This window comes from Eubalaena glacialis, chromosome 7, assembly GCF_028564815.1.
Source record: "Eubalaena glacialis isolate mEubGla1 chromosome 7, mEubGla1.1.hap2.+ XY, whole genome shotgun sequence".
In the NCBI taxonomy this organism is placed as follows: domain Eukaryota; kingdom Metazoa; phylum Chordata; class Mammalia; order Artiodactyla; family Balaenidae; genus Eubalaena; species Eubalaena glacialis.
Window position 1 is genome coordinate 69,193,333 of NC_083722.1, and position 61,367 is coordinate 69,254,699.

At 46.5% G+C, this 61,367-nt stretch overlaps 1 protein-coding gene and 1 long non-coding RNA gene across 4 annotated transcripts; one reads left to right on the plus strand and one right to left on the minus strand.

Annotated features, from left to right (window-relative positions):
* Nucleotides 1-23,098: 23,098 nt before the first annotated feature.
* Nucleotides 23,099-58,116, minus strand: LOC133094652 (uncharacterized). The gene is made up of 3 exons (XR_009701485.1): nt 58,067-58,116; nt 56,438-56,580; nt 23,099-23,147 (listed from the first exon to the last, which is right to left on the minus strand). It is a non-coding gene; the product is annotated as an uncharacterized LOC133094652 (long non-coding RNA).
* Nucleotides 46,306-51,837, plus strand: XIRP1 (xin actin binding repeat containing 1). Of its 3 annotated transcripts, none has more exons than XM_061195295.1 (2): nt 46,306-51,336; nt 51,415-51,837. In XM_061195295.1, the coding sequence occupies exons 1-2, from the start codon at nt 46,306-46,308 to the stop codon at nt 51,835-51,837; spliced, it is 5,454 nt and encodes a 1,817-aa protein (XP_061051278.1). The 3 variants fall into 3 exon arrangements, with proteins under 3 accessions (XP_061051278.1, XP_061051277.1, XP_061051276.1); XM_061195294.1 differs by having other exon boundaries at nt 46,306-49,796; nt 49,839-51,837; XM_061195293.1 differs by having other exon boundaries at nt 46,306-51,837.
* Nucleotides 58,117-61,367: the final 3,251 nt, after the last annotated feature.

The window sequence follows — 61,367 nt, forward strand, 5'->3', positions numbered from 1 at the left end:
CACCGCTGTCATAAGAATTTAAGAATTTGCTTAATTCTGGTGGAAGTGTTTCAAATAGAGCTGGGTTGAGCCTCCACAAATGTCCCCAACTTCCCAACCTCTGGGACCACTTTCCTTCTCCCCTCTCTCCATCTTCAATGCACCTCCTGATTTTATTCTTTTTTTCCGTCTTCTTCCTTTCCCTTTTCTCTTTCCACTTCTGCCCTCCAGCCACAATCCCCAGCCAGAAAGGCTGCAGAAGGACAGGGGGAGAAGAATGACAGGAAGGGTTTGGAGGGTCCTAATGTGAGGAGGGAAGCCTTGGACCATCTGCCCCCATGTCCCTTCCTCCCCAGGCTGGACCTTTGGCACAGTGTGGTCCATGAAGGAGGCTGCCCCCAGAACTGTGGCCATGTCCTCACACACAGGACTTGTGCCTGGCTTACTTCCCACAGGGAGACTTTGCCAGTCAGCACCCGGCCTTCAACTGCCAGCCCATCAGCCAAGAAGGGCGGGGAGCTGGACACCCTCGGTACCCTCACTCCCCTCCCGGCATGATGGAGATCTATTTTAGTTCCCACTGCCTGTTAGTCACCAGTGTGGTGGAGTGACATTAATCTCCACTGTTAGGGGGAAGCTGAGGAAGCCAATACTTCTCCTTCGGGGTATGAGTTGCAAAACCCTTCCTCAATCCCCAGCATTATAAATCCTGTTTTTATTTTTACAGCTATGAGCAAAATCCAAATAGTGACCTTCTAAAACTAGACAAAAGAAGCCACAACGTACCCTGAAAAGAGTCCAAGGCCCTCGGAGGAGAGGCTAAGAGGGGCTATTCCAGCAGGGGTACCTCTATGCTTGATGGGTCAAGAGACGTGCCGTGAGGACAAGCTGACTTCCTCCTCCCTTGTGTTTCTGATTCAAAGACCCAGCTAAGGTGGAGCAGTCTGGGGAACATGCATACCCCAAAGACTGGCATCCTCCCAACTAGGGAAAATGCCAGCATCGTAGTACAAACTGACTCAAAGAAAGGAACTACCCTTGTGTGTTTGTCTGCTGCACAGAGGCACTGAGCTAGGTGACTGCAGCAAGGCTGTCCGCAGCCCTCCACGCCGCTGGCCTGATCCGCACTCACCACAAGGCAGCCCCCAAAGTCTGAGAAATCATTCACAGTGTCCTTCCAAGTCAGAGTCACACCACTGTACCGGCTGTTACCTGCAAAAGGTGTTAGAGGGTTTGGGGTACAACTTCAGGCTGACAAAGTCAAGTACATGATCTTTCCCTGAGCTCACGTCCCTCCTTCCCTGAGCGTATCTGTGACTGGTTCCTGCCCCCAAGGAGCCTTTCTGGCTGAGCTGATATGAAATCCTGGTGCCTCTTCCGCTATCATTGGAGGAGGGCGAGAGTGTGCAGTAGAGAGACAAGCAGGCCCCCAGGTTTGCACGAGGAAGAGGAAGTTCAGACACACAACCCCAGCTGGACAGCTGGCTCCCTGGAACTTGGTGGCTGACCCACCTGCCACCCAGAACTGACTGGGATGGAATTTTATCTCATTCCTTATACAGGAGCTTCCATTTTGTGGATTGAGGTTGGTTCCCTTGCAGACACCTTCCCCGGAACAGCCCAATCATAATGGTAACCCCGTGGTTAACCTACTGTTCGCTCTGCCTGCGGGCGTTAAAGGTCCACAAGCACGTGGACCAGTCCCTCCTCAAAACCAAACCACCAGCCAGTTGCCTTTTATTGTAACTCTTTTCCCTAAGGTCATGACAGAAAGACCATACTGTGTAGTAGTGACAAGGGGTAGCTCCAGAGGGTCACAGCCTGGTGCAAATCCCAACTCTTTTACCCACCAGCTGTGAGATTTTGGGAAGCTCTCAACACTTTTGGACTCAGTTTCTTCCTCTATAAAGTGAGAGTGACAAGAATAGTTCACCTCATAATTAACTGAATTACATGAATTAATTGAATTAAAAGAATTAATATGAATTCATAGCTGTGAAGTTCTTAGACCTGGACCTGGCGCATAGTCAGGGCGCCATGAATATTCATGGTGGTGGTGGTGGTGATCATCACTGGATATGTCTCACGAGCAGAAAGTGGCCAGGCTGGGAAATGAATGCTGTACCAGGTTACTACTCAGTCACGCTCTTTCCAGGAAGCTGTTTCTAATTTGGGAACTTCCATTCTTTAAAGTAAAGAGAGGGTACCTCCTCTCTCATGTTATTAGCGTGTAACTGGATGTTTTAAAGTTATGGTAGCCTTCCCTTTCAGCCCACTGGTTAGTGTTGCCTGGGCCTTATCCAGGCTGAAAGCACTCAGCTGTCCCCTTGTCAGACAAGAATTATTGTTCTGACTACGGAAATAGGAAGAGAAATGTCAGAGGAACTCTGGGGAAATTCACTTCAAATTTTTTCATCTTCAGATTTTGAAAAAATCAAATGAACCATTTTAAGCAGCCTAAAAACTGACTGCTGAAATATTTAACTAGATTAAGAATTAAAATTAAGAAAGTTTCTTTCATTTTTTTCCCCAAATTTTTGTTTATAAAAATTTCAAAGCTAAGGAGTTAAATGAGTACTACAATAAACATCATATAACCTTTATCTGGATTCACCAATTTTAACCATCTGCCACATTTGTTTGATCTCTATGGAGACAGAGAAGAGAGATTGAGAGAGGTGCCTTTGGGATGCCTAAGTGGTGCTGCCAATTGTCCATTTTTCTAAGTCATAGAGCCAATGTTTTCCTATCAATGTGTGTACTCTTTATATTTTAAGACCGTACTAAGATTATTAACCATGAATTTGGCAAATACTTTTGTCCCATTTTCTGTTTTCATTTTTCTTTTGTTTATCATGAATGTTGACATCCAAACTCTTAGTTTTCAGTTAGGTAAATCTATTAATTACTTCCTCTGTGAATTCTTTTATGTCAGAAAGTCAGGAAGGACTTTGATATACTCTAGGCTGTCCAGAGCTTGGATTGACCCCAGTGGGGAACATATCATATTCCACACCTCTGGCCCCAGAGATGGGTCCTGAGTGAGCACCTGTTCCAAGATGACCCAGTGAGAGTCAATTTCAGGATATGGTGGAACTGTTGGGAGGCAGGTGTTCCCTCTCTCGTTCTCTCTCTCTCCTCTCTCTCTCTCTGCTGGGGAGCCTCACTTGGAGGGATGGAAATGTGAACATGTTCATCACTGTCTTGTTACCATTAGGGAAAAATCTGCTAGACAATAAGGCCAACACAAAGAAAAGCAGAACCAAAAGACGATGAAACACAGACACTCCTGATGACATAGCTTAGGAACTTGGATCCCATCACACCCAAACTTTTGGCCTTTTCATTATATAAGCCAGTAAATTCCCTTTTATATTTACTTCAATTTGATTTGCATCTTCATCACTTGCAACCTAAAGAATTGGGTAATGAAGAACATGAGATGTAATCTCACCCTGAGAGTAGGACTTTCCCACCACCTCTGCCTCAAAGGCCTATGTCCAAGCTGCACATGCACATTCCCTAGAAGGCCTTTGCCTGCTTGGGACACTGTCATTGTCCAGCTCAGCTTGGTTCCCTGATGGTCTCCAGATGACTGTTACTTGGAGGGGGACCAAAAAGGACATCATGACAGAGGATGACAGGGCAGAAAGATCTGGAAGGGTAAAGAGGCCCATTTCAGGCCCATTTCTCGTACCCACACAAGAGCAAGGTGTGCTCTTGTCTCAGCTATAACTCCATGCGGTGGCTCTGCATCCAGATATGTCTTCCTTCAAACATCTGTTCTTCCTATGACCTGGGTAGATTTCTTAATCTCTCTCTGTCCTTTCAGCGTTCTCAAAAGCAAATGCAAAATGGAGCCAATGATACCTACTTCTGAGAGAATGTTGTGAACATTAAATGAGATAAATTATGTTATGTGAAAGCATACTTTGGGGGACTTTCCTGGTGGTCCAGCAGTTAAGACTCCGTACTCCCAATGCAGGGGGCCCGGGTTTGATCCCTGGTTGGGGAACTAGATCCCATATGCCGCAACTAAGAACCTGCATGCTGCAACTAAAAAAGATTCTGCATGCTGCAACTAAAGATCCCACATGCCACAACGAAGATCCTGTGTGCCGCAACTAAGACCCGGTACAGCTAAATAAATAAATATTAAAAAAAAAAAAAAAAAGCATGCTTTGGCTTTCGTCTTAGAGTTATCCACACAGACAAAACCAAATAGGAGATATACATATATATCCTACTGGTTTTTTATATATATGAGAAAGAGATTTATTTTAAGGAATTGGTTCATATGATTGTAGGAACTGGTGAGTCTGAAATCTGCAGTGCAGTCTGGAGACAAAATTCCTTCTTCCTCGGGGGACATCAGTATTCTTACTTAAGGCCTTCAACTAATTGGATGAGGCCCACCCACATTATGGAGGGTAATCTGCTTTACTCAAAACCTACTGATTTAAATGTTTATAACATCTTAAAAAAATACCTTCACAGCAACATCTAAACTAGTGTTTGATCAAACAACTGGATACCATAGCCTAGCCAAGTTGACATATAAAAAATTAATCATCACAGGACCCAATGCAATGCTGACACTCTAATACAGGTTTGTTGATTTGAATTAAATTCAGTTTCTCCCAACAAACTCAGCAGCAGTCTTTGGGTTTGCTTTGAAGTTTAGCTTAATCATTATTTGGTAATTAATAACACAGCACTTTACAGTTGGTAGAGCCCTTTCTTATATGGGGTTCCTTTGCAGGAGACTGGGTGCCTGGGGTGTGGCAGGAAGGATGACTGGCCTCATTTTACAGATGAAAAACATGAGGTTTAGTGAGAGGCAAACCCATAAACAGCTCACTATCGTTTCCTGTGGCAAGTGCTCGGACAGGTGGGCACAGGGGAGGACAGAGTCCCCCTTGTTCTTAGTTTGGTTCCAGTAAAGAAGTTTGGATGTTTGGCGTCCATCCAACTCCCTTTATTACCTGTTTCTTGAACCATTTTAATAATTACCTTGCATCTAAAGATTACTTAATTAATTTTAGTTTTCCTGCTGGATAAGGAGTACCCTTTGTCCTTTACTCTGGGGGCCTTGACATGCCCCAGGTGGTCCCCAAAGCCCAGAAATTTAGACTCCTTCCTACCCAGAGGTCCCTTATCTGACCTGCTAGCCACTAAAGCAGGGGTCACAGACCCAAATGCTGACAAAGGCCAGGTAAGTAACTTATGGGAGTGAGGAAGCTGGGAGGGCAGAGGGGTCTTCAGCAAACTGGAGTAGGCATGTCCCATCATAAGATGGCAGCTGCAATGCACCTCCAGGGCACAGTGACTTTGGGGAGCTCAAGACTTTTAATATCTGGAAATCGGGTTTTTTTAAAAAAAGTGAAATATCCTGATTTGAACTGGCAGCCAGTTCAAATTGTTTTTTAAAAATACTGCAAGGGCCAAATAAAACATCTTCAGATAATCATTCCTGCCCAGTTAGTTAAAAGAGAAAATAAAACATTCCTTCCCATGACTAGCTTGGCACGTATACCATCTGTCCACTCATAAATGAAGGAGGCAAGAATTACTACATTTGTCTATTTCTTGAGTGCAAGATAAGAGGAGGATCTTGCCTGGAGATTCAGAAGCAAAGAAAATGGGGACCTGGCTCCCCAACATTTCCACCAGCCTCTCCACGGCAGACACTGCTTAAGTGTTGTCTACTCCCCTGCATTGTCTATCAAAAACAACCTTAAATGTCGTTTCTCTAATTTATTGGCCACTACTGATGCCTTTTCTCCTAGGTTGTGGAACCTCACCCAGGAAGGCACATCTGTAACCATCACTCTAGCAGGAGCTCAAGTCCTTCCAGCTAAGAGTCTCTGCATCTAGAAGCAAGCATGCTTCACCCGGTCAGCTGTACTAACCCAGGAGGGGAGGGGTGAGCACAACCCTGGAGTGTTCCCACCATGGGGTGTGTTCTTCTCACTTCTCAGCTGAAGACACCCACTTGCTGCTGGGGTCTCAGTGTGTACACAGCCCTGGGCAGGAAGTAGAGCCACTCCCTCCCTCAGCCCCTTTTCAGGGAAGTGCAAACCCAGACTCTTCAAGGTGGAGGACACTGCCCTGCAGTATCACTGAGTTCTCTCTCAGAACCTTCTAAGGTTATCCGTTTTCCCAACTTTTTTTTTTTTTTTTTGCTCATTTTTCTCCAGCACAATTTCTGTGGTCCTCACACACCCATGAGTTACTTGCCTGACATGAGTTACATTCCTGCCTGGAGACAGAAGAAAACTCTGAGAATGCAGGTGTCCACCTGCCACCCCTTAGCGCCCCTTCCTCTCAGGACGTGCTCTGCTCTTTCTCCAGATCCTAGCCCAGAGTGCCCTGCCTCCTCAATCTGAGATTCCCCCCGGATGGGGAGGAATCGGCATGTATTTTATTTTATTTTATTTTATTTTTTTAATTTTTAACATCTTTATTAGAGTATAATTGCTTTACAATGGTCAGTTTCTGCTTTATAACAAAGTGAATCAGTTATACATATACATATGTCCCCATATCTCTTCCCTCTTGCATCTCCCTCCCTCCCACCCTCCCTATCTGACCCCTCTAGGTGGTCACAAAGCACCGAGCTGATCTCCCTGTGCTATGCGGCTGCTTCCCACTAGCTATCTATTTTACGTTTGGTAGTGTATATATGTCCATGCCACTCTCTCACTTTGTCCCAGCTTACCCTTCCCCCTCCCCGTATCAAGTCCATTCTCTAGTAGGTCCGCATCTTTATTCCCGTCTTGCCCCTAGGTTCTTCTGACCATTTTCTTTTTTTTTTTTTTTTAGATTCCATATATATGTGTTAGCATACAGTATCTGTTTTTCTCTTTCTGACTTACTTCACTCTGTATGACAGTCTCTAGGTCCATCCACCTCACTACAAATAACTCAATTTCGTTCCTTTTTATGGCTGAGTAATATTCCATTGTACATATGTGCCACATCTTCTTTATCCATTCATCTGTCGATGGACCCTTAGGTTGCTTCCATGTCCTGGCGATTGTAAATAGAGCTGCAATGAACATTTTGGTACATGACTGTTTTTGAATTATGGTTTTCTCCGGGTATATGCCCAGTAGTGGGATTGCTGGGTCATATGGTAGTTCTATTTTTAGTTTTTTGAGGAACCTCCATACTGTTCTCCATAGTGGCTGTATCAATTTACATTCCCACCAACAGTGCAAGAGGGTTCCCTTTCCTCCACACCCTCTCCAGCATTTATTGTTTGTAGATTTTTTGATGATGGCCATTCTGACAGGTGTGAGGTGATACCTCATTGTAGTTTTGATTTGCATTTCTCTAATGATTAATGATGTTGAGCATTCTTTCATGTGTTTGTTGGCAATCTGTATATCTTCTTTGGAGAAATGTCTATTTAGGTCTTCTGCCCATTTTTGGATTGGGTTGTTTGTTTATTTGATATTGAGCTGCATGAATTGCTTGTATGTTTTGGAGATTAATCCTTTGTCAGTTGCTTCATTTGCAAATATTTTCTCCCATTCTGAGGGTTGTCTTTTCATCTTGTTTATGGTTGCGTTTGCTGTGCAAAAGCTTTTAAGTTTCATTAGGTCCCATTTGTTCATTTTTGTTTTTATTTCCATTTCTCTAGGAGGTGGGTCAAAAAGGATCTTGCTGTGATTTATGCCATAGAGTGTTCTGCCTATGTTTTCCTCTAAGAGTTTGATGGTGTCTGGCCTTACATTTAGGTCTGTAATCCATTTTGAGTTTATTTTTGTGTATGGTGTTAGGGAGTGTTCTAATTTCACTCTTTTACATGTAGCTGTCCAGTTTTCCCAGCACCACTTATTGAAGAGGCTGTCTTTTCTCCACTGTATATTCTTGCCTCCTTTATCAAAGATAAGGTGACCATATGTGTGTGGGTTTATCTCTGGGCTTTCTATCCTGTTCCATTGATCTATATTTCTGTTTTTGTGCCAGTTCCATATGGTCTCGATTACTGTAGCTTTGTAGTATAGTCTGAAGTCAGGGAGCCTGATTCTTCCAGCTCCATTTTACTTTCTCAAGATTGCTTTGGCTATTCGGGGTCTTTTGTGTTTCCATACAAACTGTGAAATTTTTTGTTCTAGTTCTGTGAAAAATGCCAGTGGTAGTTTGATAGGGACTGCATCGAATCTGTAGATTGCTTTGGGTAGTAGAGTCATTTTCACAATGTTAATTCTTCCAAGGCATGTATTTTACAAAATCATTCCCATGGATCCCACACAGTTTGACTGAATCCTGCAGGCAGAGCTAGTGAAAGACCCTGCCTTCAATGAGTTCACCATCTACTGGGGGAAACTAACATGAAAAATGACCTTATCTCTAGATGGCCCTTAGCCTCTCCCCTTGGTGGGGGTGGGTGAACCCAGAGTGGGGAAGGGGTTCCTGCCAGGCAACACCAAGGGATATTAACAGAAGGGATTTGTAAGATAAACCAAAGTGGCTGCAGGAGACATAGCATAAAGTCTTTTAGCATAAACACATATATATGGAATCTAAAAAAAAAAATGTTCTGAAGAACCTAGGGGCAGGACAGGAATAAAGACGCAAACGTAGAGAATGGACTTGAGGACACAGGGAGGGGGAAGGGTAAGCTGGGACGAAGTGAGAGAGTGGCATGGACATATATACACTACCAAATGTAAAATAGATAGCTATTGGGAAGCAGCTGCATGGCACAGGGAGATCAGCTCAGTGCTTTGTGACCACCTAGAGGGGTTGGGATAGGGAGGGTGGGAGGGAGGGAGATGCAAGAGGGAGGAGATATGGGGATGTATGTATATGTATAGCTGATTCACTTTGTTATAAAGCAGAAACTAACACACCAATGTAAAGCAATTATACTCCAATAAAGATGTTAAATAAAGAACAAAACACTTAGAAAAATATTTAACAAAAGAAATACAAAACTTGTACCCTCAAAAACACAAAACATGTTGAAAGAAAGGCAAGATCTAAATAAATGGAAAGATATCCCATGTTCATAGATTGGAAGACAATATCAAGATGGCCACTCCCCAAACTGATCTACAAATTCAAAGCAATCCCTAGAAAAATCTGATCTGGCTTTCTTGCAGAAATTGACAAGTTTATGCTAAAATTCATATGAAAATACACAGGACCTAGAACAGTCAAAGCAATTTTGAAAAAGAATGAAGTTGACAGACTCACATTTCCCAGTTTCAAAACCTGCTACGAAGTACTGGTATAAAGACAGACATATAGGCTAATGAAGTAGACTTGAGAGTGTGAAATAAGCTTTTACATTTATTATGGTCAACTGATTTCTGACAAGGAAGCCAAGACAACTCAATGGGAAAAGAATAGACTTTTCAATAAATGGTGCTGGAACAACTGGATATCCACATGCAAAAGAATGAAGTTGAACTACTTTCTTTCACTGTACACAAAAATTAACTAAAAATGGATGATAACCCTACATATAACAGCTGAAACTATGAAACACTTAGAAGAAAACATAGGAGTAAATCTTTGTGACCTTGGGTTAAACAAAAGCTTCTTAGATACAACATAAAAAGTACATGTGAAAGCACAAGTGAAGTGTACTTTTGTTTGTGATAAAGAACACTTGATATGAAACCTATGCTCTTAAACAAATTTTCAAGTGTACAATACAGTATTGTTTACTATGGGTATTATGTTGTACTGCAGACTTCCAGAACTTATTCATCATATATAACTGTGTAATTGAACAACTCCCCATTTCCCCGTCCCTTCAACCCCTGGCAACCACCTTTCTATTCTCTGCTTCTATGAATTTGAATATTTTAGGTACCTTATATAAATGGAATTATGCAGTATTTATCTTTCTATGACTGGCATATTTCACCTAGCATAATGTCATCCAGGTTCTTCTGTGTTGTCACAAATGGCAAGATTTCCTTCTTTTTTAAGGCTGAATAATATTCCGTTGTATGTATATACTACGTTTTCTTTATCAAGATCATACACTTTGAAAACATATTCCTCAGTATAATCACTCTTCCATGATATACTAGCTGTTTGACCTTGGGCAAGTGACTAACCTCTCTGAGGCTATCTCTCTGCATGTAAGATGGGAATAATGTACCTTGGACATAGTTCTTGCCCTAGTCCCTGACATGACGTATTGTACCTCCCACACCTCCCCAGCCTAAAACAAGTATTCAATAGTTGTTACTTCTGATCCTCCTTTTTCCCTTTTTCATTCCCTCCTTACCTCTTCTGGTTCAATCTGGATGCAGATATAAAAAGATTCACACACACACAAAAAGTATTTTAACATAAAGTCAAAAAACTATACTAGCCGAGGACATTATCAAGCATGTAGGAATCTTTTTCAAGAGTAGTAACAGAAGATCAAACCAAGTAGTGAGAGATGTCCAAATTTTAAACAAAAAAGGTAGGACTGCAGAAAAGGGAAGCCTTCCTCCCCTCTTCCCTCAATATGTAAAGCCTCTCCCTGCCTCCACTTTCCAATGGTCTAGGGAGGGGGAGGGGAGAAAGGAGACTAGTCAAAGTCTGTGCAATTTCCGAAGATGAAAAAGGAGTCTGAAGGCTTGCAATTTCTAGGAAAAGAGTCACGGCCCAGGTAAAGAGGGAATCTGGGTACTTTGGGTAACCCAGGCTTTGACCTTTCTAAGGTCGAAACAAGCCCTACCCTCCAACCCTCATACCCCATGGTGTTGGTAGAGACCAATGGGAGCCTGGACTTTCACTCCCACCAGGAAGTAACAAGGCACCCCTCCCCCTCCCCACTGCGGTGGTATCTGTGGAGGCCTACCAGAGAGTCAGGACTTTTGCCACTGCTTAGTGATAACAAGGATACCTGCTCTCTGTTGTGTCAGTGGAGGTCACATGAGGAGCAGTAATGAGGCCCTCCTACCTCTTCTACTCCTTCTGGACAAAGAGGTATCAGCGGAGGCTGGGTGGGAGCCAAAAACCTCACATACACCCATCAGTAACAAGGAGTTTCCCTCCTCAGGCGTCAACAAGTGGGGAACCTGAATGTCTACCTTCACCAGCAGTAAGGAGGCGACAGCACTCCTTCTCCTGCTTAAGTGGTGTCAAAGGAAGTCACCCAAAAGAGAAGGTTTCAATAAGATCCAGAGTCTTATAGTACCAAAAATGTCCAGGTTTCAGTTAAAAATCATTCACCATATAAAGAACCAGGAAAATCTCAAACTGAATAAAAAGACTATCAATGGATGCCAACACCAAGATGTCAAAGATGTTAGAATTATCTGACAATGGTTTAAAGCAACCATCATAAAAATGCTGCAACAAGCAATTACAAACGTGCTTGAAACAAATAGAAGGCCTCAGCAAGGAAATATAAAGTATCAGCAAATAAATTAAAATTATAAAGAAGAACCAAATGGAAATTTTAGAACTGAAAAATACAATAACCAAAACCAAAACCAAAACTCAGTAGATGAGCTAAACAGAAGAATGGACGGGACAAAGGAAAGAATTCGTGAACTTGAACCTTAAACAACAGAGAGAAAATAAACTGAAAAAGAAAAAAAATAAGAGTCCCAGGGACATTCAAGACTGTAATAGATATCTAATGCTCATGTCTTCTTCCCCAGAAGGAAAGAAGAAAGAATGCAAGTCTGAAAAACTACTTGAATGGCTGAAAGCTCCCCAAATTTGGCAAAAGATACAAACCTACAGATTCAGTAAGCTGAGGAAACCCCAAATGGGAGACACCAAAGAAAGTCACACCGACACATAATAGTCAAACTTCTGAAAACTAAAAGCAAAGAAAAAAAATCTCAAAAGCAGCAAAAAGAGAAATGACAACTTATAGATGAGAAAAACTTTTCAAATGACAGTGGATTTCTCATCAGATACTAAAGGTCAGAAGGAAAGTGCTGAAAGAAAAGAACTCGATCCAGAATCCTACACCCATTGAAAATATCCTTCATAAATGAATAGGAGGGACTTCCCTGGTGGTCCAGTGGTAAAGAATCCGCCTTCCAATGCAGGGGACCTGGGTTCGATCCCTGGTTATGGAGCTAAGATCCCAGATGCCACAGGGCAACTAAGCCCACGTGCCACAGCTACTGAGCTCTCGCGCCTCAACTAAAGAGCCTGCGAGCCGCAAACTACAGAGCCCACGTGCTCTGGAACCTGCACGCCACAACTACAGAGCCCACCCACCCTGGAGCCTGCACGCCACAACTAGAGAAGAGAAAACCGCATGCCACAGCTAGAGAGAAGCCCACGCAAGGCAACAAAGAGCCCACGGGCCACAATGAAAGATCCCGCATGCCTCAACGAAGATCCCACACGTTGCAACTAAGACCCAATGCAGCCAAAAATAAATTTTAAAAAAATGAATAGGAAATCAAGACATTGTCAACTGAAGATAACCTAAGAGACCATGTTGCCTGCAGACCTACCCTAAAGAATGACTAAGGGAAGTTCTCTAAATGGAAAAGAAACAATAAAAGAAAAAAACTTTGGAACTTCAAAATGGAAGAAAAAACATGGTAAGCAAAAATAGGGGTAAATATAATAATTTTCCTCATCCTCTTGAGTTTTCTAAATTATGTTTGATAACTGAAACAAAAATTATAACACTGTCTAATGTGGTTCTCAATGTATATAGAAGAAATATTTAAGACAATTATATTGTAAACTGGGGAGAATAAAGGGATGTAAAGGGAAACAAAGTTTCTATACTTCACTCAAACTGTTAAATGTCAACATCAGTTGACTGTGATAAGTTAGATATATAAGGTTAACACCTAAAGAAACCACTAAAAAAGCTTTACCAGTAGATAAACTCAAAAATATTATAAATAAATTAAAATTGATTTCTAAAAAGTGTTCAAATAACCAATTTCCACAGGAAGATAGTAAACAGAAAACAGAAACCAAAAAAAAAGGAGAGAGAGAGAAAAAGAAAACAAAAGATACAATAGCAGACCTAAGTCCCGATCTATCAATAATCACATTAAATGAAAATGGTCTAAAAACATTAATTAAAATATGAAGATTGGCAGAGGGGATTTTAAAACATGACTAAACTATATGCCATCAACAAGAAATTCACTTCAAGTATAACCCAAGTCTTACACCTTATGCAAAAATTAACTCAAAATGGATCACAAACTTAAATGTAAAACATGAAACCATAAAACTTTTAGGAAAAAAGCCTAGGGAAGTATATTCAGGATCTAGTGTTAAGCAAGTTCTCAGATTTGACACCAAAATCCATAAAATTCATAAAATGAAAAATCAATCCTACACATTGGACATCATCAAAATTTAAAAGTTTGCTGTGTAAAAAACTCTGTGAGGATAAGAAGACAAGCTACACAGTGGGAGAAAATATTTGCGAACAGCATATCCAACAAAGGACTAATATCAATAATATATTTTTTAAGCTCTAAAACTTAACCATAAAAAAGCAAATACTCCAATTAGAAAATGGGCAGAACACATGAAAAGACATTTCACCAAAGACATATAGAAGGCAAATAAGCACATGAAAATATGTTCTACATTGTTAGCCAGTAGAAAAATGAAAAAAAATTAAAATCACAGTGAGATACTGCTATGCATCTATCAGAATGGCTAAAATAAGAAACACTCCCAGATGCTGGCAAGGATGTGGAGAAACTGGACCACCCATAGATTTCTGGTGGTACAGACATTCTGGAAAACAGTTTGTAATTTCTTTATAAACTAAATATGGGGGGCTTCCCTGGTGGTGCAGTGGTTGAGAATCCGCCTGCCGATGCGGGGGACACGGGTTCAAGCCCTGGTCCGGGAAGATCCCATATGCCGCAGAGCAACTAGGCCCGTGCACCACAACTGCTGAGCCTGTGCTCTGGAGCCCGCGAGCCACAACTACTGAAGCCCACACGCCTGGAGCCCGTGTTGCGCGGCAACAGAGGCCACCGCAATGAGAGGCCTGAGCACTGCGGTGAAGAGTGGCCCCCGCTCGCCGCAACTAGGGAAGGCGGCACGCAGCAACGAAGACCCAACACAGCCAAAAATAAATAATAAAATAAATAAATAAATTTATTAAAAAAAAAAAACTAAATATGGGGACTTCCCTGGTGGCGCAGCGGTTAAGAATCCGCCTGCCAATGCAGGGGACACAGGTTCAAGCCCTGGTCCAGGAAGATCCCACATGCCGCGGAGCAACCAAGCCTGTGCGCCACAACTACTGAGCCTGCACTCTAGAGCCCGCAAGCCACAACTAGTGAGCCCATGTGCCACAACTACTGAAGGCCATGCTCCTAGAGCCCATGCTCCGCAACAAGAGAAGCCACTGCAATGAGAAGCCCGCACACCACAACCAAGAGTAGCCCCCACTTGCCACAACTAGAGAAAGCCCGTGCGCAGCAACGAAGACCCAATGCAGCCAAAAATAAATAAATTTATTAAAAAAAAACAACTAAATATGCCACTACCATACGGCTCAGTAATTGTACTCCTGGGAATTATCCCAGAGAAATGAAAACTTACGTTACAAAATATCTGTATACGAATGTTCATTAGCAGCTGTATTTGTGATAGCCCCAAAACTGAAAACAATCCAGGTATTTTTCAACAGATGAACAATTAAACCAACTGTGGCACCTCAATACCATGGAATACTACTCAGCGATAGAAAAAAATGAACTATTGATACATGCAGCAACCTGGATGAATCCCCAGAGAATTATGCTGAGTGAAAAAAAAAAAAAAAAAAGAAAACCAACAAAACAATACCAAAAGTCCACATACTCTATGATTCCAACATTTAATACCATTAGGAAATGACAAAAATATAGAAATGAGAGGGGGATAAATTAGGAGTCTGGGATTAAAATATACACACTACTACATATAAAATAGACAACCAACAAAAACCTACTGTATAGCACAGGAAACTATACTCAATACCTTGTAATGGAAGAGAATGTAAAAAAAGAATACATACATTTATATATATGTGTATATATATGCATAACCAAATCACTTTGCTGTACACCTGAAACTAACACAACATTGTAAATCAACTATATTTCAATAAAATGTTTTAAAAAAATTTAGAAATGGGTAACAGATTAGTGGTTGCTGGGGTTAAGGAGAGTGTATGGCCCTTAAAAGGCAACATCAGGCATCCTTGTGGTGATGAAAATGTTTTGTATCCTGTCTCTGTCCATGTCACTCTCCTGGTTTGGACCATAGTTTGTAAAATGTTGCCATTTGGGGAAATCGGGTAAAGGGTACACAGGATCTCTCTGTATTATTTTTTACAACTGCACGTGAATCTACTATTACCTCCAAATAAAAACTTCAATTAAAAAATAATAAAAAAGAAAACTGACAGAAAAAAAATTGTGAAGCATTAATTTTAAAAACGTCTCTTGGGAATTCGCTGGTCATCCAGGGGTTAGGACTTGGCGCTTTCACTGCTGAGGGCCCGGGTTCAATCTCTGGTCAGGGAACTAAGATCCTGCAAGCCGTGCGGCATGGCCAAAAATAAATAAATTTTAAAAATTAAAAAAAACCCAACACCGCCTCTTGATACCACTTCCCCTTCTGTACCACAATCCCATTTCTCTAGTCTCCTTCACAGAAAAACTCTTTTTAAAAAATAGTTTTCTTCTCTGCTTACTGGCTGCAATTTCTCTCTTTCCATTTTCTCTGAGATGCACTCCAATCAAATGTCTGCCCACATGGTTTCACCAAAATAGCTCTGGCCAAGGTCATTTACAACACTACTAACGCCTATGGTCAAGCCTCAGTTCTCATCTTAACGTATAAACAATATTTGATACAACTGATCAGCTTTCTGCTCCTGGACACACTCTTTAGCCTTGCTTCCAGAATTTCTCATTTTCTTGGTTCTTCTCTTATGTCACTGGATGCTCTTTCTCTGTTTCCTTTTCTGGCTCTTCATCTCTCCAATTTCCTAATGTTTTAGCATCCCAGGGCTCCGTCCTTGGTCTTTCCATGGTTTGTCTGTATTCACTCCCTAGGTACTTATCCAGCCTCATGGATGTAAATATCACCCATCTGCTGATGACTCTGAAATTTATATCCCCAGCCTGGACATCTCTCCCAAACTGCAGACTTGTATGTCCAATTGTTTCCCTAACATTTCCCTCCTCTCATGTGTTAATAAATATCTCAAAGTATTGTGAATGAAACTAACTTCCTGACTTCCACTCAAAACCTGCTCCTTCTCAGTATTCCCCATCTTGGTTTATAGCATCTTGATCCTTCTAGTTGCCCAGTCCCCAAGCTTGGACCATCCTAGACTCCTCTCTTTCTCTTCTGAGTGAAATGGGAGTCCTTGGAGGTGCTCAGCAGAGGCAGGACATGATGTTATAGATATAGATAACTTTAATTAGATGTAGTTTATATATCATATAATTCATTGTTTTATAGCATATTCACAGAGTCATGCAACCATCACCGCAGGTAATTTTAGAACATTTTCATCACCTCAAAAAGAAACCCCTTCCCCTTTAGATAGCACTCCCCAATCTTCTCATCAACCCCCACCCCAGGCCTAAGTAACCACTAATTCACTTTCTGTCTCATACAGAGACATATATAATTTGCCTACTCTGGAAATTTCATATAAATGAAATTATATCTGTATTCTTTTGTGACTATCTTCTTCCACTTAGCACAATGTTTTCAAGGTTTATCCATGTTGTAGCATGCAGTATCAGTACTTCATTCCTTTTTATGGCCAAATAATTTTCCATTGTATGGATTTACTACATTTTGTTTATCCATTCATCAGTTAATGGACTTTTGGGTTGTTTCGACTTTTTGACTGTTGTGAATAATGCTATGAACATTCATATATAAATTTTTATTTGGACACATATTTTCATTTCTCTTGGGTATATACCTAGGAATGGAATTGCTGGGTCAAATGGTAACTTTATATTTAACTTTTTATGGAACTGCCAGACTGTTTTCCAAAGTGGCTACACCATTTTACATACCCAACAGCAATGTATGAGGGTTCTTACTTCACATTCTTGCGAACACTTATTGTCTTATTTTTATTCTAGTCATGAGAGTGGGTATGAAGTATTGTCACACTGTGGTTTTGATATGCTTTTCCCTGATGACTAATGATGTCGATCATCTTTTCATGTGCTTATGGCCATTTGTAGATCTCCTTTGGAGAAATATCTATTCAGAGCCTTTGTCTATTTTTGTATTAGGTTATTTGTCTTCTTATTATTGAGTTGTAAGCATTCTTTATATAGGGTAGATTTGCAAATATTTTCTCCCATTCTGTGGATTGTCTTTTTACTTTTTTTTTGTTGGTTTTTTTAACATCTTTATTGGAGTATAATTGCTTTACAATGGTGTGTTAGCTTCTGCTGTATAACAAAGTGAATCAGCCATACATATACATACATCCCCGTATCTCCTCCCTCTTGCGTCTCCCTCCCACCCTCACTATCCCACCCCCTAGGTGGACACAAAGCACCGAGCTGATCTCCCTGTGTTATGCGGCTGCTTCCCACTAGCTACCTATTTTACATTTGGTAGTGTATATATGTCCATGCCACTCTCTCACTTCATCCCAGCTTACCCTTCCCTCTCCCCATGTCCTCAAGTCCATTCTCTATGTCTGCGTCTTTATTCCTGTCCTGCCCCTAGGTTCTTCAGAACCATTTTTTTTTTTTTTTTAGATTCCATATATATGCGTTAGTATACGTTATTTGTTTTTCTCTTTCTGACTTACTTCACTCTGTATGACAGTCTCTAGGTCCATCCACCTCACTACAAATAACTCAATTTCGTTTCTTTCTATGGCTGAGTAATATTCCATTGTATATATGTGCCACATCTTCTTTATCCATTCATCTGTTGATGGACACTTAGGTTGCTTCCATGTCCTGGCGATTGTAAATAGTGTTGCAATGAACATTGTGGTACATGTCTCTTTTTGAATTATGGTTCTCTCAGGGTATATACCCAGAAGTGGGATTGCTGGGTCATATGGTAGTTCTATTTTTAGTTTTTTGAGGAACCTCCATACTGTTCTCCATAGTGGCTGTATCAATTTATATTCCCACCAACAGAGCAAGAGGGATCCCTTTTCTCCACACCCTCTCCAGCATTTATTGTTTGTAGATTTTTTGATGATGGCCATTCTGACCGGTGTGAGGTGATACCTCATTGTAGTTCTGATTTGCATTTCTCTAATGATTAGTGATGTTGAGCATCCTTTTATGTGTTTGTTGGGAATCTGTATTTGGAGAAATGTCTATTTAGGTCTTCTGCCCATTTTTGGATTGGGTTGTTTGTTTTTTTGATATTGAGCTGCATGAGCTGCTTGTATATTTTGGAGATTAATCCTTTGTCAGTTGCTTCGTTTGCAAATATTTTCTCCCATTCTGTGGGTTGTCTTTTTGCTTTTTCGATAGTGTCTTTTGAAGCACAAAAGTTGTGTGTTTTTTATGCTAACACATATATATGGAATCTAAAAAAAAAAAAAAATGGTTCTGAAGAACATAGGGGCAGGACAAGAATAAAGACGCAGACGATGAGAATGGACTTGAGGACACAGGGAGGGGGAAGGGTAAGCTGGGACGAAGTGAGAGAGTGGCATGGACATATATACACTACCAAATATAAAATAGCTAGTGGGAAGCAGCCGCATAGCACAGGGAGATCAGCTCAGTGCTTTGTGACCACCTAGAGGGGTGGGATAGAGAGGGTGGGAGGGAGATGCAAGAGGGAGGAGATATGGGGATATATGTATATGTATAGCTGATTCACTTTGTTATACAGCAGAAATTAACACACCATTGTAAAGCAATTATACTCCAATAAAGATGTTAAAATAAATAAATAAATAAAATTAAAAGGCAAAGTTAACTTTAAAATATATCTTTATCATCCTTAATAAAGGGCTTTAACCCTTACAAAAAAAAGTCGTGTTTTTTTTTTTTTTGATGAATTCCAATTGATCTTTTCTTTCGTTGTTTGTGCTTTTGGTGTCATAGCAAAGAATCCATTGCCTAATGCAAGGTCATGAAGATGTACACCTATGTTTTCTTTCAAGAGTTCATAATTTTGGCTTTTATATTTAGGTCTTTGATCTATTTTGATTTAATTTTTGTACATGGTGTGAGGTAGGAGATCCAGCTTCATCCTTTTATATGAGGCTATTTGGTTGTCTCAATATCATCTGTAGAAAAGACTATTCTTTCCTCATTGAATGGTCTCGGCACCCTTGTCAAAAATCAATTAACTATAGAAACAGATTTATTTATGAACTCTCAATTCTATTCTATTGATCTGTATGTATAACCTTATGTCAGTACCACATTGACTTGGTTATTGTTCCTTTGTAGTGAGTTTTGAAATAGAAAAGTGTGAGTCTTCCAACTTTTTCTTCGTTTTCAAGATTGTCTGGCTATTCTGGGTTTCTTGAGTTTCCATATGAATTTTACGATCAGCTTTTCAATTTCTACAAAGAAGACAGTTGGGATTCTAATAGGAACTGCAGTAAATCTATAGATCAATTTGGGGAGTATTGCTAGCTTAACAATATTCAGTCTTCTGATCTATGAACATGGGATGTTTTTCCATTTTTGTAGATCTTCTGTAATTTCTTTCAACAACATTTTGTAGATTTCAGGATATAAGTTTTGCACTTGCTATGTTAAATCTATTCCTAAGAGTTTATTCGTGGTGATGCTATTATAAATGAAATCATTTTCTTAATTTCATTTTTGGAATGTTCGTTGCAAGTGTATAGAAATGCAATTGATTTTTATATATTGATTTCATATCCTGCAACCTCACTGAACTCATTAATTAGTTCTAATAGTTTTCTAAGGTTTCTTAGCATTTTCTATATACAAGATCATGGCATTCAGAAATAGAGATAGTTTTACTTCTTTGTTTCCAATCTCAATGCCTTTTATTTCACTTTCTTGCCTGATTTACATTTTAACAAATCCTTCTGGCTGCCTTGCTGAGAATACACCATATCAGGATCAAGAGTGGAGCAAGAGTCCAGGTAAGAAAAGACTGTGCCTTGGACCAGGTGGGAGCAGAAGAAAAGTCACAAAGTACTCCAGGGTGTTTCTCTTTTGTTCTTCTCTCCTTTATTTCTTCTTTGTCTTACTGGCCATTTGGTGATTTTTTTGCCTCAACCAACTGCAAAGCCAGTACCAACTTTTAAAAAATCCTCGTGTTGTAAAAAAAAAAAAAAATTTCTACATGAAGGAAGCAGGCACCAGACAGGAGACTAAAGAAACCCATATCCTACAGGTCTCATTTCTGCAAGAACAGACCATACAAGACTGACTGGACTGAATGCCTATTTTTATGAGAAGAGAAAAGAGAAGTATCTGTCACCAGGTCTCAGAAATGCTGCAATCCTCAGCAACCAGCTAAAGATAACCCAGGCAACGAAATCTGTGCCCAGACTTGGGGGTCCTCAGTGCTCTGGGTACACAGGATAATTCAGGCTTCTCCAGTGAGTGAGCATCCCACGCTATCAGATCCTTTGCCTTGGGGAAATTAGCTTAACCAGCCTTCCCCAGAAACCTACTTCTCCCTGTAGGTAGAAATACAGGAAAACTCCCCAGAAGTCCCCCTTACCCAGTCCCTCCAAGCGAGATACGATCTCTCCCTCCTGGTGAGCAGGACCCTAGTGTTCTATTGAATAACCTGGGCTGAGCCTTGGGTGAGATAAGGGAGGTACCTAGGGGGCACTCGTATGACTCTGGGAGTGAGGGCCTCCTTAAACTGTGCATCCAAGGCCCTTCGCTTACCTCTCCCTAGTGCTAGCTCTGGTTCTAATCCCAGCTCTGCCACTGACAGGCCATGTAAACAAGGACAATCCCTTGTCTTCTCTGGGCCTCAGTTTATTCATCTGAGAAATCAAAGTGCTGGATTTAGATCAGTGTTTCCCCATAATGACCCCTGAACCCAAACTGATCCTTAATTTTCAGATTCACGAAACCTTTTCCAAAGTCCTCATTTCTTAAAATCTGTAAACCAATTTAAAAAACTGCCCTATGAGAACTTAATGTATGACTATAGAATGTAACAGATATGTTCTCCATATGACCCAATTAGAGAAACTGCTTCATCTTACCTCCAGCCCTGTAGGGGCCTCCCCAGGAACTATTGTAACTTTGTTCCCCACCCTAACCAAAGGTAATTGGACCAGAGGCAGACCCCAGACCCAAGATGAGTCAATCTATAGTCTGGATGGAGACAAGCAGATTATCCCTCTCAAAACTTGGGCGTCATAGAGACTCTATAGCTAATAATGGTGTGCAGCCCTGTGGTCAAGTCAGACAAACAGGCTGGTGGTCATGGGGCCCACATGCAAGAATAGGAAGCTGCTGAAAAGAAGAAGGCAGAGAGAAGCAGCAGAATGAATAAGTCCTGTGGCTCATGAGAGATGAGAAACTACTCGGCTCTTGAGAGATGGAGAGTGCCCTCGCTTCTTACTTTCCTGTATTGCTGCCGATGTGAAGCATGAACTATCCTTGCATTCTTGAGTGTGTCCTTATACAAACCACAGCCAAAGGAACTGTGAATATAGCAGAGGAAAGGACAGATTCTTCAACAAATATAACTAATTGCTATGCTTGGGAGAAAACAGAGAGATTCTGCCTCATACTGTAAAGAAAAATTTCCAGAAGGAATTTTTTAAATGACGTTTAAAAAGAGAACTTTAAAAAATGTATATTCCTTCCTTCCTAAATAAGTTAGTTTTCTCTTCCTTTCCCTTCCCTCTTCTTTCCTCCCCATCCCTTTCCTCTACTTCTCTTGGGGATGGTAGTGGCCACAAAGGTAGCAGCAGAGGGGTCTGGGAGCCAAGGAGGTGACCAACGTGGTAGAGAAATTACTTACAGACAGAGAGATTGAGTACATAAATAACCATATTGAAGACAATGAAAGAAGGTTTTCTTGTTCGCAGAGAAGGAAGTTACATAGAAGGAAAGGGGAAAGGCTAAAAATAACCCTGACATATTGATGGAATTGGAGGTACCAGGGCAAATTCATGGGCCTTTAAAACATAAATAGATAGATATAGAAATAGTTATAGTAGTATGTAGGGTACACACACACATGCACACATTTACATGCATATATGTTCCACCTCTGTACATGAGAAGGACTACAATTGATGAACCCCAGAAGCAGTAAGCAACCAAATACCCAGATTTTAGTTTCCAAATATCATTCTCCACTCCAGAACTCCTTGGAGAAATAGCGAATTGCAAGGCTGAGGCAGGGAAATTACAAGATAAGCCTGGAACATTTTCTTGTGCCAGAAAGTAAAGAATTGCTCAAAAAATTATGGGGACATAGCTGAAGTTCAAAGGGGCCAATTTTGGTTTTTTTAAATTTTTTTTCGAAGTATGGTTGATTTACAATGATTCAGGTGAACAGCAAAGTGATTCAGTTATATATATGTATATATATATTCAGGTTCTTCTTCATTATAGATTTTTATAAGATATTGAATATAGTTCCCTGTGCTATACAGTAGGTTCTTGTTGCTTATCTATTTTATATATAGTAGTGTGTATCTATTAATCCCAAATTCCCAATTTATCCCTTCCTCCCCCACAGGAGCCAATTTTGATGAGGCTCTCCTGCTAGCCAAATCTGGAATGATTTGATATAAAAATAAATAATGATAATAATGGATTAAATCCATTGAATAAAATAGTATTCCATGGGCCTACACTGATATAAATAAATGATGGAAAAAAGACATCTCTTCCTTATAGTAGAATGCCAACTAATAAACGTAGCAGGAGTGATGGTAACAGAAAATGGCCATTTGGTAACCACTATAATGGTAGTTAATTTTGGCAAGAATCATCAATGTCTAATAAATCAAATGAATAGAGATTTAATGAAATGTAGGATATTGGCATAGTTTGAGAGTATCTTCCCATAAAATACTTATCAATTACAAAAAGGGAAATAATGACTTAACGTGGAGAAACCAGGCAGACACTGAACTGACCAAGTGATCGAGATTAACATTACCAGCAGTAGAACTGGTCAACGTCACGAGCCTCCTGATGCGATGCAGTGAGGAGAAGACAGCATCACTTCTGTATATTCCTTCCAAGAATGCATGTCTGAGTCCCGTCCTGAGGAAACATTGATGAAACCAGGCTGAGCTTTAGCCTACAGAATGAAAATCCTGTACTCCTTCAAACTATTAAGGTTGTGAAGACAGGGAGAGACTAAGGATCTGTTCCAGATTGAAAGAGACTAAAGAGATGTGATTATTAAGTGCAAAGTGTGCTCCTGGACCAAACAGGAAAGAGACCTTGTTGGGATAATTGGTGAAATCTGAACAGAATCTTTGGATTGGATGTCAGTGTTATACCAATGCTGATTTCTGATTTCCTGATTTGGAGGGTTGTATGCCAGTTATGTAGAAGAGTGTCCTTGGTTTGGGAAGATACACAGTGAAGATTTTGGGAGTTTGGGGCATCATGTTGCAAATATATAATTTATATATTTTTTATATTTTGTATTTTAAAAAATACATAAGCAAATTTTATGTATTTTACTTATTTATTGATTATCATTGGTATCCCCAGAGAGAGATTCTGCAATTTTATCTCTCAGTCCTACTATTGATTTTTTTTCAATTTAACTAATATTTATAATTTCCTAGAATTCTTTCTTGCAACTTTTTCCATAACCATCTGTTCTTGTTTTACCAACAAAATATGCTCTCAATCCTTCCTTCAGTGCTGGACATTGCCAGTTGAGCATTCCCTGGGTGCCTCAACATCAGCCTGCTCAAAATCAACTCTCTATCTTTGTCCACAAGCTTATGGACCCTGCAGTCTTGTAGGCCACTGAAAGCAATAGCTTTTCTGAGTGGTATGGGGAGCCACTGAAGGGTTCTGAGCAGAGAAGTGACATGATAAAATTTGCCTTTCAAAAGGATCACCCTAGATCCATTGAGAATAGACTGTAGGGAGGCCATGGAAGAAACAGCCCAGGTAGAAGTACAGTGAAAAACTATCCTGGTTTGCCCCAGGGTTGGGGGATTTCCTGAGACAGGACTTTCAGCGCAAAAACAGAAAACCGAAAACCGGGAAAGTACCAAGCAAACTGGATATTCTAGTTAGGAGATTATTCCAGAAGGTGCAGGTGTGAAATAATTTTAGCATGAGCCAGGAGGAGGTGATTATCAGATGTCATATTCTGGATATGTAATGGGTATATAATATAGCAATAGAATGTATGAGATGTGTCACGTGAGGAAAAGAGGATTCTCATGTCCTTGGAGTACTGGGGGGGGGACCTGAATTATTATTTACTGGAGGAGGAGGCGGACTGCCAGAGGAGACATTTAGAGGGGGGACGGGAATCAGGAGCTCAATTTTGGACTTGCTAAACATGAGGTGTCTATTTGACATCCAAAAGAAGATGTTAGATAGGCATTTTTTTTTCTAAGATTTTTTTTTTTATGTGGACCATTTTTAAAGTCTTTATTGAATTTGTTACAATATTGCTTCTGTTTTATGTTTTCAATTTTTTGGCCCCGAGGCATGTGGGATCTTAGCTCCCCAACCAGGGATGGAACCTGCACCCCCTGCACTGGAAGGCGAAGTCATAACTACTGGACTGCCAGGGAAGCCCCTAGATAAGCATTTAAATAGAAGATCAGAGGAGAGAAGTTAGGGATGTAGATATTGTATATTGTATGTAGATGGCCTCTAAAAAGATAAAAGAAGTTCATGAAGAGTGTAGATTAAAGAGAAGAGGTTCAAGGACTGAGTCCTGGAGACAAGATTTGTTTCGGTAGAATGATGGGGGCAAAATCTTGATAAAGAGAGAATGGGAGATGACGAATCGGAGGCAACAAGTATAGACAAGATTTTCAACAAGTTTACCTGCAAAGCGAGGAAGAAAGGCAGTAGCCAGAGGCAGAAGCAGAGGATTGTTTGTTGTTGTTGTTGTTGTTTTGACAAATACTTTTTTTTTGGCCACGCCACACGCATGTGGGATCTTAGTTCCCCCATCAGGGATTGAACCTGCACCCCCGGCTTTGGAAGCATGGTGTCTTAACCACTGGACCACCAGGGAAGTCCCTGTTTGTTGTTTTTTAAGATATGAAAAATAAGAGCGTGTTTGCATGCTGCTGGGGGTGATACAGTGTTGGGGGGGCTGATGCAGGAGAGAGGGGAGAGAGTGGTGAAGCTACTTCTTAAGGTGGAGAGAGGGGATGGGATCTAGGGTTTAGGGGAAGAAGCTGGGTTTAGCTAAGAGTAGGGACAATTACTCCATATATAATATGAATGAAGATAGAGTACATGGGCAACGGATCAGGTAATTGAGTACATCAAGTGGTGGGAACTTATGAGAATTCTCATCTAAATCTTCTAATTCTCAGGGAAGTCAAGGTAATCAGCTGAGGGTGAGGCTGGGGGAGGCCACACTGGAGGTCCAAAAAGAGAGGTAAAGATATAAAATCATTATCTAGGGGAGGAAGGGCGTGAGTGGAAGAGAGAAAAGAAGGATGATTACTGACCAGCACTCACTTGGGGTTTCAATATTCACATGGATTTAGAGGAGGCCAGTCAGCACTTTCAGTTCCCTGAATTATATCTGGTGTGTTTTTTTTTTTTTTCCTGTTTGTTCATCTTGGTCCTTCTTAATTTTGCTGTTGCTTTTGCAGAAACGTCTGGTGGCTAGTTGTTGCCCATTCATACTTGAAATGAGGGGCTGGGTTAATTAATATAGGTGACTGAAGACACACTCTTCCAACAGAAAGCACCCTGCAGCGCTGACTTGACTAAATGGAAAAAGGTCCAGAAGCAGACACTTCTCTTGGTCAAGTTTCAGAACCAGGAATGAAGAGGCTTTGGTATGAAAAAATAAATGGTAACAGCAGTCAAAGTTGTCACCTGCAAAGGAAAGAGTATCAGAAGGTCATCAGCAACCCCTGGGGCTAGAAGACAAAAACCAAGCCTTCAAAGTTCTAGAATTCCAGACCCTGCCAATTACCAATGCAAGAGGGTGGAATAAACACACCCTTCATTGTATCAATACTTATAATGTACTCCAACAAAATAAGGGAATAAATGGAGAAGGTTCTTGGACAGAAGTTTACCTTTTTTTTTTTTTTCCTTGGCCCTGCCATGAGGCTTGTGGGGTCTCAGTTCCCTGACCAGGAACTGAACCCAGGCCACAGCAGTGAAAGCCTAGAATCCTAACCACTAGGCCACCAGGGAACTCCCATAAGGCTTACTTTTAATTACTCCTAGTTGCACACCTTTCCTTAGGTTTGAATGTCTTTACTTTGTGCATTTATTAGTTTTATAACCCTTTTTGTATAAACAAGGGCTTACTGTTTACCTCTCAGATCATCAAACTTCTAAACACTACAGCTTCTCCCCTTTCTTTTCCCACATGGCTTGAAGTATTGGAAAAATAGGTATGCTTACTTACTTATTCATCTTTCACACCAAACCTCTTCCTTTTTCATATTATCAGAAGTATTTAGATTTAACTATAAATAACCAGTTTCATTGTTCATCATTGCTCCATACATAAATGTCTCTTTATTACAGAAGCTTGCCTCATTTTAATTTATTTTTCTTTGGGCTGAATTATATGGTATAATTTCTAAAGTTACACATTTTCTTCATCCTATCTCTAAAACACTTAGCTGATTTCTATTATTAATTTAAAAGAGGGTGTATATCCTGGCTGTTTAGTAGAATTCATAGAAATGCACACCCCAGGAACTAAATGTAACCAGCAATATCGAATTCCATGAGCTACACTCCATGGGAGTGCTAATCTTAACTATAACCATAAATGTCCTAGCATGGAATACTTAACACTGAAGGCTAAACCCTAATCGTATCCCAACTCTAATCCTAGACTAAATAAAACAAAGCACTACAACTCACCCTAATCCCAATACCCTACCCTAACCTAAATCTTAACCTCAACCTTAATCCCAATGCTGTACTTTTAAAACAGGAGATTTTGGTACCTATGTAAAGTGGTTTATCAAAATAGTGAGTAGAGAAAGAATCTCCTTCCACTCTCCCCGTTGCCCACCCTGCTCCAGTCCCCGGCCTCCCACTGTCCCCTCACTTCCTTCAGGTCTTTACTCAGATGTCACCGTCCACAAAGCGTTTAGGACCAACTGCACAGTTAGGGAGAACAGTCCCCAAAGAGACCACCCTCACTTCTGACAACAACTGCAAGTTCAGGGGTCTCCCCCTAACCATCGTCAGGTTTGATAATTTGCTAAAAGGACTCATGGAACTCAGTGAAAGCTGACATAGTCATGGTTAAGGTTTATTACAGGAAAGGGATACAAATGAAATCAGCCAAAGGGACGGCACAGGGCAGAGCCCATAAGAGGTCCAAACAGACGCTCCCTGTTGTCTCTCTGTAGAGCCATGGATGATGCGTGACATCCTCTCAGCCACAAAATGTGACAATACACAGTGCACTGTCAACCAGGGAAGGTCACCCAAGCCTTGGGTATCCAGGGTATTTAGTGGGTTTTCGTCACGTGCTGCTCATGTAGCTGACCTGCAGTCGCCAGCCCCTCCCAGAGGGCGGCTAATAGCTTTAGTCTCCAGCTGACCTGGAGCTCAGAACTGACAAAGTGTGACCCAAAGTCCCCATCATAAATCACACTGTCAGACTGTCCAGTGGCCAAACCCCCCCCCCCTGCCCCCAGGCAAACAAAGACACTCCTACAGGGGCCTAGAGACACCAACCAGGAGACGAGGAAAAGGCCAGACTCCCCCTTTGGGTGAGGTTAATTCTTCACCACATACCTTCTCAGTGTGACCTTCCCAATTTAAACATGCAACTTCTGCCCCAAGAATCCACATCACCACTTATCACCATCAGGCATAAAATTCATTTTACTTGATTGGTTGTCGTCTCTCCTCTCCATTAGGAATGTAAGCTCCACGGGGGTGGGAATTTTGTCTGCTTTATTCACTGCGTGTTCACCGTATCACCTGCTTCTAGAACTGCACCATCCAATACTGAACCAACTAGCCACTTATGGTGAGTGAGCACCTGACTAGTAGCTAGCCCAAATTAAGTGTAAACTACACACTGAATTTTAAAGGCATCGTATAAAAAAAAGGATGTAAAGAATTCCCCTGATACTTTATTATATTGGTTATAAGTTGAAATATATTGGGGACATATTGGGTTACATAAAATATATTATTGAAATTTATTTCACCTGTTTCTATTTTGTAAGCTTATTTAATATGGATACTAGAAAATTTTACATTACATATGTGGCTCCAATCTGAATCTCACTTTATATACATATATAAGTAAGTAAAATTTACTATTTTTATAAATATATACACATATGTATGTTTACACATCAGCACAGATCTAGAAGAGATGGCAGCAAACGTTTTCTGTAGAGCATCAAAAAGTAAATATTTTAGGCTTTGTGGGCTATATGGTCTCTGTTCAGCTCTGCCATGATAGCACAAAGGTAGCCATAGACAATATTTAAACAAATACATGTGGCTGTGTTCCAATAAAACTGCATTTATAAAAACAAGCAGCTGCATAACTTGGCCTGTGGGCCACAGTTTATGCACCCCTGATCTAGAACATTGTTTAGTCCATAGTAAATATTCAATAGATATTTGTTGGGCGAATGAATAGAAAGAAGGCTAAAGTGACAGCACAGTGAGGCTGGGAGCATGGTTAATGCCGAAGGTAATCAGTGGCCAGAAAATGTAGACAACTCAGAAAAGCTACCCCAGCTCCAGAGCTCCTCATAGGATTGGCCGCCGTGATCCTTGTTGTGGCTGCAACCTTTGTTGCAACTGCACTGCAATTCAAGTGTCAGCTCCACTCCTCACAGGAGTACATCTCCTCCTGTCCCTCTCCCACCGGTACTGATCCCCTAAGCACTCCCCCAAAAACTTCTGGCATGCAAATCTGCATCTTAGAGCCTGAGTCCTAGGGAACCTGACCTGCAACAGCTGATACCAGGAGCGGTCTGAGAAAGCAGACTCTGGACATGGGATTTTGGAGCTGATTATCTGTCAGCTGACTGGCAGCGAGAACCCCATTGCTGGTTCTAAGTTAAGGATGCATAGCCCCTGGCAACCTGTGGCAGTGCAAATGTCAAAACTGTCAGTGGTGGTGAACTGGGATGATATGTGGAGGAAGAGGATGCGCTGATGGGTGCAATGTATCAGGACTTTAGAGGGTGCATATAGTCATTACAGGGGCAGTGGAAATGAATGCTGCTGCTGGAGCCATTGAAGCATCAGAGAAAGACAATGCCAAGGGTGAACGCCAGAGGTCAGCATATAGAAATCTCATATCCTGTATCCAGAGGGCAGAAAAGGCTGGAGGGCCAGTGTAGACAGGGAAGACAGTAAGCAGGCCTTTGCTTCAACCTAGGCAAGGGATGGAGCTGGCTTGGCCCAGGATACCAGTGGCACAACTGGGAAGTGGTCAGATCTTGGCTGCATTTTGAAGATAAAAGCAACATAGGGCTTCCCTGGTGGCGCAGTGGTTGAGAATCTGCCTGCTGATTCAGGGGACACGGGTTCGAGCCCTGGTCTGGGAAGATCCCACATGCCACGGAGCAACTAGGCCCGTGAGCCACAATTACTGAGCCTGCGCGTCTGGAGCCTGTGCTCCGCAACAAGAGAGAGAGGCCACGATAGTGAGAGGACCGCGCACCGTGATGAAGAGTGGCCCCCGCTTGCCACAAATAGAGAAAGCCCTCGCACAGAAACGAAGACCCAACACAGCCAAAAATAAATAAATTAATTAATTAATTAAAAAAAAATACAGAGAAATCCTTTAAAAAAAAAAAAAGCAACATAATTTGCTATGGTGTTTGCATTCGTTTCCTATTGCTAGTGTAACAAATCACCACAAATGTAATGGCTTAAAACAACACAGATTTGTTCTCTCACAGTTCTGAAGGCTGGAAGTCTGAAAAGAGTCTTTGGGGGCTAAAATCAATTTGCTGTCAGGGCTGCTTCTTTCTGGAGGCGCTGGGGGGAGATTCTGTTCCCTTGCCTTTTCCATCTCCTAGAGGCTGCCTGGATTCCCTGGCTTGTGGCCCTTCCCTCCATCTTCAAAGCACATCACTCCAACTTCTGCTTCCATCCTCACATCTCCTTTCTCTGACTTTCACCCTCCTATCTTCCTTCTGATTATATTGTGACCACTTCAATAATCCAGGATAATCTCCCCATCTCAGAATCCTTACTGTAATCACGTCGGCAAAGTCTCTTTTGCCGTGTAAGGTAACATGTTCACAAGTTCCAGGGATTAGGATGTGGATGTCTTCAGAGGGCCATTGTTAAGCCTACCACAGGGTAGGATGCAGGGGTGCTAGAAAGAGAAGAGTCAAGAATGACCTTAACAGTCTCCCAAGGTGATAGAAATAAAAACAAAAATAAACAAATGGGACCTAATCAAACTTACAAGTGTTTGCACGGCAAACGAAACCATAAAAAAACCCAAAAAGACAACCTATGGAATGGGAGAAAATATTTGCAAATGATACGACAGACAAGGGCTTAATCTCCAAAATATACAAATAGGTCATACAACTCAACAACAAAAAAACAAAAATCCCATTGAAAAATGGGCAGACCTAAATATGTCTTCCAAAGAAGACATACAGATGGCCAGTAGGCACATGAAAAGATGCTCAACATCACTAATTATTAGAGAAATACAAATCAAGACTACAATGAGGTACCACCTCACACCAGTCAGAATGGCCATCATTAAATAGTCTACAAATAATAAATGCTGGAGAGGGTGTAGAGAAAAGGGAACCCTCCTACACTGTTGGTGGGAATGTAAGTTGGTGTAGCCACTATAGAAAACAGTGTAGAGGTTCCTCAGAAAACTAAAAATAGAATTACCATATGATCTAGCAGTCCCAGTCCTGGGCATATACCCAGGCAAAACTCTAATTCAAAAAGATACACGCACCCTTATGTTCATAGCAGCACTATTCACAATAGCCAAGTCATGGAAGCAACCTAAATGTCCATCGACAGATGAATGAATAAAGAAGATGTGGTACATGGACTTCCGTGGTGGCGCAGTAGTTAAGAATCTGCCTGCCAATGCCGGGGACACGGGTTTGATCCCTGGTCCAGGAAGATCCCACATGCCACGGAGCAACTAAGCCCGTGCGCCACAACTACTGAACCTGTGCTCTAGAGCCTGCGAGCCACAACTACTGAGCCCACGTGCTGTAACTACTGAAGCCCGTGCACCTAGAGCCTGTGCTCTGCAACAAGAGAAGCCACCACAATGAGAAGCCCCCGCACGGCAAAGAAGAGTAGTCCCTGCTCGCTGCAACTAGAGAAAGTCTGTGCACAGCAACAAAAACCCAATGCAACGAAAAAAAAAAAAAAAACAAGAAGAAGACGTGGTACCTATATACAATAGAATACTACTCAGCCATAAAAAAGAATGAAATAATGCCATTTGCAGCAACATGGATGCAACTAGAGATTACCATACTAAGTGAAGTAAGTCAGAAAGAGAAAGACAAATACCACATATCACTTACATGCAGAATCTAAAATATGGCACAAATGAACCTATCTACAAAACAGAAACAGACTCACAAACAGAGAACAGACTTGTGGTTGCCAAGGGGGAGGGAAGGACTGGGAGTGTGGGATTAGCAGATGTAAACTATTATATATAGGATGGATAAACAACAAGGTCCTACTGTATAGCACAGAGAACTATATTCAATATCCTGTGATAAACCATAATGGAAAAGAATATAAAAAAAAGAATGTCTGTATGTGTATAACTGAGTCACTTTGCTGTACAGCAGAGATTGGCACAACATTGTAAATCAACTATACTTCAATAAAAGAAATAAAAATAAAAAATAAAAAAAGAATGACCTCAATGTTTGGAGGCTGGAGCATCTAGAAGGATGGGTGGCCATGACCTGAGATCAGGAAAGACGCAGGCTCAGAGATTCAGGCAGTTCTTCTTTGGGAGCTAAGTCCTTCCACCTCTCCCCCCAGAGGCTTCCCTGTGTTAAAAGATACTTTTCAGAAGGTAAAACCATGACTCTCATTACAGAAGTAAAAATGAACGCATGTTGAGGAATTTATTTTACTCATATGATCTGAGAAAACCAGGCAGATGTTATAACCGATTCCAAGGAAAGCTCAAAACAGCACAAATTTATATGGTAAAGGAATGTTGAGATGAATTGCAAATGGGGACAAAAATGAACAGGGCTAGAACCTGAAGACCCAGAAAGGTATGTTGCAGATGGTGCATAGTTATCTACTGAAACACGGAATTTTTTCTACACCTGATTCTCCTGTCAGAGTACTCAACATGTAAGTCTCAGGCAGGGGCAGGAGCAGAATGAACAGAATGAGAAGGTGGGTTTGACATCTGCTAGCAAGTCCAACAAAAGACAACAGGAAGAAAAACAAAAATGACACATGTCAACACAAACATTTTGCATTGGATTCATTATAATACTTTTTGACTGGTTAGTCTTTCTTTGTAGAGAAGTTGTTATAGACTAATGTTTGTGTCTCCCCAAATTCGTATGTTGAAGATCTAACCCCAATGTGATGGTATTTGGAGGTGATTCAGTTTAGATGAGGTCATGAGGATGGAACCCCATTGATAGGATTAGTGTCCCTATAAGAAGAGGCAGGGAGACCAGAGCTCTCCTTCTCTCTCTCCCCCACACCATGTGAGGACACAGGGAGAAGGTGGACATTTGCAACCTAGGAGGTGGCTTTCACCAAAGAACCAAATCAGCAGATGCCTTGATCTTGGACTTTCAGCCTCCAGAACCGTGAGAAATCAATTCCTGTGGTTTCAGCCACCTAGTCCATGGTATTCCATTGTGGCAGCCCAGCTGACTAATACAGAAGATGTTGATTTTTTTTTTTTTTTTTGGTCCAGTCACTGTGTAATCAGCCACCTGGTAACATTTTACATTCCACTCAAATGCAATTAGACCAGACTGAATGAAAACAAGTGTCATTCACCCACTTTCCTAGTCATTATTGCTTTGGAACCAAGAAAGTATTCCTTTTGTGCAGCTGCTCCCGAGCGCACATGAGCCCTTCTTCACTGTCGGTGACTAAACTGGAGGTACAATTATTTCTATAAATAAGCAATAAATTTAGTGGTATCCTCTCTTATATGTTCTTTTTTCCCCCATCCCTTCTTCTAGTCCAATTAACATGCATGAGAGACAGGGAGGGAGAGAAGGAGCGAACACTTTGCTACACAGTGACATTGGCAGAGCAAGAGGACACACTCTGGGACCAGATAGAAAATCTTAGACAGTCACCCATACTCTTGTCAAAAGAAGAATGTGTTGGGAGGAAAAAATTTCCCTCTACCAGCTTAAGTTCAGTGGTTGGGGGCCTGTGAATTAACTAACAACAGACAGATTAACAGGAGAGAAGACAAAGTTTATTTACCAGGGAGGCTTCAGATGAATTGGCTCCCTGGACATCCAAAGATAAAGGTTTATAAACCCACTTAACGAGAAGAAAGGAGGGAGAAAGGGCTTCTGTGGAAGAATAAATGGAAGGTAGGACAGTTTCAGATAAAGTTTGTTTAAGCAATTACTCATCCCTGTGATAGTGGTTAGTCTCCTTTCTGGCCGTAAACCTGCCAGAGAGGATTTATACCAACTGTATTTTCCAGGAGGTCCTGCTTAAATCTACAAAAGAAGTTGAGATCAGGTTTTTTTCTGTGACTGCTGTTTGTTCAGATGTTTTTAGCTCAGCAACTGACAAGGGATTAATCTCCAAAACATACAAGCAGCTCATGCAGCTCAATATCAAAAAAACAACCCAATCCAAAAATGGGCAGAAGACCTAAATAGACATTTCTCCAAAGAAGACATACAGATTGCCAACAAACACATGAAAGGATGCTCAACATCACTAATCATTAGAGAAATGCAAATCAAAACTACAATGAGGTATCACCTCACACCGGTCAGAATGGCCATCATCAAAAAATCTACAAACAATAAATGCTAGAGAGGGTGTGGAGAAAAAGGAACCCTCTTGCACTGTTGGTGGGAATATAAATTGATAGAGCCACTATGGAGAACAGTATGGAAGTTCCTCAAAAAACTAAAAATAGAACTACCATACGACCCAGCAATCCCACTATTGGGCATATACCCTGAGAAAACCATAATTCAAAAAGAGACATGAACCACAATGTACATTGCGACACTATTTACAATTGCCAGGACGTGGAAGCAACCTAAGTGTCCATCGACAGAGGAGTGGATAAAGATGTGGCTCACATATACAATGGAATATTACTCAGCCATAAAAAGGAACGAAACTGAGTTATTTGTAGTGAGGTGGATGGAACTAGAGTCTGTCATACAGAGTGAAGTAAGTCAGAAAGAGAAAAACAAATACCGTATGCTAACACATATATATGGAAATTTTAAAAGAAAATGGTTATGAAGAACCTAGGGGCAGGACGGGAATAAAGACTCAGACCTAGTAGAGAATGGACTTCAGGACACGGGGAGGGGGAAGGGTAAGCTGGGACGAAGTGAGAGAGTGGCATGGACATATACACACTACCAAATGTAAAATAGATAGCTAGTGGGAAGCAGCTGCATAGCACAGGGAGATCAGCTCGGTGCTTTGTGACCACCTAGAGGGGTGGGATAGGGAGGGTGGGAGGGAGGGAGACATAAGAGGGAAGAGATATGGGGATATATGTATATGTATAGCTGATTCACTTTGTTATAAAGCAGAAACTAACACACCATTGTAAAGCAATTATACCCCAATAAAAAAATTATAGATAATATAAATAAATATTAAAATATATAAATAAAATAAATAAATAATAAAAATAAGATAAAAGATTATTTTAAAAGAATCTTCATGCCGCTGAGGTGAATTTTGAATCCCTACAGGTGCAAAACCATGCGGGATCTTAGTTCCCCAACCAGGGTTTGAACCCATGCCCCCTGCAGTGGAAGTACGGAGTCCTAACCATTGGACCGCCAGGGAACTCCCAAGAGGGTTTCTTGAAGGAAAGGGCTGTTCTTCCTCCCGCCTCAAGTCTGATAGGGGGGCTTCAAGAGAGCATGGTTTGAATTCCCTGGAGCTGACTGGGGTGCAAGTGTGAAGCGGGCCACTAAGCTCTGCTGTGAGCCCCACTGGCAGGGCAGATAGAGAGAGGTCACAGAGTCGACCTGAGGTTGTGCCACCTTGATCAGGGGATGGTGCACCCTCAGGTGGTGTCTCCAATGCTGAGCAGCCCACAAGAGGAAGAGCCAGCATCTGGGCATCTGACTGCCCCCCAGAAGGCACCACCAACACTTTTTCTGCCCCTGTATCTCTCCTCCCTCTCCTCCCCTCACCCTAAATGAGGCTGGAGTGACATCGTGAACCGGTGAAGGGTAAAGAGGGCTGAGAATAGGGAGAGGGAATAGTGAGGAAGCCAGCCACACCTCCCTTCCTCACTGAGTTTCCAAGCTGAGCCAGGGCAGCCTGCTGGGACCCCACCAGCTCACCTCCCCTGCTGCCCAGTTTGCCCTTCAAGTGTTCTGACCCTTCCAGACTCTTAAGTTCAGAAATAGGGCAGGAGAAGAGATAAAGGTGGAAGCTGGATTGTCTCTAATGACCCAACCTCAGAAGTCATAAAGTATCCTTTCTAGTCACCCGGATTCTAGGGGATGGCACAGAGACTGCTTTCTCTCAAACTGGAGGAATGTCACATTCACAGTATAAGGAATTCATATAGGACGGGAGATACTGGACTAGCCATCTTTGGAAAATACATCCAATCTGTCCCATGAATAAGCAAACACATCACAGAGCGGTGGACCCAGTAAATGAACTCAAGTTTTGTTAGTACCTTTTGTTCAAAGAGGAAGGAATATATGTCAACATTCTAGAAAGTTTCTCCTGCAACTTGGAGAAGAGAAAAGCTTTGTTGATAAAGAGGGTTGATTGACAGTTATGAGGATAATTCACTTATCTGTGTAATCTGCCTCTTTAACAAAAATGCGGGCTCTGTGAGGAGATCTAGATAGATAGGTAGATAGATAGGTAGATAAATTCTCCAGTGCTTAACCCAGGGCCCAGTACATAGTAGCTGTGCAAAAAATTCTTGTAGAATAAATAAATGAAATGACGAAATGCAGTGCCTGGACTTCTGAGATGAAGTGTCACTTGATGAGGTGCTGCCACCTTCTGGTCACTGGGGACCTTGCCAGCCATTTCCAACGTTCCATTTCCCCATCTGCCTTTGGAAGGATGCACCCGTCTCTTGCCATCACCTTTCTCAGTTTACAGGGCGCTTTCCTGATGGCTGATTGGTTTGGGTTTTAACAACAACCCTGACTCCTATATTGATTCCCATTTGACCAGTAAGAACCGTGAAGACCAGAGGAGTTATTTACCAGAATTCTCTCTCCCTGATCTCCACATGCTCACCCCGAGCCCCGCTCAACCCTCCACGGCCTGGTGTGGCTTCCTCCACTGCACTGTGGCTGTTCTGGCCAAAGTCTTCAAGGGCACCCTCATGGAATCCAGCAACCCCTTCCCCTCCATATCTCACTCTGTACAGCACTGTACACTGTCAATCTCTTCCCTCCTCTAAGTACGTCCTTCCCTCAGCATCTTCCATAACTAACTTCTCCGCAGATTTTCCCCTGCCTCCCCCCGGCTGCTGCTTCTCCTCTGCTACCTCTCTACAGTCCACCTTCCCCAGGGCTGTCCTGAGCCCGCTTCTCCTCACAGACTCCTGGGAGAGCACCTCCCTCAAAGCCTCGATTCCCACCTGCACACAAGTGGGCCACCAGGCCTCTGTCACCAGCCCAGTCTTCTCTCCCAGCTCCAGATCCGTTCATCCAGCCCCTGAAGACGGGCTCTGCATGGAGACCCTGCACCTCACGCTCATCTTGTCCAAAGTCAAGCTGTGGTCTCCCCTCTCTGTCAACCTCCCTGCCCTTCCCCTCAAGCCCATCACCCAGCCTAGGGAATGGCATCCCCACCCACTCATGTCCCCAAGACAGAAGGCTGGGGACCACCCCTGAGTGCTCCTTCTCCTCACAGCAGAGTCCACTGAATAGTTGTCAGTCTGCTCCCTCAAACCATGCACCAGGCACTCAGGCATCTTTTAGCTCTTTTAGGTCTTGTCTAGTCTACCCCCTCGGCATCCCTCCAACCAGCCCCTCCTCCCCTCCTCTCTGCCACCACTAACATCTTCATCATTCAGAACGTGGGCCACTATGACAGGCCCTCATCACCAGCCTCCTGTGACCCAAATTGCCTCTGGTTAAAACCCTTCAGGATGAGGCCTAAACTCCTTGCCTGGCATCCACAGATTAGCCCTGCCTGCCACCCAAGACCAACCTCCACCCTCTGCCCATCCACCCTGCCCTCAAGTCACACCATGCACACCTCTGTGCCTCTGCCCATTCTCTTCCCTCTGCCTGGAATACCTTTCTTTCATCTGCCTATATCTAAAGCATCCCATACCCACTGTACAGACAGGGAAATTGAGGCTCAGAGCACTAACACAACTTGTCCAAGGTTGTAGAGCTGGGATGTGGTGGAGCTGAGGAACCAAAGGAGGACGGTCTGAAACCTGCTCCTTTCACTCCAAAGCATCCAGGCTCTGCTGCAAGCCTCAGTTTCCCCAAGTGTAAAATGTGAGGAAGGAAAGACTCTGGGCTCTTCCTGCTCTGACTTCTTCCCTAACCAGGATTGCTTGATTCGGGGATGCTCTGAAGCTCTCTGGTGGTGACCTGGGGGTACTAAGCACAGCTACCTAGGATCCCCTAGCCAGCCACTCAGTAGAGAATGCTTGGGCCAAGCTCTGAGCTGGCTGGGCGATGTTACAAGTGGACAGACATGGTCTCCTGCCCTCCCTCCCTCAACTGCTCCAGTTTCCATTCTCTATTAGTTTTCTGTAGCCGTGTAGCAAAATACCACAAACTTAGTGGCTTAAACAATACCCATTTGTAAGCCTAGTTTTGTAGGTCAGAAGTCTGGCACAGCAGGGCTCGCTTCTCTGCTCAGGGAATCCTAAGGCTGAAACTAGTACTCATCTGGAAATCAAACTTCTGTTCCAAGCTCATTCAGGTTGGTGACAGAATTCAAATTAAAAAGTTCTGCTGTGTGAAAGACAATGTCAAGAGAATCAGAAGATGAGGCACAGACTGGGAGAACATATTTGCAAAAGGCATATCAGATAAAGGACTGTTATCCAAAATATACAAAGAACTCTTAAAACTCAACAATAAGAAAACAAACAACCCAATTTTAAAAATGAGTCAAAGACCTTGACAGACATCTCATCAAAGAAGATACACAGATGGCAAATAAGCATATGAAAAGATGCTCCACATCATATATCATCAGGAAAATGCAAATTAAAACAACAAGATATCCCTACATGCCTATAGAAATGGCCAAAGTCCAGAACACTGACAACACCAAATGTTGGCAAGGATGTGGAGCAACAGGAACTCTCATTCATTGCTGGTGGGAAGGTAAAACTGGTACAGCCACTTTGGAAGACAGTTTGGCTGTATCTTACAAAACTAAACATACTCTACCATTCCATCCACCAAGCACACTCCTTGGTATTTACCCAAAGGGGCTGAAAACAGACGTCTACACAAAAACCTACACACAGATGTTTATTGCAAATTTATTCATAATTGCCGAAACTTGGAAGCAACCAAGACATCCTTCAGTAGGTAAATCAATAAACTGTGGTACATCCAGACAATGGAATATTATTAAGCCCTGAAAAGTCATGAAAGAACCTTAAATGCATATTACTAAGTGAAAGAAGGCAATCCAAAAAGGCTATGTACTATATGATTCTAACTATATGACATTTTTTGAAAGACAAAACTATGGAAACAGTAAAAAGATAAGTGGTTGCCAGGGGTTAGAGGGGAGGGAGGGATGAATAGGCAGAGCACAGAGGACTTTTAGGGCAGTGAAACCACGCTGAATGATTCCATAATGATGGATACATGTCATTATACATTTGTCCAAATCCACGGAATGTACAACACCAAAAATGAACTCTAATGTAAACTATGGACTTTGAGTGACAATGATGTGTCAATGTAGGTTCACCAATGGTAACAAATATACCATCTGGTGGGAATGTTGATAGTGGAGGAGGCTGTGCACTGTGTGGGGGCAGGGGGATCTATGAGAACTCTGTACTTTGCACTCAATTTTTCTGCAAACCTAAAAACTGCTCCAAAAAAACAAAGTCTATTTCAAAGGAAAAAAATATACACTGGATTTAGAAGGCTCAATTCAAAATAAAGAATGTAAAAATATCTCATTAATTTTTATTGATACATGTACATATAGTATTTTGGAAATTTGAGTCAGATAAAATATAATATTAAAATTAATGTTATTTTTCTTTTTTCTTTTTACAATGTGGCTACTAGAAAATTTTAAATGCCTTATGTGGCTTGCATTGTTTTTCTACTGGGCAGCACTGGTCTAAATCTTCAAAGCAACCGCATGACATAGGCGCATTATTATCTCACAGGTAGGAGAAGTTAATGTAACAGATGCTGCTAGTGCCCCTGGATCCCTCACATCTCCCAGGGGTCACTTGCAGCTTCAGTGGGCAGTCCCTGTACAGGCTCACAGAGTCCTAACCTCAAACACGCGCATCTCTCTGCCTGAGGGGCAGACCGGAAGTCCAGGGTAGCTAGTGCTTCTGGGACAGCCCTCAACCAGTGCGGTGAGGAAGGGTGGATAACTACCCCAGCTTCCTCACCCTGGGTGAGGCGTGTTCTACACCAGCTCCCAGAGGGTCCCCAGTGGTATCCAGCCCCAGCTGTCCACAGAAGTAATCTGCTTTCCTTCCCCTCCTCACTTCTTTACTCCCTCACCACCTTCCTCCCCTCCCAGTGAAATCACTTGCACCCAAATGCTCCTCTCAGGCTCTGCTATTGGAAGATCCCAAACTAAGACACTAGAATACAGAGAGCTGGAGGACTCTCAGAGGTTGTATAAATAGGAAGAGACAGGCTGGTGATTTGATACCAGCAGTCTGACACCAGATCCCACACTCAGAAACCATACCTCGCTGTCCCTCATGCCACAGTCATGACATTCCTATGGGAGGAGGGTAGAGACTGTGCCCTCAAATCTGTCCAGCTTTGAGCTGACCCCCAAGCAGAGCAGGAAGTGCCTTCTCTAGGTTCAGATGATTTTGTCAAGAGGCTGAGCCGACCTGTCTCCCGCAGCCCTGGAAAGGACCCAGCCTGGCCTGCCCAGAGCTGTCCCTTGACACCGTGTCTGCTTCCCAGCTGGAGGGAAGCCAGGACTGCCAGCCAGTGCTTTGAAGGGCACTTGTCTTTGGACCAAAAGGACACACTGGGATCTGGGACCTGGGAAAGCTGGGGGTGGCAAGGATCCAGGGGAAGATATATGGAGCTTACTCATTAATTGAGCTTATATATACTGGGCACTGTTGCAAATGTGCTCTGTGTGTATGGGGGGGTGTGTGTGTGTGTGTGTAATAAATGTGTATTCCTCACAGCAACCTTCTGAGGTATACACTATTATTATGCCCATTTTATAGGTGAGGAAACTGAGGAACAGAGAGGGTAAATAACTTGCCAAGGTCACACAGCTAATAAGTGTCACAGATAGGACTCAAATTTAGGCAGTCTGGCTCTTAACCATTCCTGCATTCTGACTCTCCTGAAACTTCTGGTGAGTCTACTGCCAGCTGCTCACTCTGAGCTCTGCCTGAGTACCAGTTCTCCTGGGAAACAGGCATGAACTTCTGACTAATCCCCAACTTTAGCAGAGCCCCACTCACTTAGAGGGATGGACTGACAGAGGAATGTGCCCTCAAGACTGGAAAGCAGTAAGCTCCAGAAGGGGGGCTGTAATCACTGGAAAATGACACCCTTCCCTCCTACCCCCTCCCCCAGGGCCCCTCTGCCTTTTGACAGATCAATTAATAAGCACAGCCATTCAACCTCAGTGTAATTATTTATTGCCAGCCTCGTTCCCCACATGATTTGAGGGGGCTTAAAAAGATAAATTCACAGCATCTCCACCAAAGATATTCTGATAAATAATGCCTGGTTCATTGCCTTAATGGCCTTGTCACTGACACCCTGATGATGTGATACTGTTAGATCATTACACATAGGGTGACCAGCTCATCCTGGTTTTCTTCGAACTTTCCCAGTTTTCAAACTGAAAGTTCCTTGTTCTGGGAAACCCCTCAGACAGGCAACAGGGACAGTTGCTTACCCTCATTACACAGGAGAGAGCCCACAAAGTCTACTTGCTAGAAGACTAAAACTTTAGCTCTGAGCTTCCTCAGAGCCAAGGCAAAGAGGGAAACACCGGGACTTCCCTGGTGGCGCAGTGGTTAAGAATCCGCCTGCCAATGCAGGGGACACAGGTTCGAGCCCTGGTCCGGGAAGATCCCACATGCCGTGGAGCAACTAAGCTCATGTGCTACAACTACTGAGCCTGCGCTCTGGAGCCCATGTGCTACAACTACTGAAGCCCGTGTGCCTAGAGCCCGTGTTCCGCAACAAGAGAAGCCACTGCAATGAGAAGCCGCGCACCACAACAGAGAGTAGCCCCCGCTCGACGCAACTAGAGAAAGCCTGCGTGCAGCAACAAAGACCCAATGCAGCCAAAACTAAAAATAAATTTAAAAATACAGAAAACAAAAAAAAAAATCAGGCGGTCATAAAAAGCCTCTTTCTTAATATTGAGGCCTGAGAAATTTCTACCATGAGTTATCACACTTGTGGTGAGTACAAAAGTGGGTTCCTTCTAGGTGCTTTTCTTACATATGTAGTAACAGCAGGCCCTTCTACAGCACATGCCATGTGCTAAGCACTCTCACAAAACCTTCTCATACGTGAATTCATTCAAGTCTCAAAACCACTCTAGAAGGCAGGCACTGAGGCTCCTCTTTCCTTGGCCTGAGAGGACGCACGTCTCCCTGCTCTTCCCAGGGAGAGCCAGGAGTCCACGGAGCAGGCGGAGGGGCAGGGAAAGCAGCAAGAGGGAAGAGGTCAGGGATGGGGGCTTCCAGATGCCCCTCTCCCCGCCCCCAGGCCACCACTGCCTGCCTGACATTGACTCAATGGAAACAGTGAGCAGTGCCTGGTGTCACTCCCTGGCACCAGAGGGCATGCCGGATGCCAGAAGGAAGATCCTGTTCTGCCAGGTAACAGAACGCTCCTGCAGGGCCTGCAACACGGAGCCTGGGCAAAATGCCTCCTTTGCGTGTGCTCTGCGTGGTCCCCTGACGCCCCTTACCACACCGCCCTTCCTGGCCAAAATGCCAGGATCTCTTGAGCCTACTAAGCCCCTTGGACTCTGGGCAGAAAAGGAGGGGCAGGCATGACCCACCCCCACCTCCCAATCCTTCTGTGACTGGGAAGCTGATGACTCCAGGGTCAGAAATAACCCCAGAGTCAGCTCCCCGTGTGCCGCCCCTCCCCTCCCCTCCCCTCCATTCCCAGAAAGCCTGGGCCCTGAGTCAGAGGCAAGAGCCTGAAAGTAAACAAGGACCCAGATAATCTGCTGTGAACACCACAGAACCATGCTGTGGAATTCCCTGATAAATCAGGGACTCAGTGAAGAACTGAGGCCTGGAAACAGATGTCTTTCCCCCAGACCCAGCTGCGTGCGCTCAGGGCTGAATATACCTGTGCTGTGGAGGGATCGAAGAGAGAGGGGAAATCTTTAGTGCAGAGGGAGTCGGGGAGAAGGAGGGTTGGGCCTTACTCTCAGGGGTTTCCAGGCCAGGAACTGAGGAGGAGGGCCCCAGGCCTGCCCTCAGGGGGCCTCCAGTCTCCTGGCAAGATGGACACACAGCACACGTCAGGAATAATCAGAGGCTGGTCTGGAGTAGGGAGGTGGGAGCTGGGCCACTCAGGTGTCAGATGCCCCTCCTTACTCATGCCCTCAAAACAGTCTGGGATAGCCGCACCCCACACCATGGCTGAGTCACTGACCCCAATCCTCTGATCAGACCGGGATGAATGAAGCTCTCCCCTCCCCACTCCTCTTCCCTTCCCCAGCAGAAGGCACATGTAACTGATTCCCGGGACAGACCAGTTAACTTCCACAAGCCCTAAAAATAACGGAACCACTTCATACTCTGAACTGAGCTTCCCCCCACCCGCCCCCACCTTGGCCCACCCACTAACCAGCCAGATAAAGGCAGCTGCTGGGGCTGGCAGGGGACAGAGACCTGGAGCCAGGGCGGCGAGAAGGCATCTGACGGAGCCGGCAGAGCAAGGCCAGCCCCAAACAACAAGAGGAACAACAGCCCCTTAGGCCGCACCTGCCACAGACCCCAAACCCCCATCAGCCAAGCAGGACCCTCGGGTGAGTAACCCGCCCCTTTGTCTCTCCATGGCGGGGCTGGCTCTCCAGGCTGGGACCCCCTCTGGACCCTCTCAGGGTAGCATGTATGAGGGGAAGCTCTGGGTGGCGGAAGGAAGGTGAGGGGCGCACATCTGGAGGCAGGTGAGTGGAGGGGTCTGATAGAAAGATTCCAAGAAGAAGTTAAGAGAGAATTATCGTGAGCCCCACGGGAGTTCCCAGAGTGGCTGCCACAGGCCTGAGGCCTGCAGAGGGGCAGGTTCCAGCCAGCCTGGCATAATCCAGAAAGGCTTGCGGGAGGAAATGGCCTGGGGTTGCAATTTTTAAAATACAGGTATGGAGTTCCTCAGGCTTCAGGGCTTCTTCCCAGGGAAGCCCCAGCTAGGCCCAGTGTCTGGAAGAAAAGACAGAGGAGGCGGGGGAGGACATGGAGGCTGGAGCGGGGTAAGTGGGCCCAACTCTGCACTGCCAGGACAAGCCCGGTGCCCAGCTGCTGCGGGTGAAAGTCTTGGCATCTCTGGACCGGGAATGTCTCCCCCGGCTGGCCTGAGCCCAGCTCCCCACATATCATGGCCTAGGGCCTGGGGTGGGATGCAGGCCATCGACTTGCCCAGTTGGAAAGCCCTTGGGGAAGATCTGGGGGGGGGCACAAGGTGGGGCGACCAGCTCTGAGTCTGTCCAGATGTAGAGGTGCATCTGTGTGGAGGTGCTGGGCCAAGAAAGAGCAGACCTGGAAGCAAAAGTAGGGGTCTCCCTGAGAGGTCGGCCCAGCCCTGGGAGGCCGAGCTCAGGGACACCCATTGAGGCTCAGGCCCTGCCCTAAGTCTGGTCCCAGTTCTGAACTCTGCCCTCACCCCGCCCGTCCCTGCCCTCAAGAAACGCGGTGGGAAGGCCTTGCTACCACCTGGCGGAGCCTCCTGGGTCACCTCCTTCCCCTCTTAGGGCCTGTTTCTCCGTCTGAACAGTGAGGGGGTTGGGCTCAGTGACCTCTGCGGGTCCTCAGGTCTGCCATCTCTGGACTCTGTGATGCTGACAACTTGTGACCATAGTAGGGATTCTGGAGATTCCTGGGGGTGGGGATGGGGTGGAGCTGGTGGCCTGTACGTGCCATCTGCTCCGGCCACCCTGGTGACAGGACAGGGAGGAGGTGGGGACAGTTGAGGTCTGCCTGTGGCAGAGGGTCCTCATGAGAACTCAGAGACTAAAGGAAGCACCCGGAGCAGGTAATGAGACTCGGGCTGCCGGCTTTAGACGTCACACTCCTTGGGGCTCGGATGCCTTTGGCGGACATGTCGGGGTTGGGTGGGGCAGGCAAGGCTCAGTTTCCCCCCTTCTGAGGTAGCCGTGAGAAGAAAGTCCTTCCCCCAGCCCCAGGTCGCTTCGGCCAGGACAGGGTTCTAGCACTGGTCATGCTGTAGGCCAGGGGCCTGACACCAGCTCAGGAGGCAGGATCAGGGAGCCCAGGGCAGAGAAGGAGATGAGGTGGGCCCAGGCTCCCAGGGTCCCACTGGCTGAGCCTGACCTCTCCCCAGCGCAGGGCTGCTGTGCTGAGGCCAGGACCTCGGCTATATTTAGCACCGAGTGTGGAGCAGAGCAGTGGGTCAGGGGCAGCGAGAGGGGGAACGTGCTTCTCATACTTTTCCTACTGGCCTCTGGGGACTGTTAGTACACCTGTCACAAGACAGATAAGACACCGAGGACAGAGACCAGAGAAGGGCTTGAGCGGTGGGAGGCCATGGGGGGCAGGGATGGGAGGGGCCTTGGTGGAAGCTGATGGGCATGAAGAGGGAGAAAGAAGAGGAGCACAGGAGATTCGGGTTGCACACAACTGGGGATGAGGGTCCACGAGTGAGGGGCGGGGCTATCTCTGCAGGAAGGCCCTTGGTCGCACTGCCTCCCCTCCCTGTGGGTGTCACCCTCACACTCTCCTGGGGTGCCTTCCGGGGAACAGAGGGACACCACGGCCACTAAGAAAGCTTCACACTCCCTACCTATAGGGTCTAGGAACTCCGAGCCAGCACTGCCTGCCTCTCATTCGCCAAGATCTGACTCTGGGCCTCTTCTTTAAGTAAGAGTGGTTGGGCCAGAAGATCCTTGAGGTCGCCCTAGCTCAGATCTTCTGAGTCTTGGCACAGAAAACCCTAACTAGGATTCAGAATCAGGCTCTGCCTAACCATGAGATACCTGGTGAACCCTCACTCAGCCTCGCTGCTTCCGCTGTAGCTCGGGCTGCTGGCCCCTGCTTTGCCTCCCTGGCCTGGGAAGGGTGAGTGGAGACCCAAGAGCTAAAGGCTGGGCAGGCCACCACCACCCCGCCCCCCTCCCCCGTGAAAGTGACAAGTGCGCCCTCTGGTGTTACGAAAGGAAACATAACTGATGACTATTTCTCTCCATGGAAAATAGTTACCAGTTTAGGGACCTGCCTCTCCCTGACTGGGACCCCTTAAATCAGAATTCCCCCAGGCCACTCACCTGGGAGTCTGCCAGGGAAAAACTGATTTTGGCAAAGGCAGGCAAGGATGGGCACGTCCAGTTTTCCCACTGGAGGTTTGGGCATCCCTTGGCTGAAGGACAGAGCTTCAAAGCCCGCAGTGCCCTGTTTGCTCCCTAGCAACCCAGGTGATTCCGGGGAAGCACCTTGATGGATGGCTCCATGTGCCTTAAACTCAAGACTTGTCATGTATCAACCACGCAGGTGACAGGGTGAGACCCAGGTGAGGTCTGGAAAGGGAGGGGGTCTCTAAGCACATGCCACAGCAGGGCTACTCTGCCCCTGGGCCCTGCTCCCTGCCATTTCTCCCAGCAACCAGCCCCATCCCACCTAAAGCCCCCCGCCCCATCCTCATCTCTGCCCCCTCTCCTCAGAAGGATGGCCGACGCTCAGACGCAGGTGGCCCCCACCCCAAGCATCCCAGTGGCAGCTACAGAGGACCTGCCCCTCCCTCCACCACCTGCTCTGGAGGATCTGCCGCTGCCGCCACCCAAGGAGTCCTTCTCCAAGTTCCACCAGCAGCGGCAAGCCAGCGAGCTCCGCCGCCTCTACAAGCACATCCACCCCGAGCTCCGCAAGAATCTGGCTGAGGCTGTGGCTGAAGACTTGGCTGAGATCCTGGGTTCCGAAGAGCCCACTGAGGGTGATGTCCAGTGCATGCGCTGGATCTTTGAGAACTGGCGGCTGGACGCCATTGGGGACCATGAGAGGCCACCTGCCAAGGAGCCCGTGCCCGGCGGCAATGTCCAGGCCACCTCCCGCAAGTTTGAGGAAGGCTCCTTTGCCAACAGCACAGACCAGGAGCCAGCTGGACCTCGGCCATCTGGAGGGGACGTCCGTGCAGCCCGCTGGCTGTTTGAAACAAAGCCGCTGGATGAGCTGACGGGCCATGCTGAGGCACCGGAAGCTACAGTGAGGGAGCCTGCAGCCAGTGGAGATGTCCAGGGTACCAGGATGCTCTTTGAGACGCGGCCACTGGACTGCCTGGGCTCCCGCCCCTCCATTCAGGAGCAGAGCCCCTTGGAGCTGCGCTCAGAGATCCAGGAGCTGAAGGGCGATGTGAAGAAGACGGTGAAGCTGTTCCAAACAGAGCCGCTGTGTGCCATCCAGGACGCAGAGGGAGCCATCCACGAGGTCAAGGCCGCCTGCCGGGAGGAGATCCAAAGCAACGCGGTGAGGTCTGCCCGTTGGCTCTTCGAAACGCAGCCTCTGGACGCCATCAACCGGGACCCCAGCCAGGTGCGGGTGATCCGGGGGATCTCTCTGGAGGAGGCGGCCAGGCCCGACGTCAGCGCAACTCGCTGGATCTTTGAGACACAGCCCCTGGATGCCATCCGGGAGATCTTGGTGGACGAGAAGGACTTCCAGCCATCCCCAGATCTTATCCCTCCTGGTCCAGACGTTCAGCAGCAGCGGCATTTGTTTGAGACCCAAGCACTAGACACTGTAAAGGGGGAAGAGGAGGCTGGAGCAGAGGCGCCACCCAAAGAGGAAGTGGTCCCCGGTGATGTCCGCTCCACCCTGTGGCTATTTGAGATGCAGCCCCTGAATACACTCAGAGACAAGGTCCAAGTGGGTCACCTGCAGCGGGTGGGACCCCAGGAGGGTGAGAGGTTCATGTACGAGCGTCTATCCAGTGATGGTTCCTCAGCACTGTCCCTCTCTCAGAGTGCCCCCCAGAGGGATGGGGTGAAGGGAGACGTGAAGACCTTCAAGAACCTTTTTGAGACCCTACCCCTGGACAGCATCAGGCAGGGTGAAGCTGCGGCCCATGGGCACATAAGCAGAGCAGAAGGAACTGATTCTGCTGGGCAGTCCCAGGACATAGGGTCCCCGGTGTATGCCATGCAGGATGGCAAAGGCCACCTCCATGCCCTGACCTCTGTCAGCAGAGAGCATGTAGTCGGAGGTGATGTACAGGGTTACAGGTGGATGTTTGAGACACAGCCCCTAGACCAACTAGGCCAAAACCCCAGTACCGTCGACGTGGTGCGGGGCATCACCCGGCAGGAAGTGGTGGCTGGAGACGTGGGCACTGCCCGGTGGCTCTTTGAGACCCAGCCCCTTGAGGTAATCCACCAACGGGAGCAGCAGGAACGACGGGAAGAAGAAGGAAAGCCTCAGGGAGGCCCTCAGCTTGAAGCATTCCCCAAGGGCGATGTGCAGACCATTCGCTGGTTGTTCGAGACATGCCCAATGAGTGAGTTGGGCAAGAAGCAGGGGTCAGAGATCACAGATTCCACACCCAAGGCCAAGGCACGGTCCTGCACCTGGATGTTCATGCCCCAACCCCCAGACAGACCAGAAAGCTCCAGGGAGCAGCACCTTGAGGTCAGCCAGGTCCAGGCTGAGGAAAGACAGACAGACAGACACGTCTTTGAGACTGAGCCTCTGCAGGCCTCAGGCCATCCCTGCAGAAGGGGGCCTGTGCGATACTGCAGCAGAGTGGACATCCCCTCAGGGCAGGTGTCTCGTCAGAAGGAGGTTTTCCAGGCCCTGGAGGCAGGCAAGAGGGAAAACCAGGGATCCAGGGTAATCCCTGAGCCCATCCCAGCAGGCTCTGTGCACAAGTTCACCTGGCTCTTTGAGAATTGCCCCATGGGCTCCCTGGCAGCTGAGAGCATCCAAGGGGGCAACCACCAGGAAGAGCAGCCCGTGGGCCCCTCAGGCAATAGGGTGTGGGAGAGGCAACAGACTGCAGCTGAGGGGACCCTGCGGACTCTGCACGCCACGCCTGGCATCCTGCATCACGGAGGCATCGTCATGGAGGCCCGAGGGCCAGGGGAGCTCTGCCTTGCCAAGTACGTGCTCCCAGGCCCAGGGCAGGGCGGCCCCCACGTTCGGAAGGAGGAGCTGGTGTCTGGCGAGCTTCCCAGGATTGTCCGCCAAGTGCTGCACCGGCCAGACGTGGACCAGCAGGGGCTGCTGGTGCAGGAGGACCCAGTGGGCCAGCTTCGCCTCAAGCCACTGAAGCTGCCAGCACCAGGCAGCAGCTGGAAGGTCGAAGACATGGACCCTGAGTTCCAGCAGTTGCTGGCTTGTGGCCTCGGGACCTCGGTGGCGAGGACTGGGCTAGTGATGCAGGAGACAGAGCAGGGCCTAGTGGCACTGACCGCCTACTCTCTGCACCCCCGGCTAACCAGCAGGGCCCCCGAGAGGAGCAGTGTGCAGATGCTGGCCAGCTGCATAGACAAAGGAGACCTGAGTGGCCTGCACAGTCTGCGGTGGGAGCCACCGGCTGACTCAAGTCCAGTGCCAGCCAGCGAGGGGGCCCAGAGGCTGCCCCTGACTGAGAGCATCATCCGTGTTCCCCCACTGGACCCCAGCATGGGGATGGGGCATCTGAGAGGGCCGGGGGCCACCCCCTGCCCCCCACAGGCCACTGGAAAGGCAGTCCCTCTGGCTAGGGAAGAAAAGCAGGAAAGCAGGTGCACTGGGCAGAAAGGGATGGAAGCTTTGGGAAAGTCAGATGGAGCCACGACTATGCCCCTGGGGCCCAAGTCCCCAAACCTCCAGGCTGCCATGCAGAGTCTGCGAATGGCAACAGCTGAAGCCCAAAGCCTGCACCAGCAAGTTCTGAGCAAGCACAAGCAGGGCCCCACCCCTGGAGCCGCCTCTATGCCCTCCCAGGATAGTCTTCTGCAAGTACTGGCCACAGCCACTGGGACTGCCCAGAGCAACACCAGGCCTCTGGCTGGAGGTGACCCCAGGATCCCAGCAGCCCCCAGAAAGGTCAGTGGGGAACAGAAAGCACTGCCTGGAGGGCTGCCTAGGGGGTGGGTGACTATTCAGGATGGCATTTACACTGCTCACCCCATCAGGACCTTTGACCTACCGGGGGGTGTCTGGCCTTCTGAGAGAGGAGCCTTGCCAAGGGGCAGGGAGACTGCGCTCCCGTCCCAGGCTCCCAGCCCACTCCTGGAAGGCCCAGGTCAGAGTCTCGGGCCTGGGCAAGAGGAGCCTGGGAGCCACACACAGAAGGCCTGGGGACCTCCAGAGAAGGTGATGGCAGGACTCGGCCCAGGGGTCCTCCAAGCTGCAGAGACCACCCTGAAGGCTGCCCCTTTAGCCCCCCACACTCTGGCCTCTGGGCCTCAGGCTGCAGGTGCCAGCCTGCACTCCCATAATGCCTCTGTTCCGCCTCCTCCTCCTCTCCCAGCTGCTGTGACAGGACCTGACTTCCCAGCCCAAGCCGGCCATGATGAGAATTCCATCCAGCAGGCCTCTGAGCCCACGCAGGACCCCCTTCTCCAGTCCCACAGCAGCCCTGCTGGCCAGAGAAGCCCTGGGGATTCACAGACAAAAACCCCGAAACTGGAGCCCACCACGCACCCAAGGAAGAAGCCCCAGCTGCCCCCCAAACCTGCACACCTAAGCCAGATCCCGCCCCCTCACTGGCTGCCCAAGCCCTCAGCCCTCTCTCCCAGCTCCTCTAAGGAGGTGGGGCAAGGAAAATACAGACAAGGTGAGACTGGTACAACTGACCATGACCCTCGGCCAACCAAGGTCCCCACCACTGCAGGCCAGGGCCGAGTATCGCGGGCTGGATGCTCCACTGGACAGAGCCAGCACAGCCCCCAGCATGACTCCAGCACCGTGGCCCCCAGGCCCACCAAAAGTCAGGCTGCGGGCAGCAACGACCAGAGCCCTGAGCCCCTCGAGCTCTCAGCTCTCAGCAGTGACCCCACCTCACCGCAGCAGGGCCCCAGCCCCTCAGGAGAGAAGTACACAGACGGTTCCCAGCAAGGGGTCCCTGAGAGCCCCAAGATTCTGCAGGGAAGCCAGCAAGAGCTCCAGGGCCTCCTGAGCCAGGTGCAAGCACTGGAGAAGGAGGCCAAAAGTGCTGTGGACGTGCGGGCACTGAGGAGGCTCTTTGAGGCTGTGCCCCAGCTGAGAGGGGCCCCTCCAGCTCCCGCTGCCCCCCACAAGCCCGAGGCCTCAGTGGAGCAGGCCTTTGGGGAGCTGACAAGGGTCAGCACGGAGGTGGCCCGGCTGAAGGAACAGACCCTGGCCAGGCTGCTGGACATCGAGGAGGCCGTGCACAAGGCCCTCAGCTCCATGTCTAGCCTCCAGCCTGGGACTAACACCAGAGGCCATTCCCAGGGACCTCTAAAGGACCACAGTGCCCACAAGGTCAGTGTCACAGACAGCAGTAGAGTCAGGCCCAACTGCCCAGGCCAGGAGGTCAGGAGCCAAACTGCAGTCAAGAGCCAAACTGAGGTTACATGCCACACTGAGGTCCAGGGTCAGGCCAAGGTCAGAAATCACACTGAGGTCAGAAGTCAAGCAGCCCCAACCACCCCTTCTACTCGGAGGCTGGAGACCTTGAGAGAAGAGTCAAGCCTCCCTCGAGTGTTACCTCCCAGCAGAGATTCATCCTCCTCCCCAACCTTTATCTCCATCGAGTCAGCCACTAGGAAGCTTCTGGAGGCTCCCAGCCCCAGGTGCAGCCCTGAGGTCTCAGTGAAAAGCACACACCTCCCCCAGGATGTGGGCCAGGCTCAGCCCCACCAGAAATATGTCTGGAACAAGGCCGGGAAGAAAGAAGCCACCCAGTGCTCCGGACAGCCCCAGCATGCCCCTGCCTCAGCCAGCCCCCTGCCCACCAGGCAGCAGCAAAGTGTTCTGGAGCTGCAGACTGGGCCCGGTGGCTCCCAGCACTATGGAGCCACAAGAACAGTGACCGAGCAATATGAGAGGGTGGACCAGTGCAGGACCTCAGTGCTCACCTCCCCCACCACGGTCACCGAGCCCGCAGAGCCGCCCAGGGGCCCAGGCCCCCACCTCGGGCTCCACGCGTCCCCCTTGCTGAGGCAGTTCCTGCACAGTCCAGCCGGGCTCAGCACAGGCCTGGCAGAAGCTGGGAAGGTGTGTGTGCCCTGCGGCCACTCCCAGCCAGCTGCCCAGTGAGCCCCTCCGCCTCCCACCACAGCCTCCCACCCATCCCCAGGGCCCTGGGATGGAGGTGGGTGCCTACCTCCTGCACAGATGAGGCAAGGACCAAAAAGAAAGGGCATCTTCTGAGACTTGTGGGCAGTTTCCCTTTCGTCAGTTCTTGCAAAAGGGGGGAAAGAAAAGTTGCGAAGAAGCCCCCCTGAGTAGCCCAAGCCCAGGAGCTGGATCGGGGCTCACAGCTGCTCGCGGAGGATGTAATCTGTACAGGCACACACACTCCTCTCACAGGCCTGGCCCGTGTGCCAACACGAATGAGTATGCACGCCACTGCCTGAGACAGAACCCCGTGAGTGACCTTCAGCCTTCATTTCTTTTAATACAAGTCAAACGTTCTCAGTCTTCTGCTCTTTAATTCCTGGGGAGGACAGGGCCAGCTGCATTGGTCTCTGTTTCAGATTGACTAGGGCCCCAGAAGGGCCCCTTCATTACCATCTCCCTCATTCAGCGAGTCATCCTGGCAGCACAAAGGTCATACAGAAAAGGTCAGCGATCACCTATGTCCCTAGAAGCCAAAGGTTCTCTCCACCCCCAATGCCCCTGACTCTGTACCCCAAATGGGAAGGATACAGTCTGAATAAACCCAAGTTTTATTCCCTCCTCTCCGTGTCTAACTGTGCATCTGTCCCAGAGTCTGAGTTCTCACTGTAGGGGAAAAACAGCCACACCTCCAGGTGCCCTGTGTTCCTGGCAACAGCAGTGTTGGAAAGCTCTGAAAAGCCACCCCTTCTTCTACCATCTTGGTTGGGAATCAGAAAGGCCTGCCCATCCCCCATTCTCCTTGCTCCCCATGCCCCAACACATACATACACTGCTGCCCCCTACATTGGACACCACCCTGGAGTGGAATCTGAACAGAATCCTGCCCCAGAGCGGAAGAATGGCTCAGTCAGGCCCGGGAAGGAGGGAGGGCCACAGCCAGAAGAACTCCAGTGGCCAAGATGGCTGGGCCACCTTCCTCCTGGTCAGGCCAGGTGCAATGTGCAGAGCAGAGGTTCCTGGGAAGGGGAGGGCACAGATCCTGGCCTGGAAAGTCAGAATGATCTGGTGAAGGGCCCTTTTCCATACTTTCAAAAAGCACTGAGCGCCTGCTGCATGCCAGGCCTGTTCTAGGCAGCTGGGACACAGAGGTGAGGTCTAATGGGGTCATACACTCAGGGAACTGACTTTCTAGAATGAGGAGGCAGAGAGACTATGAATAAACAGAAACAATCAGTTCAGGAATAAGGGTGATGTGCCTGACTAAGCCATTCTCCCACTCTGGGGTAGGAATCTTAAAACATGAGGATGTGACAGTGATAGGTGATTGCCTTAGAGAGTGTGGCCAAGGCATACCCCTCCAAGGGGAAAAACTTTTCAACTGAGATCTGAATAACAAAAAGCCAGTTATGGGACAATCAGGAGGAAGTGCCAGCTAGGCAGGGGGACGAGCACATGCAAAACCCAGAGGTGGGAGTGAGTGTAGTTCCTGGATTGCCTAAACACACTTTCGTATAGGTGGACAACTATGATTGCCCACCCCTGCCTCCCCCGACCCACACACACATCCTGCCTCCGATAAGGTTAGGTGGAAACTTGTCCATACTTTGCTTTTGTTAAACAGGTAGGATCCCATCATACCACCAGCCCAGGGATCAGCCCTCCACACCCCTCCCAGCCCCATCACTGCCTGCTCCACTGACAGGGGTTCCCCTGGGGCAGCAGAGCTCTGAGCTGGAAGCAGCCTGTCCCCTGGAAGACTGGTGTGTATAAGCAATTAAGATAGGAAATCTGCCTACCTGGGCTGGCTACACATCTCGCTATTACTCCCTCGCCACGGGTCCCCCTCCCCCGCCCTCTGTGGGATCTCACTTGATTACAGGGCCCAGCAACTTACGGCATGACTGTTCTCAGTGTTCTCATTTGCAAAGTGGGCACGATTATAAGTGCCTACTATTGTGCAGATTAAGTGAATTAATATATGTAAAGTGCTTGGAACTATGCCCAGCGTCTGGAACTCAAGGCTGTTCACTTCTCCTACTGTAATTATTAGTTTTAATCTATCTCTTGTTCTCACCTCCAGGCGGAGTCCCTGTCTCGTTCATCTCAGTATCCTTACTGCTTATCACAAGTGCCTAGACGGCACTGCACAAATGTCAAATAAATGAACCCCTGGGTGAATGAAATGATTGAGTGAATTCACTGATTCATCCAACTAACATTTATTGAGCACCTACTTCATGCCAGGTTCCATCCAGGGTGCTGAGAATAGAGATGAACATGGCAGAATTTATCCCTGACCTCATGGAACTTAGAGAGGGAAGACAATATATTATAAGCAGAGAAGCTAATTTTAGAAGGGAGCGATACTGTGAAGGAAATAAAAACAAGGTCAGCCCACGAGAGGAGAATTGGCAGTTACTTTAGCTTGCGTGGTTGGGGAAGGCATCTCTGAATGACAGAGGAGCCAGTCCTAATAGCTGGAGGTGGCAGCCTAGGGGGAAGAGTGGGGAAGAGGTTGGTGGATGGGTAGTGAGCGCACCGGAGGCAGCGCGCAAGGAGAGCAGCGGCCGCTCGGTAAGGCCTCGCCCAGTGCCCTCACAAGCTATCACACCTGCCGTCACACCTGCTGCAGAACCCCAGGCACCGCCTCTCCTCCTACCGGGGGAGTGGGCGGCATTTCCACGCGGGCTGACTGGGGGCGGAGCATGCGGCGCCCAGACCCCGCCCCTAGCCTGGAGGGGGCGTGTTCCCACCCGCCGTCGCCAAGGTGACAATGACATCACCTCGGCCGCTGGGTTCGGAACTTTTCGGGCGGCGGTAGCCGTTGCTGGGAAACACCCGGCAGGCGCGCAGCCAGGGGCAGGCTCCGCGCGGCAGACGCCGGACGCCAGTACACGCCATCCTGGCCGGCCCCTGCTCGGAGCCTCCCTCCCGGATTCCAGAAGGATGCCAGTTCCGGTCCTCACCCCTGCCGCGGCCCCATCCAGGACCGTCCTGCCGGCCGGGCGCCTCCTCCCTTCTCATTACTCTTGTCACTGCCCCTGTTCCGAGCTTATCCAACAGTCCCCATCTTCACCGCCATCACCCTGTGCCAGGCCACCATCCATCCCCCCTTTCCTGGACCACTGCCATAGCCTCCCAAGTGGTCTTCCCTTTGCCCTGTCTTCACAGCCTGTCATCCACCTGGCACCCAAAGCTCTTATCAAGAGTTTACCTTGGGGCTTCCCTGGTGGCGCAGTGGTTAAGAATCTGCCTGCCAATGCAGGGGACACGGGTTCGAGCCCTGGTCTGGGAAGATCCCACATGCCGCGGAGCAACTAAGCCCGTGAGCCACAACCACTGAGCCTGCGCGTCTGGAGCCTGTGCTCCGCAACAAGAGAGGCCACGACAGTGAAAGGCCCGCGCACCGCGATGAAGAGTGGCCCCCGCTTGCCACAACTAGAGAAAGCCCTCGCACAGAAACGAAGACCCAACACAGCCAAAAATTAATTAATTAATTAATTAATTTTAAAAAAAAAAGAGTTTACCAGACTAAGTCACTCCTTTATAATACCCTCCACAGGCTTTCAGCTCACTCAGCCTGAAATCTAACTCTTCTCAGGGGCCTGTAAGGCCAGAATGCCTTGCCTCTCAACCTTCCTCTCCAGCTTCATTGCCCCACTCTCCTCCTCACCCACATCCCCCTAGTTACACTGTCATTCCTGATCTTCACAGAACACACCAAGCTGATTCCTGCCTCAGGGCCTTTGCACCTGCTGTACCCTATGCTAGGAAGTCTCTTCTGCAAGTTTTTTTTTTTTTTTTTTGCAAGATCTTTAGTGGCTGGGCTCTTTCTCACTCACATTCCAGTTCAAATGTCTCTCCAGAAAGACCTTTCCTGATCCATACCTCCTCTGCCTCCCCCACCTATCCCGACACCCACCCACTCCCCATCTATAGCGGCCTTCCTCCAAGTTATCATGCTGTGCTATTTTTGTTTGTTTTCCTGAGAACCTATCACAGCAGAAAATTATCTTGCTCACATATTTGCTTGTTTATTGTCAGTGTTCTGGATACTATTCCTGCATGGCAAACCACCCCAAATTTAGTGGTTTAAAAAACCATTTTATGATGCTCATGAATTCTGTGGGTCAGGAATTTGGACAGAACACAGTGGGCATGGCTTCCCTCTGTGCCATGATGTGTGGGGCCTCAGCTGGAAAGTCTCAAAGGGTGGGGGTAATATGACAGCTAGGGTCTGCAAACATCTGAAAACTCACTCACTCACTCACTCAAATGTCTGGCAGTTGATGCTGGCTACTGGCTGGGACCTCAGCTGGAATGTCAGCCACAACACATATGTGTGGCCTCCCCGTGTTGCCTGGGCCTCCTCACATTATGGCAGTCTCAGGGTAGTTGGACTTCCTGCTTTGCATCTCGTTTCCAAAGGCATGTGTCCCAACTAACAAGGCAGAAGCTGCATTGCCTTTTATGATCTAGCCTCAGAAGTCACACACAATCATTTCTGCTGCATTATGTTGGTTACAAGTAAGTCACAAGTCTGTGTATATTGAATGGAAGGGGTATTAGACACTACCTTTTGATGAGGAAGAGGCAACATTCTAGAAGAATATGTGGCCAACTTTGGAAAGTGCCATCTCCACAGGCAAATCTCCCTCCACTGGAGTATCATCTCCATGCCAAACACTTCTCATTTGTTTATTGTTGCATCTCCAGTGCCTAGAATGGTACAAAAGCATATAGTAGGCGCTCAATCCATGTTTTAGAGTGAAAAAATGAAGGTTTGTCTTTCAAGGAGTCATTTGAGCCCAGTTCTTCTCCCTGTAAGTATAGTTCCTGTCCCAGCCCTTGATTTTGGCCTGGTCTGCTCTGGAGGAAGCCCAGTGTTTGCGTTGGAAGGTGGGAATCACGTATAGTTTTTTGTTTGTTTTTTGTTTTCTGGCAGGGACTGCAGGGTGGGGGAGAAAGGGCAGTTATTGGGGATTGAGCAACATGTAGCCAAATGAGATTCTGGAACAGTGTTCTACTGTAAGGGGTGTTGAAAACCCAGTCTGTTTCTTCTCATTCTGAACTCTGGAAATGTCCAGGTGAGGACTGTGGTTTTGTCTTCTGGGCCATGGGAAGCAGGAAAGCGGCCCAATGGGAATGGAGCTTTGGAGGGATGCCTGGGGCAGCAGAGAGGGGGTTGGAATAGCTAGTAGGAGCCACTGCAGAGATCTGGGCAAGAGGTGGCCCTGAAGCCACCCACACACCTATTAAGGTATGCAAACTCTCCCTGCTTTGTGACTGGTGAAGGACCCTCCATTTGATCTTCCCAAAGTCCTGAAGCCAGTACAGTTTCTCCTCTTGTTTTCTCCTGTCCAGGAGGGATGAGCCAGAGAAGTCAACCCAGGCTTCTCCAGGCCCCATCTCCTCACATCCATCTGTGGCTTACCCTTCCCCCTCCCTTCCATCTCCACTGTGGCTCAGGAAGAGTTTGGATGTCATTACAGCAACAGCGTTCCCAATGCCCTTCCCACCTCCAGTGCCACCCCCAAACTGTCAATCCTCCAGTCCAGCCCTGCAATGGCTCCTGACCACCTCCACCATAAAATCCACACTCCTCACGTCATTCAAGGCCCTTCTTGTGCAGCTGCCACCTGTGTTTATAGCCTCTCTTGCTCCATTCCCCCAAGAGAATCAGACCTTCCAGGTCCTTTAATGTTCTATCCAGGCTTTGTCACACCACCCTGGCTTTGTCCAGGGTCAGCTTACCCACTGGGCACAGCAGGCATGGATGGAGCCTCAGGCCCACAATACTTGATGGGCCCATGAAAATATTCTTCTTTTAAAATCAACAGGAAAAAAAGAACTTTTGGGTAGAAGAAAATGGTTTAGTATATAACATTAGTATATTCATCTTTAACCACCACAGTTGTAAAATATATTCTTAAATATTTTTTTTGTGGAGGAAAGAGCCCATGAAAGCCCAAGTGCCTAGGGCTTACGAAAGTCATAATGCAGCCCCCCTCATTTCCCCCTCCGGTTCATTTCTGTACAGCTTGGTGTTGAAGACACAGCTCTGAGGCAACCTCTTCAAGGAAGCAGAAGCCATGGAGTGTGTCCTTCTCTGACCTCTCAACTTTATGCAGTTTTGTAGCTTGGAAAACGCCGTTGTAAACTTTCGGTTTTGTACGTGTCCCCCCTCCCCCGCTACTGTTGGTACCTGCGAGTCAGCGACACACACACACTTTTTCTCCCTCAGGAAGGTACCCGCTTCCCACCTGTGGCAGAGCTGCCAAGTTAGACCGACTATCGAACTTCGGAAGAAAATTCTGGCAGAGGCTCAGCCTGGGGGCCCCCAGCAATTGCCCCCTGCTCCCAAACCTCTAGCGACGGGCGCCGGGACACTAGTCCCGGGTTGGCGTGCGCACCCGGCAGCGGTGGGTGGGGTGGGGTGGGGGGCGTAGGGGGGCGTAGGGGGGCGTGGGGGCCGTAGTGGGGCGTGGGGGGCGGGGCCTCGGGTTTAGCTGGCGGCCGCTCGGCCGCACGCCGCTGCCAGCTCCACCCACCCCCGACCGGAAGGAGGAAGCTGCCTCTGGGCGGGGCGCTCCGGCTCCATCCCCTGACGCACCCCGTTCCTCCTCCCCTCCCGCCTCCCCCGTTAGTTTTCTTACGAAAAAGTGCTGCTGAGAATTCCCAGAAGGTCCCGGATGTGAAGTCACCGGCGTGAGGTCACCGAGCCTGGTTCCAGGAATCTGAAGCTTGTGGGGGAGGAAGGAAAGCGCCGAAAACAGGGGAGCAGGAGGCAGCAAGTGGAGCCGTGGCTGTTGTTGGCGGGGGCCCCCTGGCTCCCCTGAGTCCCACGCTTGTCTCCAGCTGGGTCTTCTGACCCCAAGAGAGGTTCCAAGGAAAAAGATGCTTCACTTCTCCCATAGTATAGAAATGCCAGTTGAAACCAGTATACTGATCCAAAAGGAGTGTTTATCCACTGTTGGGAGGCGGAGGGGTGGGAGAGAAGTGGAGAACAGCCTGGCATTAGGATCAGAATTTTAAATGAACATACCCTTTGACCTAACAGTTGCGCGTACAGTAGCTCTATCACCTACTAATTAACCTTGGAAATCATACAGTATCACTCCTTGCACATTTTGTTCATGATAGGTCACTAAGGCTGGCCCATATTCAAGGGGAGAGGAATTAGATTCCCTCTTTTGATAAGTGTGAATTTGCAGCCATGTTTTTAAACTATCACAGCTGTTATTATTGTGGCCCTTAGTATACTCTAGCTTCTAGTAAGTGAATTATCTCACTTCTTACCTATTAGCTCCACGTGGGAGGGCAAGGATTCATTTGATTCGTTAAGATCTCAGCCCCTCATCGCTCCCCAGTGAACCAAGGGCCCTGTTCACTGCAGAGGTCGATAGATGGTATAGAAATGAATTTCCTCTTGCAGGAGCTGGCCTTGGACATCGTGCTCCACTTCCATTGGATGACATCCCTGTTGGCCCCATAGAAACCATCATCAGCACATTTGAGAATTGTGAGTGTAAGGGGATATGAGTGGGGCATGGCAGGGTCTGCTACACAGACAAGCAATTTTGTTCACATACATTTCATAAATGTGAGATCAGTGATCATTTCCACAGAAATCCCATTACCTTTGTAATCATCATCATGGTCTTGTAGGCACACCTGTACCACCAGAAGTGATTTGGCCAGTTCAGCTCAGTTCATACTAAAGAGAATGCCATGGAGTCTAGTTCAGCTTGCTAAGAGATTTTTCACACCATTTACATGTGATTGTTTACATGTGTTATATTTCCATTTTATTGTTACTATTATATGGTAGTGTGGCCCCAAATCATAAAGATGGATCAGTATTTCAAAAGAGGTTCATTAAAGCATAAAAATAATACTGAAAATAGCAAAAAAAAAATACTGCAATATAAAATATGATCATATATACCAGAGTAAATGAGTGTGTAGAATGAGATAATTTTACACAAGGAGAAAAAAAGTGTGACTCAGAAAGACAGATACGGGAATGAATATCTGAAACTGGGATTTTGTTAGCTGGTAATCATTTTCTAGCCCTGGAGGCATCATCTCTTATGAAACTTTGTCAAACAGTGGCAGGAAGCCCAGTGAGACTTTTGCATCCTCTTCACATCAGATCCCGTAAGCTAGTTAGAAAACCAATCAGGTCTTTCCATAATATGGGTAAAATAATAATGTCCAGTGTGGTCAAGATACATTTTGTCACTAAAGACAGAGAAAAGATCAAAACCAGAGAGGCATCATTAAAGGTGTCCAACTTACAGTGAAAACCTACACACTTCAAACTATGACATGTAAATTGAGTCATAGGCTACTGAGGAAAAGCAGAGCAAGCTCCTGGCAAGATTACTTGATCGAACAATACTCTTTTTTTTTACTTAAATGAGTCTTTTTATTTACTTGACTTTTTAATATTTTCATTTTTTTTTTAAATAGTGATTCCTTTTCTTTTTTATAAATTTATTTATTTATTTTTGGCTGTGTTGGGTCTTCACTGCTGCGCACGGGCTTTCTCTAGTTGTGGCCAGTGGGGGCTACTCTTGGTTGCGGTGCGTGGGCTTCTCATTGCGGTGGCTTCTCTTGTTGCGGAGCATGGGCTATAGGTGCGCGGGCTTCAGTGGTTGTGGCACGTGGGCTCAGTAGTTGTGGCTCGCGGGCTCTAGAGCGCAGGCTCAGTAGTTGTGGCACATGGGCTTAGCTGCTCCGCAGCATGTGGGATCTTCCTGGACCAGGGATTGAACCCGTGTCCCCTGCATTGGCAGGCGGATTCTTAACCACTGCGCCACCTGGGAAGTCCCCAAACAATACTTTTGGATGTCACATAAAATAAATGGCACATAGTGTGAAAGAGCAATGGCTGTCCTAAGTGAGTACTAGCAGACAGTTGGCTTTGTTGTTGAATGCAAACCACTTGTGGCAAACCTTGTTCATTGTTGATCCAGAAATTTATTCCGTCCCTTCTTTCCTGATAAAAGATTCCTGATTTTGATCCATACACCAAGGTCTCCAATCTCAGGCAATTAATTACAAGTGGTCTAAATCAATCATGACCAGCCCATTTCCCACTTTCCCAGTCTCCCTTGCTGCTACATGAGACCCAGTTCTGGCTGAGGGTACTCCTATGAAAATTTTTGGTTTGGTTTTTTTTTTTTCAGAAAATGGGTATACGTGCTGGTATCCCCCCTTCCCCCTTCTTCCTGACTTAACTATGGTCATGATGCCTGGACCTGGGCAGCCATCTTGCACCTATGAAGCAACCAGCACAAGGTAAAGGCTGAGAGAATTCTAGAGATACCAGCACTGACATTATTGAATGTCAGTGGCTGCCACCTTCCAGCCTTCCCGTTACAGTACAGAAGTAAACTGTAGTGAATTCTCTATTATTGGTAATTGAAAGCATTCCTAATGGGTGTACCACTGATGTGTCAGCTTGCCACATATTTTCCAAAAACACAGGAAGGAAATGT

Excerpts from the sequence above, each read along its gene's own strand:
- XIRP1 (XM_061195293.1), top strand. The coding sequence starts at position 46,306 with ATGGCCGACGCTCAGACGCAGGTGGCCCCCACCCCAAGCATCCCAGTG.